Genomic DNA, 72,089 nt, shown 5'->3' with positions numbered 1-72,089 from the left:
TCTGGTTGTCTTAAGTGCAAGTAACACCAGAGAAAAGCAGCATAGGTAAGAGGGTCACTTATCTACCCCTAAATGGGCGTAGTCAGGTCTCAAGGCATTCAGTAGTGTATGAGGGATAAATCAGTGATGAACAGCTCAGTAATATGAATGTTGAGTAGTGATTATCTTCCTCACAGTATGTGTTATTTTTGTTGCTAACTGTTGAATATGCTGTTTGGACACTAATTTCAATTGTAGGAGACTCTACTCATGAAAACACATGAAGAATGTTCTATGGTGTACAGTACTGCCCCCCAAAAGTAAACAATACTTACTGTTTTGTCACCCCTGTTCTTTTTAAGTTAAATGGATGCAGCTAAATGGTGTTAGTGTGCGGTGATTGTATTAGCCAGACTATATCAAATAACTTAATATCATGAGCACCAAACTCAGTCAAATGAACTGCTTCTTGTGTATCTTAATGTTACATGGCTATTATTGTTCTAATAAGCAAGCATTGCCATCAAAACACAATTCATTTTTCACTTGTATCATTCTGAAGATATTTCAGATGTATTTCTGTTAGTTATAAACACAGCACACAGGGACCTGTGACCTGTGACCTAGGTATTGATTGGACTACATCATCTTGCTTGTACAGTTTGATAAATTTGTTACACATTAACATCTATACAGGCCATTTGTGTGTTTCTCACAGGTTACGTAAAAGGTGTAACAAATCATGAACCCTGGTTTATTGATTTTTTTGTTAAGCAGAATGAGCTTTTTTCACCGATGATGTGGCACATTTAACTGGTGTCACTTCAAGGCTGAAAATTCTGTTACTCTTTCTCATTTCTTAGCTACGTGCTGTGTCAGTGGACATTTTTGTTTGATTTATTAACGGGCAAACTATCATGTCTGCTGAAGAAAGGCCCTGTGAAACAGCCTTTTGTTCACAAATCTCAAACAAAATTTTTCAGCATGAGGTGAGTTCAGAAGTCAAAGTATACTGAGAAAAACAAGTCGTATGATATTCAGCTTCACTTTGCTGACTTAGTCATGTGATACACTGATCACTTTACAGATTTAATTACATCCTATCCTGCTTTCTTCAATGATATGTTTATCATACTCTGCTGCACTTTATGGATGTAATTAATACAAGGTAACATCTGCTGGTTTGGGAAGTGTCCTCCACTTTATTTATGCTGGATAACTCAGTCAAATACTGAGCTAATCTGAGAAACAGAGGATTTAGTTTGTTACTGTCCTTTGCCACTTTGTCAGAAAAGGAGAAAACATCACTAGTAGTGTCAGAAAGGTAGTTATTCAGGATTTGGACTACAAATGTTAGTTCTCAGTATTATGACAACAGCTTGTTTTCATAACAATAAAATATATGAATACTGCTTTTGTTTGCCTTTTGTATCACCACTTTCTGTTGTCCAAATACTGGAACATGATTGAGGTGTTCTCATGAGTGAATTTTGGTTGTTATATTATATCATTTAAACCAGAGGCATAGCTTGGTCATTTATTGCCCAGAGCAGTCCAAAGAAAAAAAGGTCTTTCCTGAAGGTGACCACAAAAAAAAAAAAAAAAAAAAAAAGAAGGAAAGAAAAATATATTAATAAAAGGTCTTCCTTGAAACTAAGGACCTTGCTATAGTTACTAACATACTAAACTACTGCATACCTTAATTGAAGAAGCCATGATATCACTTGTGGCTTCTTTAATGAATGCCTGTATTCCACTCGTGCCATTGGGAACTGCTGATCATATCCTCCATGTCCCCTACAGCTTGCACATGAGCCAGCCTCCCCTTGGCCCTAGTGTTGTTATGTTAAGGCTCTGCTTCCAAACTACAGCACCTCTATCAATGATCAAGAGTCGAAACTAGCCTAGGTTGGAGAAGAGGGAGGCTACCTCAGGAACAAGCTTTTAGAGACAAGAGCCCAGTGGAATAGAAGGATAAAGTCCGGGTTATGACCCAGACAATCCAAGTTCAGCTAGTACCTCCAGTCATACCTCTGAAGTGTACCTCATTTGAGGTCTTAAAAAGTTCATGTTCCTCAAAGTTCCACATTGAAAGACTGTCACACATTCAGTGTTAGTATTTTTTTTAAGTGAAATCCATGGCAAATAGAAATTAATCATATTAATTTATTAAACGATCTTCTTTATAAGTAAAACCAGCATATTTTAACCATCCTATGACCTTCCTAGTTGAAGTTGTTAGTAAGCGTTCCACATTTTGCCCATTTGTTCCACATTATGAGGGCTAGTGTTCCTCATTTTGGAGATGGAAGGTTGAGAGCTATGGCTCCAGTATCCGACAACACAGTCAGGGAGGATGGAGGATGGATGTACCTATCTGGGGGAGGGGGGCAATGTTTATGGAGCTCTTGTGGAGCTAGAGTTCACAGGGGTAATACAGATCTGGGCATGGGAAGATATATCAGGTTTCGCCCACCCATAATGCTCAGGGCAGGGTAAGACGTCAAGCTACATCTACCCAGCTTAATGCAAAGTGTCATCATGTGGAGTGTGGGGACATATGGGTTACTGAAAAGCTATCTTGTCCACAGTATGATAATCTTAGCTCACTTACTTCTCTCTGGACAAAAGGGAGATTACATAGCCCATTGTTACTGAGAGGTCCTTTCTATCTGAGGCCATGGGTAATATCAGAGCTTTTTAAATGAATGCATGTAGTAGTTTTGTGTGGAGTAACTGTAGCAAGGAGCGTTTATAAACTCTTTGTTACAAGTCATTAGTACCTGCAACATTGAGTCTGCATAAGGTCTATGCTACAGTTCATTTTTTCCCCCTGAGCTTTAGGAAATATCTTCTTCCTTTATTCTTCAGATTCTGGGGTGACTCTTTTTTCCTGTTTTTTATTTATTTGTTTTGGTCCTCAAGTTCGAGTTGAGGAGGGTGTCAGTCTGGGGACTGCCCAGGGCACCAGATGACCTAGTTATAGTTCAGACCAATTACATCCCATTCCAAAGGCTGAATAGCAACATGATAGCAATACAAAATTATACCATTGGGAACTATCACTATCATGCTTCCGATATACTGCCACTCATAGTCCCTGGATGGCTAATATGAATGCTGATAGTTTGTCTTACAAACCATTAAGAGCTTGAAAAGGTTGGAAAGAACTTTAAGTGACTCTCCTTAAATGTGTACATGACTAGACATCTTATGGTCTCCATCATCGCTTGCCTAATATTGTTTCTATATTCCTATAAATCTGAAACTGATGGTTTTATGCTGTGATGTAGGTTAGTTGTGGCATCTTGTGCGTGAAAAAGGTGTAATGTGCCTTTCAATATATTTTGCGTTGTTACAGTCTCACAAAAGTTAGCCAGGCAACTATTGTATTAGACAGAATAATGACTGCCAGTGAAGCTTGTATAAAAGTAAGTAACCCAGACGCAGACAGACAAGAAGATGGCTCCTTAGCTAGAGGTTCATCAGGGGTCATAACAGGGGCTCTGACTGAAGATTTGGGTTTTTTGGAGATGGATGGCCCAGTCACAACCTTTTGTGGATGTAGCCTGAGGCATGTTCAGGCAAAAACATTTTTATTTTTGGTAGAGCTGATGGGAATACCTGACAAGGTCTGCAGCTGTGATCTTTGTTTGGCTACGTTTCACTGGTGAGGCTGTGTGAGACGTTATACAGGAGGTGCTGTATATATTGCAAGTGACTTGTTGAGCAAAAACAAGTGGGCTGCATTTTCATTTTATTTTTCATAGGTTCATAGGTAGGCACTCGGCTATTGGCCCTAAGGCCTATATAAGCCTAGCCAAAAGGTACCCTGGCTTTCACCACCCAAGAAAATAATTTCCCTGTGCCATTGTAGAACAGAGCCACAGAAGTGATCCCTGGGGTGAATTTCCTATCTCCCATCCAATCATCAAGATTTTTCTTGAAGAGTGCTAATGAGGAGCTTTGTTTGATATAGATAGGTAGTTTGTTCCAGAGTATGGGAATTCTCTGGGACAGGAATCTATCCCTCCAGCATGTTCTGTTTATTGTGGTGACAAGGTTTAGGTCCCTAGAGTGTGTAGCTCATAGGAATTGGGATTTATTTAAGTGGAGCTCTGGGTTTGACATAGCTTTGTGTGTTAGGCAGAGATTGCCCCTGAGTAGGCGATATGCAACGTAGTAAAGCTGCAGTTTTTTGAGACGGTCTGCGTAGGGCATCTGTTTGAGGCTGATAATCCTCTTTGTGAGGTATTTCTGTGGTCTTTCCAGTTGTTGTAGATGTCTTGTGAGGTACATACCAAAAGGGGCATTGTACTCTATAATGGGTCTAATGAGTGACGAGTAGAGGGGAACAATGACCTCTTTTTTCCTGGATGAGAAACCTTTTATGATGAGGTGTGCCACGTAGAAGGATTTCCTGACTACTGTGGCGATGTGATTATCAAAGGAGAGACTACTGTCCACCTGTGTCCCAAGGTCTCTTATCATACTGTCGGTGTTAAGTAGACTACCGCCTATGTGGTAGTTCATGGGTACAGAGTTTTTACCAAAAGGATGACAATGCACTTTTTGGCATTGAGCTTGAGGCCATGGCTTTGACACCAGGCATCTGTCTCAGCGAGGCCCTTTTGTAGGATGTCCACATCTTTTGGAGTTTTGATTATGGCTCCGAGTTTGCAGTTATCTGCAAACTTCGTTAACCAAAGCCCTTCTGTGTTAGCCTGTACTTCAGAGAAGTAGATACCAAACAGGAGAGGACCTAGGACGGAACCCTGTCGTACTCCACTTGTCACTGGTCTGAAGTCGGATTTGGAGTCTGCTACTTTCACAGTGTGGGTTCTGTCAGTGAGCCAGTTGGCAACCCATCTTGTGACATAGGGATTTATACCTAGTTTAGTGAGTTTATCTATAATTCCAGAGTGGGGGATGGTGTCGAAAGCCTTGGCATTTGTACACATTTCTGCCTCCACTGTCCTTTAAGAGCTTGCAACATAAGTAGATTATTATATCACAGAGGACGAAAGCAATGTATAAAACAAAGACAAACTGAAGATGTGTGATAGGTAGAGAGACAGACAAGATGTGAGAGAAAAAGTTTCACTCTAAACTGCATACATAGGAGTCAGTGTGCATGCTTTTGAGGTGTAAAGGTTTGTATGTGAATAAAACAAAAGAGATAATAGTAGGCTTCAGAAAGAGATGCAAGGCTCATTCTCCACTCACTATCAAAGGAGAAACAGTGGAAAGGGGAAGAGCACCAAGTTCCTGGGGGTGCATATCGCTGAAGACTTGTCTTGGTCAATAAACATTAATCATATTGTCAAGAAGGCATAACAGCATCTACACTTTCTAAGAAGGCTGAGAAGAGCAAACTACCACTTTCAGTTCTCACAACCTTCTACAGGGGTACCATCGAAAGTATCCTGACTAGTAATCCCTTAGTGTGGTATGGAAACTGCATGGTTTCAAATTGCAAATCTCTCCAGAAATTGGTGAAAATGGCGAAGAGAATCATCAGGTCCATGCTCCCATCTATCCAGGCCTAGTCAAAGACTGCACTCATCCTGCCCATGGCCTGTTCTCGTGTTTGTCTTCAGGCAGGAGATACTGCAGCTTGCATTGCAAAACCACCAGATTTAATAGAATCTTTTTTCCACAAGTCATCAGAGTCTGAACTCCAGTAATATCATACACCATGCTGGTCTTCGAGGTCTAGACTTACAACGCTGAAGTAATTCACAGACATATGCAATCACTCTATGAAAATGCAATCTTATATCTTATGTGCAGTATTAATGATGTCAAGTTAACATTCTGTGCAAAATGACAAGTTAAAATGTGAAATTTGAAATGTGTCTGATTCTGATCTGTGCAATATATTATCTGTGCAATATTTTCGGTACTGATGAAGACATGTAAGTGGAATAGTCTTGGTGGATGTCATTGTACTGGTTACTGTACTGCATAAATGTCTTACGGTTGTTATTGTTGGATTATCTTTAGTATATGTGTTATTGTTGTATTAATATTATCAGCATATGTTGTATGCACATAGTTTTGTTCAGTTGCATTGTTGTGTGGTCTGAATGACAATAAAGTTCACTTTGACTATTTTCCTAAGTGACTATCTTGCACAGTATTTTTTTCTTTTTGTGCATGCTTGTCACTTAGTACTAGGTGGTGAACACCGCAGCTTAGATTCTGAGGTACTTTATGTACGGAGCTTGTATATTTCCTCCATGTATAGTGGATTTTTGATTTTCTTTACACTTTAGTGATATACTAGCAGGGTGGTTAGTATCACTAAACTGCCAAGTTTTTTCTGTGGGTGTAGATGCGTGCATGTGTATGTGGTTATCATATATTATTATCTGCAGTTATAACTGAAGTAAACCAGTAGAGCTAAGCAAACATCATGTACTTTGTACACTATGCATATCCATTTCTGGGTGGCAGGACCCAGGTTCTACCCCAGCAAGCTGTGAAATTCCAGCCCCACAACTAGCCCCTCCAGAACCCTAAAGTGCTAGTCAAACTCAGGTCATCTGTGACAGTCAGGACTTTATCCCTGTGTGTTACAGAGCTAGCTGGTTGTTAATATCTACCTTATTTCATGTTCATGTAAGAGTTTGAACAGCTGAGATCCTACCAGCAGGTCTGTCAGCCAGTTTTTTTTTTAAGAGTCATACAAGGGTGTTAATTTCTTGGGGAATATATAATGTGTCTTTCGGCTTTTCCTGGTTAGGGGTCGCCACAGCGGAACTCCGGTCCGCTAATGATTGGCAGTTGATTTTACATACCTGCTTGCCAGGCCTGACGCACAACCTTCAATGAAGGTACACCCATTCACGCATGTCTCCACGCAGAAGACGCTCTAGATGAGAATCGAACCAGACAGCTTCTTACTGTGAGGCAACAACACTTCTGCAGCACCAGGAGTATATCATAAATCTACATATTTTGTTTTCTAGTGTTTGAATGGTGGTGGAGTTGTTGAAACAATTCAAAAGTTTAGTTGGGATTGAGTGCAGAGTAAATTTGGTTTAATATAAATTATTGGCAAATACACTTCGAGGAGACCATTAAGGAGAAAACAGCTTTTGTTATTACTCTGTTGTTATACCCAGTTTGCTGTCAAGCCTTTTAGCTTACATGGGGCATTGGTCTATTTTCAAAGGTTGGCAGAAGTAGGCTTTCAGGGCCATCAAGCATATTAAATAGCTTATTTAGATATTATAATTAGTGTTTCCTATGATAAATATCTAAACCTTCTGCAGTCTCTTTTTTTAATTTTTACTGTTGATTAACCCGCTAACATAATGCAAGGCTAGTCCATCATAACTGAATTTTTTAGGTTATCTGGTTTGTTTGTGTCTTTCGGCTTTTCCCGGTTAGGGGTCGCCACAGCGGAACTCCGGTTCGCTAATGATTGGTAGTGCATTTTTACGTACCGGGTTACCAGCCCTGACGCACAACCTTCAACAAAGGCACGCCCCATTCACGTATGCCTCCACACAGAAGACGCTCTAGCTGAGAATCGAACGGGTCAATGTCAACTATGAGGCGTCAACGCTACCGCAGCACCACCTCCGCAGTAAATTTTTATTTTTTTAGAAAAAAGTTTTGAAGATTTTTGGGCATCAGGTTACTCCAGTTAATTTTTGGACATCAGGTTACTTCAGTTAATAGACGAAGTGAGAGTTATAGAGGTTTTGGTTAGTTTTTATCATCAGTGTATTCCTATTTTTCATCTATTATCAAATCTATTGTGAATTTAATCAAGAAGAAAGTGACATGTGAGTGAAATGGTGTCTGCAGGCTTTGGAAACTGTTCAGAAATATTGGTATCTAGACTATCTGATCCTGTAATGAAAGTCATTTTAAGAAGTCTTTTACATTATAGTTTGATAGCTCAGTTTTGGAGACAGTAGTAGAGTTAGTGCAAAAACAACAAATATGAACATACAGTCACTTATGTTCTTTGAAGAAGAGAAGTATAACTACATTATTCAACATATGAATGGCAGTGAAATGAACGGCTCATCGCTCAAAGTATTATTTGGAGGAATGGGATTATAAACCCCAAATGGATTGTATTCTTTTAGTTTGTTTTCTGAATTTAAAGTTTCAAAATGACTGAATTTTGCAGTGGTATTTTACTCTGCAGTCCTGCAAGTTTAAGCCAGAATATATGACAGTATTCCAAAATGACAGCATATTTTTAAGCAGATATTAAAGAAAATTTTATGTAAAAACTTGAATGGGTACAAGCCATTGTTTTGCTTTTCTCCTTTTTCAAAGATATTTTTCTTTTTGTAGGAAAATATAGTTACCAGTAAAAATGAATGTAAAGCTACTAAGTCACTTAAGAATTGAGAAGACAGACCACTGGATATGTAAATTCTTTTCACTTCAATTCATGAAGTCTGAAGAGAGACTCAGATTGTCTGAACAGTGAAGAAGCAAAAGAGCTGAATAGAGGACCAAAAGAAAAATGGAGAATTTGGAGCTTTATCGACCTCGTTTAATGTGTAATGGGTTAATAGTAAACAATGAATGCGTGTCCAGACCTTTCTCTCTCATTTAAGTGTAGATAGAATAAAAAAAAAACAAAGTCTTGTCAACAGAAGGAAAAAAATGAGATCTAATTCTAGTAAAAAGTATTAGATTATGCTGTTCTGTGAAGGAACAATTTATTGGGGCATTGTAAGTCTGGTTGGCTAAACTGGAACTCCACTCATGCATAACAGAAGTGCTAACAGTTTAAAAGGAAAATGTATTCTGTTTTGGATTGGACCTAAATACTAATGTTTTTAACAGCTGTGAACTTTGTTTAAGCAGTAAATACTCTAATTTTAGGGTATTTATTTGTTGAAAGGTATTCACTGAAGAAATTTGATAATGGTAATGTAAGTGAGTGGTGAAGTGGTAGTATACAGTTTTGCATGAGGCTATTGTAGGTGAGTGAAGCAGAATTTTATTTTATTTTTAGTATTTGTTTACAAGGACTTGTAAAAGGAAGGAAGGTTGGTGAACAGGTGAAATGAAGTAGCAGAGAAGTAGGAGGGGAGAGTGTGGTAGGTCAGAATAAATTAGATGCTTAGTAAAAGATTAAAAATGCACAAACATGTGCAAAGCAATGTTAGAAGTAGGGAATGTTGCGGCTGAATAAAATATGAATGAAGAGGGCGTATAAATAATAAAAGTTGTGGTTCCTCATTTTTAAACAAGAGAGATTAATGGATTAAATTATACCTGAAAGGACAATTGGGCCTGAGTTCTATAAGTGAGTTCTTGCTGTTAATAGTAATAATTTTGTTCACTCCAGGATCTTGCCTAATGCCTCTAAAACAGCAGTGTCTACCTTCTGAGGGGCAGCATGCCTCCATTTGCTAGTTTCTCCTTGGCTATTTAGTGTAAATGTACTATAGTAGCATGAGCTTGGCCTGCTTGGAACTCCACTTGGTGAACGCCTGTTGCTTCCTGTAGATGTCACTCATGTGGTGAACCACAGCCACCCACCCCACACACTCCCATCCTCCCCAGCCAGCTCCTAAAGAACACTAAAGTGCTAGTCAAACTCAGGTCATCTGTGACATAGTCAGGAATTTCTGTGTGCCACAGAGCTGGCTGGTTGTCAGGACTTTACCCCTGTGTGCAACAGAGCTGTCTGGTTGTTAGGACCTTACCCCTCTGTGCCACAGTGCCGGCTGGTTGTCAGGACCTTATCCTTGTGTGCCACAGAGCTGGCTGTTTGTCAGGACCTTATCCCTGTGTGCCACAGTGCCGACTGGTTGTCAGGACCTTATCCTTGTGTGCCACAGAGCTGGCTGGTTGTCAGGACCTTATCCCTGCGTGCCACAGAGCCAGCTGATTGTCAGGACCTTTTCCCTGTATGCCACAGAGTTAGCTGGTTGTCAGGACCTTATCTCTGTGTGCAGCAGAGCTGGCTGGTTGTCAGAACCTTATCCCTGTGTGCCACAAAGCTGGCTGGTTGTCAGAACCTCATCCCTGTGTGCCACAAAGCTGGCTGGTTGTCAGGACCTTATCCCTGTGTGCTACAGAGCTGGCTGGTTGGTAATAGCTACCTTATTCCACTTGGTTTCTTTTTGAAGTATTCCTAATGCTGAAGCTTTGTACTAAAGAAAATATTTCATATAAAATTGTTCTGCTGTCCATGTACTACAGGATTATGTGTGTACTTTATTTATTTATTAGCCCAGTAGGTTAACTTATCAGAGGACCATTTTATACAGTTTGATCTCTATTTGCAGGCTGCCTTATTTAGGCAGCAGATTGAATTGTTATTTTTGTATTTTATATTCAGTGTGTAAAATGAATTGACATTTTAGGCTATTTTACAATGTATCTTCTGTGCTGCATTTTGCTATGTACTATTTGATCAGCCATATGTAAGTTATCATATTTAAAGTATCTGGTGGTTTATTAGGTATGTGCTATTTCTGTATGCAGTTAATGGAAATGTTATTTGAGCTGTTATTAACTCTTTCTGTTTTTCTTCCTCACTGTGTAAAAAGTTATATAAACTGCTTCTGGATAGAATAGCATTTTTACTGTTAAATCTGTGATACATATTATATAACTTTCAAATGTGAGAGAGTCTTTCTTCTTTTCCCGGTTAGGGGTCGCCACATTGGAACTCCGGTCCACTCATGATTGGCAGTGGATTTTATGGTGCCGAGTTGCCAGCCCGACGCCTGACCTTCAATAAAGGCACACCCATTCACACTCGCACCTACCTGCATGTCTTTAGCATCACTCGACCGCGGAGAGGACATGCAGACTCCACACAGAAGGTGCTCCAGCTGAGAACTGAATGGGAGAACCACTTTCTGTGAGGCGACAATGCTCACCGCTGCACCCTATAACTTTCAAATGTAAATGTCTCAAAAACTAAAACCCAAATCATCAACATAGATACAAATAAAACAATGACACGAGATCCAAGAATACACACTGATAAAAAATCCTAAATAAAATAACATTTTAGGTAAGCCTTTTATCAGTTTTAAAAATTATAACTGTTATAAAAGAACCAAACAATTAAATAGACATTAATTATAGGTTTATAGGTACTTACTAGGCTATTGTCCCATCTCATTAGCTCATTCTACCCAATACAGAGATTGTTTGGGAAGGTCAAGCCCCTTAGTTCCTTAACCTTGAATTTTCATCTGTTCCTCCTCTCTCCCTTTCCACTTTACTAACAAACCCCCCCCCCACTTTATTCACCTTTTACTGTATTTGTCTTTCCTTCTCCTGCTCCATTACTTCATCTTGCTTTTTCTGCTACTTGCTGCAGCTTGTTCTCTAAAGTGTTCAGTTGCATCTTTTCTGTTTCATTTGTTACTGCTTGTTTATAGCCTGTTTAAATTCCAAGTGTTATTCTAAGCCTCTTAGTTTTGGTTTAAGCACTTGGGCTTTAGGCTTAACCTTGAGCTCTCCCTGGCCTTCTCTCTCACATTCTGAAAAATATGGACGGACTGTTTCCTACAGTTTCTCCTGCCAGTCTGGTTGATATGGGCATCCTGCGACAGTGTAGCAACTGCCTTATGTACACAGACACCCACCTACCACTACCACCTAGGAACACAATTTGTGAGAGATGCGATTAAATTAGGAACCTAGAGTCCATGCTGTTTCCCTCACAAGCCAGTATATCTGGCACTGAGAAGGTTGTCAACACAATCACTACACCTCAAACACCACCCACACCTACACAACTCACACCTGCACATGTGGAGGTCCTCAACAAAAACATACCCAAACAAAGGAGACCTCTGAGGCAAAAACACATGCAATCTCCACAGCCCTCCACAGCACATACCATGCATAGTTTACACACCTGTGTCTCACATTCACTAAGGCTTAACCATAAACCCAACATATTAGTCATAGGAGACTCCATTGTATGACACACAGATGTGCCTCTCACCAGGCTGGATAAGGAGAAAGTCACGGTTAGCTGTCAGGGGCCAGAATCCACCATATTACATATGCATTCAAGTCTCTCAACAACAGCTATTGTTATGACTCTGTCATAGTCCATGTTGGTGAGATTGACTTGAGACGTACCTCCCTGGACTATATGAAGAGAGACATGACTGAACTCGCTGGATATGTGTCCCAGGCAGGTATGTCGCTAGCCTTAAGCATCATTCTACCATCACCCAGAATGATGCCTCAATACAAACAGAAAATGATTGACTTTAACAATTGGCTTAGTTTCTGGCGTCATTCCAGGGGGATCCAGTACCTGACAGCCTGGGAAGATATGATCGACAGACCATGATGCTTTGCCAGAGATGGCCTGCGTCTGTCTCACTTGGGCTTCAGGCTTCTGGCAAAGGCACTTTCCTCCCCCATATGCCTTTTTTAGAAAAAGTGATGAGGTTAAAACTACCAACATGAAAATTTCAACAAAACCCAAATTAAAGATCATGCTGCTAAACAATAGAAGTCTAAACATGAAACTGCACTCATTGCAAGCATTCTTAACACTGGAAAATCTTGACATCTGTGCAGTTACATAAACCTGGCTCAAAGCTGCGGAGAACACCCCAGCCATACCTGGTTACTCATCCTATCATACATTCAGACCCCAAATTGTGGGAAGTAAAGCCAAAGGAGGTGAAGTTTCAATATATATTAAAGTCATACACACCTCCATGCTGGTCAAACAGTATGATGCACAGGAGACACTCCAGGTGCAGTTAACCATTGACAAGACCCCTATACAAATCATAGCTAGCTACCAGACCCCAAATCTGACTCAAGATGCCCAAACTGCATATCTAGACCTCTTTGAATCTATCAAGATTTAACCCTTTACCCTGATCCTGGGTGACTTTAACTACCCAAACATAGACCGGAAGAACTACTCATGCCAGAACAGAAATGCCCATAGATTTCCCCCACAAGAGGTGATAATATCTTGGACTAGGTATTAACCAACATGAGTAACCACTGCAGCATCCCTGCAGTATCATCTTCTCTTGTAAGTCTCCCCTGACACCGCTAGCTAGGGTCAAACAAAAAAACTTCTCCAAAGCTGATTATAGCCACCTGAGGGATGGTATAAACAGCTTCACAGCCCCCTCCCCCTTTCTATGAACTGGCACCAGTATCAAAAACTATACCAAATTACTATATGAACATTTATATAGATGCATGGAATCAGGAATACCTGATTGAACTAAATTATCCTCTGCATGGAAGAGTAAACCTGTCTGGTGGACATTTGCAATAAATAAACTCTATAACAAAAGAAAAAAATTGCTGTTCAGGACCAAGAAGGAGCAGGTACCCAATTGGAAGCAATCTCTCCTTAGCCTAAAAAAGCAAATAAGAACACTAGTGAAATCCTCCAAAGCAAACTTTGAGTCCAAATTGGCCACATCTACTAGAGACAATCATAAGTCCTTCATCACATATGTCCGTAATCTCAAAGGTAGCATCCTGATCTGTTCAGAAGTGGTGGTCAATGACATCACATATGCAAATGCCGTAGATATAGCAAACTTGCTGGCTGACAGATTCAGCGAATATTTCATCCTTCTGCCCCCCCCCCCCCCCATCAGTAAATCAGGACATTCCCAGTACCTGTCCCCTTCCCCTTATATCTAAGGGACAGGTAATCACTGCTCTCGCAAAGGCAAAAAATACAGCCTCCATGGGACCCGATAACATCCCAGGCTGCATCCTACATGAACTCAGGCAGGAACTTGCAGCACCATTAGACACCCTATTCAATCAAAGCCCGAGTACCGTATTTGTCCCAGCTGTGTGGAGGACAGCCACTGTCATCCCTTTACACAAAGGAGGAGTGTCCACCGATCCTGGAAATTATAGATCCATCAGCCTAACTAGTCTGATTTGCAAGGCCATGGAACGGATTATCATGGACCTCATTAACATGGACATTGGCAACCTCCAAATACTCGATTCCACACAGTTTGGCTTCATCAAGGGGAGGTCATGTCTGTTAGATTTAGTTGACTTTTTTGAGACAGTCACCAAAGCCATGGATGAGGGGAAGGCAGTGCACACTGCCTACCTTGACCAGACCAAAGCCTTCGAGACTATTCCCCATTTGGGCATAATAGATAAACTCTCTCAACTAGACATCAATCCATATGTTACCAGATGGGTAGCTAACTGGCTCACTGATAGAGCACACCTAGTCAAAGTAGGGGAAGCCACCTCAAGCAGTAGATCCGTATCAAGTGGCGTACCCCAGGGTTTGGACTTTGGGCCTCTGTTGTTTGGGATATACTTTTCTGAGGTGCAGGTCAAAACCAGTGGGCTATGGCTGACCAAGTCTGCAGATGACTGCAAGCTGGGCACAGTCATCAATTCCCCTAGTAACGTGGACATTCTCCAAGAGGATCTCACCCAAACAAATGACTGGTGCCAGAAACATGGCCTCAAGCTGAATACAAAAAATGCATCATCATCCCCTTTGGGGAGAGTGATGTCCTCACAAATTATCACATTAATAACAATGCCCTAAGCACGCAGTCAGTTGTGAGGGATTTGGGCACCCAGATTGATAGCAACCTGACTTTTGACCACCATGTTGTTCCATTGTACGGAAAGCTTTCTACATGGCCCACCTCAAAAGTAAGGGTATCTCATTCAGGGACAAGGAGGTCATAACATCCCTGTATTCTTCTCTTATAATGCCCATTATTGAGTACAATGACCCTTTCAGCATGTACCTCGCAAAGCACATGCAGCAGCTGGAGAGACCATAGATGGTCCTCCCCAGGAGAATCCAGGCCCTCAAAAACCTACCATACACAGATAGGCTAAAAGCTCTATCCCTTTACTCTGTTTCATACCGACTCCTCAGAGGTGACCTCTGTCTGGCATACAAGGCGATCTCAGACCCAGGCTTGATGGGACTGCTGCATATTCGCAAGTCAAGCTCCACTCAAGTAACCTGCACATGCAGCCTCAATCTGATCTATGACATCAATAGGACTTGTTGGTGGGACAGATTTGTGTCCCAGAGACTACCCCCATCTGTGGAATAGACTCCCTCTCCACGTCAAGCAGAGTACCTCTTTACCCCTTTTTAAGCACAACCTGGATAACTGGATGGGAAATAGAAAATACATCCCTGGGATTCCACCCATGTCCCTGCTGGACAGGAACATCAGGTGCTGATTTATCTATACATGGGCTAAACTCTTGGCTAGGCTTATAAGGGCCTCAGGGCCAATAGCCTAGTAACTTCTTATGATCCTATGATACTATTGATCTGTGACAGTCTTAATATTTATTTAATTTATTTTTTATTTAAGCTCTTATCATTTGCATATGAATAACCCACAGATAGACTGAACAAGGCTATGTTAGGACATTTCATGTATCCCCAATTCATAAGGAACAAGGGTGCTAAACCAGAGTAAATTTGTGGATACTCCTCCATTCATCCAAATTATGTTTGACAAGAATAAGAAAAGTACTTTGCTTTATGCAGCATGGAAGACAGTTCCACAAAAGTGACATTCTCTGTGATACAAATCTATCTCTTTAACATGCTCTGTTTGTTTTGCAAAAGAGATTGAGATTCCTTGACATTCCTTGAGTGGGTGCTCATGATTCCAGAACTTGTGAAAATGCAATTGGTCTGACGGGGGGGGGGGGGGGGTCTTTCAGTAGCCTGTAAAATACTAAGAAGAGGGACAATTTTCTTTATTTATGCCCTTATTTTTTAGAGATAAAGAACTGTGGCCATTTCAGTTTTTACAAGTGTTTGAAGAGGTAAATATTGAAAAGGGCATTATACTCAGTGATCAGCCTGACAAATATCGAATACAGAGGAGAAATTACATCACTGGATTTGGATGCGGTACATTTACCTTGTGAGCTATGAAGTGAAAAAGGCCTTCCTTCCTTCTTTATGACAGTGGATATGTGATGATGAAAGGGCAGTTCATTGTCAACATAGATCCTAACTACAGGAGCAATTTTCTGGGGTGTGCTGTCAATGTCAGAGTTGCAAAGGAAGACATGCTTGCCAAAGGATACAATTATGCACTTAGTGGCATTTAGTTTTAGTTCATGGCTTTGATACCATCTATTTGTTCAGAACAGACCCTCTTATAGGCTCTTAGTGTCCTTGGGAGAGCTATGATCGCATCAAGTTTGCAGTCATCTACAAACATAATTAATTATCGTTAATTGATATCACACATCTGAATTAATTAATGATATAATTAATGAATTCATTAACTTGTCATAATTTAGAAAGCAAATTACACCTGTCTGAGCATCTACATGAAGGTGACGACTGTCCAAAAGTTTAATTTATCTTTTATTTTATTTGTTAGATATATAGGTAGCCTGGCCTGTGGACCCTTTTCAGCTGTTACTGCATGAACGGCAGCACAATAATACTATAGTGACAAAGATAACGAGATAACAGTTAAGGAAGACAATAAGGATGGATCATACTGATGTATAGTTAGTTAGCGGGGAGTACAGCTAGCAAACAAGTGAAACACAGCCATTTAAACAACTCCATGGCATGTCAGGTAAATGCAGAACACTGAAATAATGACACAAATTTACAAACCTAACAACAGGCACAATGTGTCTGAGAATCAGGGGCATATTGCTAGGCCTCACAAATGGAATAGTACTTCACAATAGGTAATTTGTGAATCAATTTGTAGACTATAAATAAAGCATCAAACAACAAGTTTTGTAACTGGTTTCAAAAACAGTGAAGGAACTGATTGTATCAAAAACAGGAAAATATTGGGAGAAGATTACAACCACTGAGTAGTTTTGGCTTAGCTATTATTTTGTAAATAATATTAGTTGTGTACATTTTTAAGATGCACTAGTAATTTTGTTCTAAATCCTGTTTTTACCTGCATCACTCTGTTTTCAAGAACATCTCACCTTTACTTCTGATAATACCCTGTAAAATAAAAAAGTAAACTTGTTGTAAGATGTTATACCTTAATATACTCTTCAATGAAATTTCTTTTATGTATTTTTTTGTTCGTTTTATGTGAATAGGTTTTGTGAAATAAAGAGATCTGTAGAAACTTTCTGTTCTGAAATTTCCTGGAATTGGCATATCTGGTCTTAAGCAAAGGATACAATACAGAAGAGGGTGCCACCTTAAGAAAATTTATAATTTATTACATTTTAAGGAAAATTTCTCTCCATATCTGCAGTTGTCCAAAAATAAGGGTAACAGAAATTACTCTTATTTTACTCCTCTGAAACTGCCTTCCCACATTGTCATCCTGTCCAAAGACCAGCATCTGTAAGGGTACCATTCACTTTAGCACAGCCACACCCTCCTTTGTCCGTTCCACTCAACTGATCTACATTAGATGAGACTTTGCTTATTATAGCAGCCAGATTCATTCAGTATGTATCAACCAGCAATTGTACAATAAAAGGGAATACTAAAAAATGTGTCTCAGGTCCTGTCAGTCTTTTTCCTGCATTTGTCTCGGTTCATATGCTTGTTTTTGGTAATATAGAAAGAAACAACATTCTATTGCCAATCTGTTAGTTTATCAGTTTGGTCCTGTAACATTCAGTTCACTGAATCTGTTATAATCACAGTACATTTCACTACAGTCTGCTTAGTAGTCTGGTTGCAGGATGACCATTTCAGTCAGCTGTAGGAGCTGTGTGCATATACCTGGGTTTGCATACTGCAAATGAACAATGTGGCCCTTCAGAAACATGCCCAGTGATACATATAAAATGAAGACACTGTTTAATATGGTTAGGAGCCACCTGAAATGTGGTCAAACAATAAATAAAAAGATACAAAATATGAATTTGTGAAATCACTGCTCATGGTTTATGATGCACACCACAGCTGCCACCTATGCACAAGAACAATAAGTGCAGAAAATAGAGGAGATGAAATCATGTGCTGAACTTGTGCAGGATGTATATGGCAGAGTATTGTTGCATGTAATGGAAGTCAGTCTATTGACAGACCAAATGTGAATTTGCAGCATAGTGCTGCAGAACATCACAGTGTACGTGATCTAACAAAGCAAGCATATTAGTGGAAATCCTGTGTATCCTCATTGTGCTGTGGAACATTTGTATGGAGGCAATGTAGGAGAGTAAAGCATCAGTGAATAAATGTAAGGGAACCAGGGAGTAACAAAAGTATATAGAAAGTGCTTTCACTACAGCCCAGAAGGGCAGGCAGGCTATGGTGTATACATTGGCAGTGGGATGGATGAGCTTTAAATCCTACCCAGTGTGACTGATTAATACGTGAATGCCCTGGGTTATGGTCTCATGATCCACAATATCATCATGATCATACATGATCAATATTCAAGGAGACAGGGTTTAAGAGTATACTGCAAATGCCCACAACTACCTTGGGTTATGACCAGTACTTACCATATCCAAATTAGCTTTAAACTGTACAACTGAACTGTGGAGCGAAAACACTATTTTCATAGGGATTCATCCATCACACACTTTAAGTCTAGCATCTTTCAGTCTAATCTTGCTAACAGTAATTGAAACTCAGCTAAGACTTTTTTGTACTTATTCACATGTAAAGTCCTAGGGTAGTATTTTACCATTAGCCAGACCCATCTGGTATACCAAAGATTTTAATTATTAAGCACTCTAAAAATGAACCAGCTGCAACATATTAGATAATGGTACTGGAGCAAAGTAGTCCCTCTTTGAAAGGTAAATGACGATAATTACTGCTTCACCATTTGCGGTGATTACCATTATATACATAAGTAAACAACAGGTATTCACGAGCTTATGAAATTGCATAATGAAAACCTTAAGTGAAAATAAATGAAATTAGGAAATGCATTTTGAAATTTAAACCTACAGGTGAGTATACTCATGTAAAACAAGGTACAAAATCAGATGTATGCATAGACAAATGGCATTAAGACAAACACTGTCTAACATCTATCTGGTACTTCTACTTCTACTAGCTAAATATTTACTATAATCTATTTACCACTAACACTGCATGATAAGTTAACAGTTGCAGAACACTCACAGATGGAATTTATAGACAATGAGCTCAATGGCTGCTCAGCAAGCTTTCTGTTTCCAGTCCCTGAAGTCCTCAGTACTCTCCAAGAGGCAAACAAAGGTTGACTTAACTTTTCTAACTGTTGTTCTCTAAGCTTGAAAGAGTCTTGTCAATTGTAGAATGTGGAAAGATCTATATTGGAACAAATATTATTAGCAGATGCACAAACAGTCCTGTGTCTTATGGCAAAAGCCTCTTCAGCAGTCAGCAAAACAGTTTATTTCCTTTAGGATTCACATTTTCAGGCCTAAGCATCATGTTTGCAAAATCACTCAGCTCCGGAGGACATTCAAATATTTTTATAATAGCACTGATTTTGGGAATAAATGGCACTCTTAAAAAAATAAAAATAAAATAAAAAAATACAAACAAACAAAAACAAATAAACACTGTTAATGCATATATCTGAAACAGTTCACTTTCAGAGCCTATTACTTTTCTACAGGAAAAATAAGTTATATAGTTTTTACATTTCACATTTTTGTTGCATTTTACTGAAAAAAAAACAGCTGCAGACTTTATACAGCTACCCCAGCTACAGCTACGGATAGACAGCACTTCTCATGCAGAGGAAAATAACTTAATTCATGGCCACACTATTAGGTCTCCATTTTCTTAGCAGCACATTGTTCATATGCTCTATCAAAGACTCGATCTTCAAAGAGATAAAGGATGCTGTGGTAATCGATGATGGCCATACTGCTATATTGCACATTCTGCTTCATTTTTATGAAGCAGAAGATCCTACCGGCAAATGTGGGCAGTCTGCCCAATATAGTTTTAAGCTGGCTGTTGCAGCCTTTGGTTCTGTGTCACCGGCAGGCCCTGGAACAACAGATCTCCTATGCACCAGAAAGAGGGGGAAATGCAGATGTGTAGCTACTCATACATTCTGTCTTCCCTAGGTACTGCTTCATCTTATTGAAACTATAGTTTTCAGTGAACTATTTGCTAACCGTCCAGTAGATGTCAATATCATAATGCCTCCTTAGTGACTGGCTTTTCAGTAGGAGAGAAATATGACAGTTTCCGGTATAAGACTGAGTGCTGTAGGGAGTGAATTGTTTGATGAAAAGTATTACTGATACTGACAGTTATTTATTTATTTGTCTGTCTTTGTTGACCGGAAAAGTACAAATGGGCAAAACCCAATTTCAGCAGAGGCCCAGAGACAAAAGCTCCAGTGGATATTTTAAGATACTCATGGCAACACAATTTTTTTATAAAGCTACATTACATAGATAGTACTTAAGACATCTACTGATCATAGGATCATAGGAGGTTACTAGGATAACAGGCCTAGAGCCTTTTAAAACCTATGCATTCATGCCCAAATTTTCCCAGTTATCCATGCCCATAGGCTAGAATAGTTTTGGTATATGTCTGTGCCTTAGGGAACCTAGATACTACCCCTCTCCATAAGGGCCATAAGCCAGGTTGAATTTGTGATTTCCCATTCATTGGTCCAATCTGGGTTTGAATAGCCTTAGGGAAGAGCTCTGTTTAACATGAATGGGGAGACTGTTCCAGAGAAAGGGTAATTTCTGAGACACACCTGTCCCTCCAACATGTTTTCGTTATGTCACAGAATGAGGTTTAGATCCTTAAATCAGGTAATTCTAGTGCTGCTTGTTTTGTGAATGGATAGCATATCCATCAGGGCTGGATTGGAGAATGCCTTGTAGGGCTGGTATAGATCACCCCTCAGTAGTCTGTAGGAGACAGAGTACAGAGACAGGACTTTGAGGCTGTCCATATAAGCCATATTATTTAAACCCTGTATTATTTTAGTGAGGAACCTCTATGGCCACTCCAGCTGTTGCAAATGCCTGGTCAGGTACATGTTGAAGGGTGCATTTTACTGGATTATTGGTCTAATGAGGGCTGAGTATAGTAGGACTATAATCTCATGAGCTCTCCTTAGATCTGGATGTCATGCTCTTACTAATAAGTTGCTCCACATAGAAGGATTTTCTCACTACCATGGGAACATGCTGATCAAAGTTCAGGTTGCTATCAACCTACGTTCCCAAGTCCCTTACCACTGGGTCTACTCTTAGGAGAGTGTTATCTATGTTGTAATTTGCAGGGGTGGTCGTCTTCCCAAAGGGTATAATTATGAAAGTTTTTGCATTGGGTTTTAGGCCATGATTCCAGCACCAGTTATTTATCTGTGTCAGATCTTCCTGGAGGATATCTACATCTTTGGGGGATTCAATGATTGCACCTAGCTTGCAGTCATCAGCAAATTTGGTCAGCCAAAGACCCCCTGCATTTGCCTTGACTTCAGAGAAGTATATTCCAAACAGGAGAGGTCCCAGTACTGAACCATGTAGGTCAACACTAATAACAGGCCTATCAGTGGTGGTGGATTCCCCCACTCTAACTTCATGTATCCTATATGTGAGCCACTTCACTATCCATTGGGTAACATATGGATTTATGTCTAAATTTGTGAGTTTGTCTATAATACCCGAGTGAGGTATTGTGTCAAATGCCTTTGCCAGATTAAGGTAGGCAGTATGTACTATTTTGCACTCATTCATGGCTCTAGTGACCTTCTCGAAGAAGACTACCAAGTTTGGTAGGCATGACCTGCCCTTGACAAAAACTGAACCGGGATGGGTTCAGTGTTTGAAGATTCCACATGTTTTTGTTTATAAAGTCCACAGTACTTCTTTTCAGGGCCTTGCACTATACGAAAACGTATGGGTCAGTAGTTCCCTGCATATGTTGATGGTCTGCATTTGTGCAGAGGAATGACCTATGCAGTTCTCTATTCCCTAGAGATGAAGCCTGTCTGGAGGCTGTGGTTAAACAGAGATTCTAGTGGGCCTGACAGGACATGTTTCAAATTCTTTATGAGATATCCTAGGGTATTATTAGGACCCACTGATGCAGTGTTTTTAGCTCTGGAGAGTACAGTAAGGACCTGCTCTTTAGTGATAATTGGGGAGAAGTGGTAGAGGATATTTCCTGAGAAGAAGCTGGGGGTGATAGGGGAGTGAAATTTATTAGCCAGTAAATTTGCTATATCTCCCGGTTCAGGATAGGAAGTTCCATTTACTATTAGTTCAGCACAGTGTTGAGTGTTTCCTTTAATGTTGTGTACATAACTGAAAATTCCTTATGGTTATCCTTAGCCTGGAAGGCTAGTTTTACCTCAAGGTTGGCTTTGGTGGACTTGGTTAGTCACCTACTGCTTTCTGAGACTGATGAGGAATTATTTTTGTCTTTTGGGCATAGCTCTTCCTATTTTTGTACAGGATTTTCTTTCTTTTGTTGTACATCCTATTTATACTGGGGGTGCACCAAAGGGCTTGTTTATGAAGTTTGTCCTAAGTTTATTTTAGTTCAGTACCGCTGTTTCTACGCAGTTATTAAGTTGCAGACACAAGGTTTCAGTAAACACTTCTGCATAGGCCATCATGTTCTCTGAGTTTGGCAGGGCTTGGAATTTAGTTCTGCTATCATTTAATAGGAAGTAGTTAGCCTTGGAAATGGTTTTAAAGGTTTTGCGAATTTGCTTGAGTTCAGCCTTTATATGTATTTCAGGGGTGAGATCTGAACTGACATTACACAAGGTGGGGGGAGCAACATTCCTTAATATTTGTGGGCACCAGATTCAGGATATTTGCACCTCTAGGAGGTGTGCAGACTAGCTGCACCAGGGTGTTTGCATTGACAAAACCCTGGAATCTTTGAGCTTGCATGTTAGTGGCTGTGTATGTGTGCCAGTTTATGGTGGGAAAGCTGAAGTCACCCATGAATATGGTGTTGGGCTGAATTGTGAGTGACTCCAGTACATTCAAGTATGTAGTATGGTTATCATGGGTTATAGATGGAGACCTATTACTAGAAAGGATATGGTACTGGACATTACCCAGATTAGTTGGACATGGAATAGCTCAATCATGTCATATCGTTTGACTGATCTTGAGGTGTGCTTACTTTTTATATAGATTGATACACCTCTATCTCTTGCCCCTTCTTGCATGTTTGCTGTTCTAAATGTGTGGAAGGCATTATAGCCTTGTACTGCTGGGGTGCCTTCCATGGCTTTAAACCATGTCACAGTAACTGCACAGATGTCAACACTCTCCAGGGTGAGGCATGCTTCCATAGAGTGAAGCTTCTTGTTGAGTCTCTTAGCATTGAGCAGTAACACCTTTAGTTTATCTTGCATAGAATTTACTATGTTGAAGGTTTATTAGATTGGCTTTGCCTAAAATGTCACTTATAGGGGTGGATAATTATCTGACTAATATCCAAGACCCTAGTGAGGGAAGGTGCAGACCATCCCTGGCAAAGCAGTTTGGCCTGTTGATCATATATTCCCAAGCTGACGAATATTGGACCCCCTTATAATGACACCAGTAACTAAAACAATTGTTGAAGTCGATCATCCTCTGTTTATATTATGGTATCATTCTTGGAGAAGGAAGAATGCTTCTCAGTGCTAGGCTCATACCTTCCCAAGACACATAATCTGAAAGCTCTATCATGTTTGTCTTCATATAGTTCAGAGAGGTATGTCTCAGGTCATTAACACCCACATGGACTATGACAAAGTCATAATTGTACTTGCGGTTCAATGTCCTGAGTGCATGTGTAATATGTTGGATTCTTGCCCTGATAGACAACTAATAGTGACTGTCTCCTGCTAAGCCTGGTAGTGGTGGTGGGGTTATCAGTGTGTCTTATAACAGAGTCTCTAATGACCAATATATTGAGCTGTGTGGCACTTTCCTTTAAGGACTTAGAGCTTGAGACATTGTGGAAATGTGGTTGCATGTGCTCTGGAAAGTGTTGTCTTTGTAGAGTGTTTGGGAGGTTGCTGAGTGCAGCATATGGGATGCCTTTGATGTTTCGGTAGACTGCATTTAAGAGCCTCAGCATATGTGAGTTTATGTGGCTGATCCATAGTAGGTGTTGTTTGTGTGTTACTGGCAACCTGTTTGGAGATATCAGTGTCTGTATGCGAGAGCTTTGCCACCAAAGACATAGTGTAATTACATCTCTCACATATTGTGCAACTCTGCTTAAGAATAAGGTGGTTGTCAGTAAATATGAGACAGTTGCTGCATTGTCTCAACACACCCATTTCCACAAGGCTGGCTACACAGGCAGTAGTAAGTGCAGATCCATGGCTGTGGATCCTCTTTTTTGTAATACATGAGTGGTGGTGCAATTGGGGTTTGGAAGTTTTGGGGTTGGGAGGAGAGGTCTAGCAATGATCTAAAACAATACTCTTGGGTGTAATGCCTCTTAGTGGGCAAACTAGCTGCTCTAAACTCAGCTAGATACCTGATAAAATAACAGAGGAAGTTTTATATGGAAAATAACAATTCTATATGCCTGCTTCTATACAGGGCACTACAAACCACTAATGCACAGCTAGCACAGGTTATAGGAGATGAGTTAGAGAGAAATCTAATCAGTAAATAGTAAACATATAGTACAAGTGTATATATAAATCTCAGATCCTGCAGCAATTCACGCCTTTCTCACTATTGGGAGTTATACTACAAGACTAAAGTTCCCATACTAAGTAAAATGCAGAAGGCAGAAAAATGTGGTAGAAATGTAATAAATGAAACTCAGATACTGCAGCAATTCACAATTCTCTCACTATTGTGAGTTATACTGCCAGATTAAGTCCCTCAGACCAAGTAAAATACAAACAGTAAAGAGTAGTAGAAATAAAAGAAATGAGGCTCAGATCCTGCAGCAATTCACAATTCTCACACTACTGTAATACTACAAGACATACACCCCAGACCAAGCTAAAAATGCAAATAGTTGACTTTTTGTTAAAACAAGAGAAAAAGTAGAAGTGAACAATACACAATTAGATTAACGCTCTAAATATGGCAGTGTGCAGTTGTTGAATTGGGATTATATGAAACAGAAGCTAATTTGAGCTTTACGAGCCTAATGGGCATAGCCGGCCTTAGGATAGAGGCCAACTAGGCGGCCGCCTAGGGTACCGCTCTAGCAGGGGCGCTTTTCCAGTGTTTATTTGGTGTAGGTAGACTAGGATGGGGGCACTGGGTAGTGTGGTGGGGGGTGCCATGGAGCCCTTTTGCCTAGGGCACCAGTTGACCTAAGGCCGCTCCTGCTAATGGGAGTGTCTTATAGCTTGAGCTATCAGTGTCTAATAGAAATAGCACTATGATTTGTTATGAAATTATACTATACAAAGATGAAAAAGCAGTTCTTCTGTGGTGACATTATAAATTATATTAAATTCAAAGTATAAAACATTTAGTACACAGTTTATGTGCAGTATATGTGACAAGCATACTTTAGATTTGACTTATAAGGCATAGGAAAGGAAGGTTACAGTTAGGGTTGCCACCTTTTGTTTTGGCTAAAACTGGAGTAAGGCCACACCCTTCACATCACCCCTAACCCTGCCCATTCCTGCCCCCTCTCCCACCCACATTCCAACCATTTTGTGACATCACCATGGCATCAGCGGATGGAAACTCCCTCTTTTTTATGCTCCTGATGCCTGCTTTCATAGGTTCATAGGTGTTTACTAGGCTAACAACCACAAGGGCCTTTTTAAGCCTAGCCATGCATCCCAAATCTCTGTAAAAAAGCATAGTAAATCAGACGATTTAACAAACTTTGATAGTCTGTTTCCTTTTTTGAAACAGAATACCAGAGTTTGTATAGTGTTTTCCAGACTACTGGAGAATCAATCTGATTTTCAGATAGTCCAGAAAAAAATGGATAGGTGGCTACCCTAGTTACAGTACAGAAGTCAGGAATAAATAAAAATGAAGAAAATAATGTGGAAGCATTACTCAATAGCTAGATAATAGTTAAAGCTAGAAGAGTGAGAGAGGCATTATATAACTGATGAGTCAAGGATAGTGGAAACTACTGGCATAGAACCTGAGTATAAGAGAGTGGTGGAGAGCATTTGAAGGAAATTGATAAACTGGGAAGGTCAGAAAGAATTAGGGATTTATAGTGGGAATTAAGAAGAGGGGTAATTGAGGAAGAGTGGTAAATGTTTGTTGTACAGAAAGGGAGAGAGGTTATACAGGGAGAGGGGGTATGAGCTGACAAAGGAAAATGGAGTTACCCAGGTGAGGAGTACGTGCGTAACCATCTGTGGTTTAATGTTTTAGTGAGGACTTGAAGGCAGAAAATTTCCTGGTCTGTGTTAAGTATGTTGGGCTGGTGTTCCAGAGTTTAGATATGTAATGGGAGTATAGTGAGTCACCTACTGAGTTATTAGACTTTGCTGTGATTGCTAAGAATGTATTGGTTGAGCAAAGGTCTCTACCTAGAGATCAGTGCTGCAGGATATCTTTTAGTGCTTATTTTATTTTTTATTTTATTTGCATTTGTTTTTCAGGGTACAGCACTGATCTCCATGGATGTTTTTCAAACTCAGTTTGGGAGCAGTGCCTGGTTAAGTGACTAGCTCACAGCCACCCATTTAGTTAATGGATTCAGATGGAATTAAACCTGCAAGTTTTTTGGTGGATGTATAATTTTATTTATTTATTTGACATTTGTTTACTGGGAAAGTCTGACTGGGCCAGAAAGTGTCCATTTTCAGCGGAGGTCTGGGGAGAAAAGCTCCACAATCATAATATTTAAAAAATCAAGTACAGATATTTTCAATCACATGAAGGAAGCAAGGAGTCACTTCACCACAGATAAGGATTTATTAAAATACAACTCAGCAAGGCAAAATAATAAAAACAACATGACAAAATGATAAAAACAATGCTGGATAAGCACTTTCGGTGTCAAACCTTCTTCAAATCCTTAATTACTCCCAATTAAGAGCATCCATTTGTAAAGCAAATCCTAACCAACAAATATTCAACTAGGGCACCTCCACCCCTTCAAAACAAGTTTAAGGGGGACTACAGTGTTCAAGCCAGGTGGGTTATTTGCTTGTAGATTAATTATCCACCTTACTTCTAACATTTCAGTCTTACTGCATTCCGTACAGTATATTTTAAATCACACAGTATCATGTTACACTACAAGACATAAGAGTGTAATGAGAAAAACATAGAACATATGTTTCATAGTCGATTGTAGTGAAAAACAATAACATGAGCAAAGAGAATAAGTGTGGAAAATTCAATAGTCATATTATTTGTTGCATAGATTAGTATGTGGTAAATGAGACCTGAAACAATTCTAGTAAGATATTTAAAGAGAAATTAGGGATTACATGATTAGAGACAGTGAGGTGAAAATGAGTGATGTCTTAGTATAAGAGAGATATTCATATTATGGTTATAGAAAGAAGAAGGACGGACAGGAGGAGAGTATAAGAATAGTGCAGGGTAGGGTGTCTTCAGGTAGCTTAGGTGAGTATGGAGGAAACAGGTATAGGAAAGGTCTGTAGAGATGAATTAAATAAGGTAAGGGAGTGGGGAAAACAAAAAGGAGTGGAGTTGGAGGCTGGAGAGAATTGTGAGTGGGATCGAGGTTAAAGGGGATGAGTGAAGTGTAGTGAGTAAGTTCAGCCAGGATTGGCACAGGAGAAGGTGCAAGCTTTTGTAAGGTATTCTTTTAGGGACCATTTAAATGTGGGTAGGTTAGAAATAGCTCTGGTGGTTGGAGGTAAGGAGTTCCATTTTTTTGCTACTGAGTATGAGTACATGCTTTGTCCAGGGGATTTATTTGGTTTATTTATTGTGAGAAGTTGTTTGTCTTCCGATCTGAGTTCTTTTTGGATAATACATGTTCATTAAAGGGGCAAGAACTGGGCAGGATAATGGTTTGTGTATGATTTTATGTAAGCTGAATGTAGGAAAGGTGGAGGGGGAGTTCCAACCAGCTAAGGGTATGCAGAGCTTTACAGTGATGGATAAAGGAGGATGAATTAGTAGCAAACTTGGTAATTTTGTTGCAGCAGCTTTCAAGTTTTTTTTTTTAATGGAGGATTGTAAATTAGTTAGAATTGGTGGTGCTCCATACAGTATGGAGGGCAGAAATGAGGTTTTGGCTAGAGTAATTTTTGTGGGTGTGCTCAAAAATGACTGTTTCTGTATGGCATACCTAGTTAGTGATGGGTTTTCTTGATATTGCTTTGGATGTGGAGCTCAGATTTAAGATTATCATCTATTATAACTCCTAAATAGTTTGGTATGGCAGACTAACTTGATTTCAATGCCATTTGCTGAAAAGATTTTGAAAGATGCTTTGTTAGGGCTGTGAGTTTTGGGGGTAAACAGGAGTTTGATTTTTAGGGGGTGAGTAGGAGCTGTGCTGTTGTAAGCCAGGTTTCAGTGGAGATGATAGCCTGTTGAGTGATTTCTTGGACGCAAGTTAAGGTGTTTGAAGACCCCTAAAGGGCCCATCTCAATACAGAAAGATTACATCATGGCCACACAGGTAAAAACCGCACTCTCCAAAGCTAAGAATACAGCATCCATGGGACCAGACAACATCTTGAGTTGTGTACTACATGAACTACAAAATGAAGTGGCACCTCACCTAAGTGTCATATTTAATCATAGCCTCACCTCAGGCTTCGTGCCCACTGAGTGGAGCACAGCTACAGTTATCCACCTTGGATCCTGGGAACTACTGTCCCATCAGTCTGACGAGCCTATTCTGCAAGGCCATGGAACGTATTATCATGGAATTTATAAACAAAGACATTGGCAACCTGTAAACACTGGACCCCACCCAGTTTAGGTTCCTGAAGGGCCAATCGTGTCTACTGAACCTGACTGACTTCTTTGAATCAGTCTCCAGAGCTGTGGATGAGGGTAAGGCAGTCCACACAGCCTATCTGAACCTTGCCAAGGCCTTCAACATCATCCCCCACACTGGAATCATAGATAAACTTACTAAGTTGGGCATAAATCCCTACATCACTCGATGAGTTGCCAACTGGCTTACTGACAGAACCCACACTGTAAAAGTAGCCGACTCCAAATTCAGCTCCAGACAAGTAAGTGGAGTACCTTAGGGTTCAATCCTGGGACCGCTCTTGTTTGGCATCTACTTCTCAGAAGTACAGGCCAACAGTGAGGGACTCTGGCTAACAAAGTTCACAGATGACTACAAACTGGGAGCCATTACTAAATCCACAAATTATGTGGGTATTCTACAAAAGGACCTTACAGAAACAGATGCTTGGTGCCAGAGCCATGGGCTCAAGCTCAATGCCAAGAAGTGTATAGTTATCCCTTTTGGGAAAAACCATGTACCCATGAATTACCACATAGGTGGCAGTACACTAAACACCAAAAGTGTAATAAGAGACTTAGGAACACAGGTGGACAGTGGTCTCACCTTCAATAACCACATCGCCACAACAGTCAGGAAATCCATCTATGTGGCATACCTCATGATTAAGGGCTTTTCATCCAGAAAAAAGGAGGTCATTGTCTCACTGTACTCATCCCTCATTAGACCCATCATAGAGTACAATGCCCCATTTGGTATGTACCTCACAAGACATCTGCAACAACTGGAAAGGTCACAGAAACACCTCACTAAAAGAATCACAGGCTTAAAGCAGATGCCCTATGCTGACTGACTAAAAAAACTCCAGCTATACTCTGTCGCATATCGTCTACTCAGAGGCGATCTCTGCTTAACATACAAGGCCATGTCAAACCCAGAGCTGTTGGACATTATACACTTAAAGAAATCCCAATCCATTAGAGCCACATGCTCCAGGGATCTAAACCTTGTCATCGCAATAAACAAAACATGCTGGAGGGATACGTTCCTGACCCAGAGACTCCCCATATTCTGGACTAGATTGCCCATGCATGCCAAGCAGAGCGCCTCCTTGGCCCTCTTCAAAAGGAACCTTGATGACTGGATGAGAGATAGGAAATTTACCCCGGGGATCACGTCAGTCACCCTGCTAGACAGGGGTCCAGGGAAGTAAATACTGTGGGAAGAAATAGCCAGGGAATTGTTATGGCTAGGCTTGTATAGGCCCTAGGGCCGATAGCCTAGTACCAACCTATGAACCTATGAACCTATATTGAATCAAAGTGCCTTCACAAAAAGATAAATGCAGCTTAATGATAAAAATATTGAATAGTAGAAGGCCAAGGATGGATTCTTGTGGGACTCCTCTGGAAGTGGGAAGGTATGCGGAGATAGATCCTTGCCATTTTACAGTGTGTGAATAATATTGTGTGCAGTAATAAGTTATGAGTATGTTAAATAGCTGGGTAGCTCAACCCAGTTTAGTTGTTTCAGGGCTCTGCAATGATGAGTCCTATATATAAGGTTGGCCGTAAATTTGGCTACTTTTTGTAACAGGTAGAGAATTTAACTTTAAGTGTAGTATTTAGGTTTGTAAGAATAGGCGAGGCATATATTATGGATAGAAAAAGATAGGTAGAGGCCAGTGTTTGTTTTGCATTGTTTGTCAGATAGTATTTGGTTCTATAGAGAGAGACGAGTTTCTGCTGTGATGAAGAGGGTTGTTGGGAAAGAAGGGTGTTCTGTTTGTTCTTTTTTTAGGTGTTGGATATGTGTTGGTCAGATTTGAGGCTATTGTCAGTTAGGGTGCCCAGAAGTTTGATTTGAGTTACGGTTTCAGTTTTTGCATTGTTGGATGAAGTTATTTCTAAAGATTGAATTTCATTTTGGTATTGTTTAGCAGTGAAGAGTATACATTTTGTTTTTAGCCAAATTGTAATAGCAGTGACAGAATTTGCGGTGATGCCCTGAGATGCTGGTAGGGATGGGACTGCACATATACGTGACGAGTAGTCAGCATATTGAGCTACGCTAGTGAGGGGAGTGACATTATTTAGTTTGTTTACAAACATATTGAAGAAGAGGGGGCCTAATATTGATCCTGACAGTGACAAGTAAGAACAAAAGATTTTGTTTCCATTTGATTGCTTGTTGCCTGACAGTCAGATAGCTATGTAACCATGAGAAACAAGGCTGGGTGAAGCCAAGGGAATACATTTCAGTAAGATGTTGGTGGGATATAGTGTTGAATACTTTTGATAAATCCAAGAATAGTGAAGATACCAAGCTGTAATCACTTCTGACTTAGTTTATAATATTAGTGAAGTTCAGAAGAGCAGTGGTAGTACTATGGTGAAGTCTAAATGCACGCTGGGTTTTGCAAAGTAGGTTTTTAGAGTTAATGTACTGCATAAGTTGCAGGTTGATGCATTTTTCTAGTATTTAAGACAGAGGGGATAGGATAACAGTAGGTCTGTAGCTGAAAACGTTTGTTGATGTACCACCTTTGTGGAGTGGTATTATGCAGGATTTTTCCAGATTGATGTGGCATATCTCACTGATATGGATCATTTTATCAGTATGGATGCAGAGAAAGCCATGTCATCAGCTGCTGTTTTTTAGGTATTTTGTTGGAAGTTGGTTGGCAGATAAAAAGGTTTTTAATTTCAGTAGAAGTTTTCTTATAGTAGAGATGGAGACCGATAGGAAAGAGAATGAATGTGATTGGTTAGGACTGGATGGGAGGCAGAGGTGAATTATTATTATTATTATTAAAATCAGTTGGCTAGGATTCAGAAAGTCTGCTGCCAGTGGTAAGTCCTTTTTTACCATTGGTAGTAATCATTGCTGATTCCTAGACAGTCCTGCTGCAGGGCTTATCCTGAAGATGAGCAGCACTGATGTGAGCCTGTCTGGCTGGTGTACTGCAAATGTTAATGAGGCACTCCGGGGAAGTAGCATAAGGTAATTGCCCATGTGCTCTTCTCCTGAAAAGTCTATGATAGTTGCTGTATGTAAATGAGCAATTCATAGAACCACTTGGCTATGTAAATCCTTATCACCAGCCATGGTAATTAACACTGCCAAAAGCTGCTTTCAATGGGTAACATTACATTAGAGGCTAGTGCTGGGAAGTTAAGCAGACAGGTAGTGTTGGGGTGTGTGCATGCCTGTGTGTATTTGTTTGGCTGCATGCAGAGGTATGAGTGGAGTCAGGTAAGACTGTGTGTGTGTGTGTGTGTGTGTGTGTGTGTGTGTGTGTGTGTGTGTGTGTGTGTGTGTGTGTGTGTATGGATGAATGTGTCTGTGTTAGTGAGATCAGGTGAAGGGATGTTTGATATACAGAGTGTGTGTGTGTGTGTGTGTGTGTGTGTGTGTGTGTGTGTGTGTGTGTGTGTGTGTGTGTTTGGCTGCCATATTTAAACTTCCCTTGACTAATGTGCAAATACTAAAATACTGGGGAGGGTACTAATTACCAGGCACATTTATATGTATGGGGGAACATACTAGACACCAGGAATACTATTGAATAATAACTGTAATCCACTTACAAAGCTAGCAGAATACAGGTTTAAGAGCACAAAGATCTTAAGAAATATGAAACTTTAATGTCTGGCATCACTGGCATTATTGATTGAGTGTAATGGCCAATGATGTACACAGGCCAAGAGTTCCAGACAAAGCGGGGGAGGGACACGTCTTCACCAGGGAGTATTTCTAAATATTACTCCTTTAAAGAGTTACTAGTGCATCTTTTGAACAATAAGAAGAATCCATCATTCTGCAACCCCTTTTTCCTATTTTACAATAAGAAGAATGAAACTCTAATATTTGGCATTATTGACTGACCGTAATCATTTTGGGACTATGAGGGATGGGAAAAAGTAAGAAACAACATCAGGAATGTCCTTTTACATTGGAGACAGATTAGATATATGGGTGTGTGTGTGTGTGTGTGTGTGTGTGTGTGTGTGTGTGTGTGTGTGTGTGTGTGTGTGTGTGTGTGTGTGTGTGTGTGCGCTCGTGCATGCACGCCCATGTAGAAGATGGAAAGAGGGTATTGATGATGATTAGTAGTGTTGTGGAATTATAAATTTGAATAAGTCCCTTCATATCAGACATTTGGTTTATGAATTATATTATGAATAATTTTGAGCTGTATATAGTTAGGCTGTTTTATAGATCTAACTGGTGTCATTTATCCAAAGCCAGATAATAACATGTTCTATTTGGAAGTCTTGCTATACAGAATGCATTCATTGTTGCTAAATTGCTTTGAGCTCATTTTCTTTTTATTTTGTCATTAAGTACTATTTCAAATAGATTGCAGTTGTTTTCATCCCAAAATGTCATTTTCCTGCTGCTGAAGTTTGCCATGGCATTTTGCTGCATTTGGCTTAATAGCCGAATGTTGACATCTCATATTTATTTGTATATTTATTTTTAATCCTTTGTTAACTGGGTTAGTCCCACTAGGCCAAAAGCCTCTTTTCAGGGGAGACCTAAGGTGATATTTGTACTACTAGGGTGAAATGTGGCTAGGGTATTGGGGAATGTCCCCTACTCTTTGGTGGTTGTTACATGGTGCTGGAGGAATCCTGCAATAACAAGGAAGAGGGAAACAGCAGCATGGAGGGGGAGAGAAAAGCTATTGAGAGTTTGGAGGTGGAAAGTGAGAATATGGAGAAAAATTTGTTTGATATGGAGCTTCAGAACGTAAACAATGATTCCTGTGTGGTGGATGCTACAAATGAGTAGTGTTTAGCTGTCTCCTTGAAGAAAGAAGTAAGTGAGTCTGTGGAAGTGGTGCAGGTAACTGAACTGCCATCAGGAGGGCCTGCTGATGATGTTCTGTTAAAAATAATCAAATAGGATAATCCAGGAGACATGAGGTGAAATGTCTGATAACATTTTTTAGAAGTGCTGAGGATGTGGAAGAGGGAAAATGAGAAAAACTGCCATCACTCAGTGTGTGGAAGAGGAACCAGATGATGTGGCAGCAGAGAATGTTGTTGTTGTTGTGTCTTTCGGCTTTTTCCCGGTTAGGGGTCGCCACAGCGGAACTCCGGTCCGCTAATGATTGGCAGTAGATTTTTACGTGCCGAGTTGCCAGCTCTGACGCACAACATTCAATGAAGGTATGCCCATTCACGCATGTCTCCACACAGAAGACGCTCTAACTGAGAATTGAACAGGACAACGTCTTACTGTGAGACGACAACGCTACCTCAGCTCCACCACCGAATGCAGCAGTAAAGATTTATGGAGCAGTAAAAAAAAAGGAAAAGAGGAAAGCAGCAACAAACTTGAGAAGGGATCTGGTTTTGTGGCAGCAGATAATGGAGTAATTAAAACGTGCAGCAGTGACAGCAAGCAAGAAAGCTGAGCTGCAACAAACTGTAAGTAAAACTGTTTTTAAAAGCAGAAAAGACCAACAATGAGAAAGACAAAAACTGACCCTGTAACAGACAGGCATGTATGGGACAACTTGATAACTGTTCTGGGTTTTAAAGGTCAGGAAATTGGGTCTTTTATACGTATTAGAACAGAGACTTTTTGTAACTTAGCATTTAAAATTGATAGACTAATGATAAATTTCTGGAACTGTGCAACAAAAAAGGAAATTTATCTGTGGAGCATTTGTTCATTTTCTGGTAGTAATGTAGACGTTAAAAATGTTAGTTTGCAGTTTAAAACTAATGAACTGCAAGCAGACAATGTTAAAAATGCATGCAGGGTCTGTGTGAAACTGCTGATAATGTTTTGAAAATTAGAGATGAGAGAAACTCATGAAATGGAGGGTGAAGGTTGGCCATTGTTTTGAAATGTGAAAACAACATGGTGAAACATTTGTTGAGTGTTATTCTTGCAGCTGGTCATAGAGGGACATTAAGATATGCTGGCCATCCTAAATCATGTTTGTCTTTTGGGGACTTTTCTCATTTAATTAATGACTGTGACAAGGTACAATGTAACCAGTGTGGGGAGAAAGGACATACAGCAAGAAGGTAAGTGCCTAAATGCAGGTTGTGTAAAAAACAGGGACCCTTTTGGATGGATTGTCAAGAGCAAACAGTAAATAATGAAAAAGAAAGGCAAAGGGAAAAAACATACATGAGGAAGGACAAGACGAGGCTGGGGGGAGGGTGAAAATGTAGAAAAAAAATATGGAGGGGCAAATGAGGAAAGAGTGCATGTAGGAAGGGAAGACAGGAGAAAGGATTGACACTAATAACTTTTTTGAAGTTCTAGCCAGTGAAAAATCTGATCTGATCGAGGTTTATTTGTATATAAACACAGGAAAAATATTCAATTGGGGAAGGAGTAAAAATAAGAAAATGGAAATTTTAAAATATTTCACCTACTAAAAAGAAGGAAAAGCAACAATTTAGAGTACTTTATTCAATAAATGAGAACAGTATTGTTAACAGGCATATTGGAATGGTGTACTAAATGTGATGTAGATGTTATTCTGTTGCAGGTGTAGGATTCCTGACAAGTGAAGAAAGACTGCAAACAGAAAAATTGTGGGGTGGAAATATAATATAGAACTTGGAAGTGAACAATATTCTGGAGTGGATGCGCTGTGTAGCATAACAGTGAAATTATACAACAACCTGCCATTAAATATTCCAAAATGTGCATGCTGATTGGTCAGCATGCATGTTGTAAATCAAAGACTGATACTAATGGAAAAAGGTCCGGTCGCCCGGACTTTTTCCATTAGTATAAGTCATTTTTTTTTTTACAGCAATGGAGAACGCAAGATCTCCGTTGCTTTTTAGAAACTGTCTCACTATGTTAAAGGAGTTTAACATAGCGAGACAGCTTTAAAAAAAGCAACGGAGATTCTCTGTTACTTTTTTTAAAGCTGTCTCACTATGTTAAACTCCTTTAACATAGCGAGACACTTTGTAAAAAGCAACAGAGATCTTGCTTTCTCCATTGCTTCCACCCACAGCTATGATGTACTGCGTAAGCATACGCATGCGCAGTACATCAGAACTGCCACAGAATACCAGACAGCTGCAGAAGGGCAGCATGGAGGCATTATATAATGCCATTAATTAAGAAAAGTTTTTTTTTTTCTTAAATAATGTCATTGTATAATAGCAATAACCCACTTCTGGGTGTGGTAATGCTGGATTTACCCACGGTTGTCTTTGTTTGGCCACTCGGGCTTTGCCCTCGTGACCAAACCATATCAACCATGGGTAAATCCAGCATTACCCACACCCAGGTGTGGGTTATTGCTTAAATACTACATGCAACACTGGTAAAGATGGGAAGGTTAACTATTGTGGATGTGACGTGGAGAGAGTATGTTTACAGCATTATATGCATGTATAACTAGTAAGGAAAGAAATAATCAGTTTCATCAAATATTAGACTACGAGGTAGTTAACATGAAAATTATAATTGCTGGGGACTTTAATTGTGATTTAAGGGGATATGTAAAAAGAAAGGGAAATGTGTTAAAAAATACAGGAAGTGATAAAATGGGGTAAATTAGCTGTGTGGAACAAAAGTCTTTGGACTTATTGAAGGGGGTAGTTTGATCTGAAATTGATTGTTTTGTATTATCAGAGGGCTTGGGGGTAGCAGATGGTGATACAGTTATGACAGGTTTTACAGACCATTTAGCAATATGGATGGATGTGATAGAAGAAAGGGAATATATTAAAATAGGAAGGGAATAATAAGAATAAATGAGACATTATGGAATGAAACTGGACAGTGGAAAGTATTGCAGTTATGGAAGAATCATATAACCATGAAGGACTTATATAAAACTGGTTTATGTGGAGGACTGAATTTAAAAAAAGAAGTATAAAATTTTATTTTTTTCACTGCCAGGATGATGTAAAAAAGAAAGACAAAGTAAAGTATGGAAAAGTGTATATAATTGTATTAGAGAATTTAGTGAACGATACAAGAGAGTATTATGATATGGAAGAAATAAATATAAAAGAAATCAAGATAAAATTAAGGCATTACTGTTTAGGGTATGGAATATATGAGAAATTAATGGAATGGCAAAAAGACCATTTTGTAAATGTACTGAATGAATGGTCGATGGAAGAGTTTGTTTATGAAGGGCTATGTAATGGGATATTAAGATTTATATGGAAGAAAGACAAGAATAATGAGATAAAAAATTGGAGACCCATCACATTAAGTAAAGAATTTATGAGAATCTAAGCTGCGGTGGTGCAGCAGTAGCATTGTCGCCTCACAGCAAGAAGTTCTCCTGTTCGATTCTCAGCTGGAGCGCCTTCTGTGTGGAGTCTGCATGTCCTCCCTGCGGTCGAGTGGCCTTCGAAAGACATGCGTAAATAGGTGTGCCTTCGTTGAAGGTTGGGTGTCGAGCTGGCACCTTGGCACTGTAAAATTCTACTGCCAATCATTAGCGAATCAGAGTTCAGCTGTGGCGACCCCTACCAGGAAAAGCCAGAAGAAGAAGAAGAAGATACAATTTTTATGAGAATAATATAATGAAAAATGGAAGGAAGAATGAAGGACATTAGGGATGAAAATATATATATTATAAAAGGGAAGGGATTTCAAGAATTGTTATTGGATGTTAAAGAAATTGAGGATGATGTTTTAAGTAAAAGGGAGGATGTGAAATATATGCAGGGTAATATTAGCAAGGCATTTGATACAGTAGGACATGAGAAATATTTTGAAGCACGGAATAGGTAATAGAATTCCGAGTGTGTGTATGCCAGCATATCAAAATAATAGTCAGAGTGTTAGCAAATGGGTGGCTGAGTAAAGAAATATGAAATGTGGTATAAAACAGGGATGTCCCATGACTGGAATATATTTTGCATTGGTAATGAATGTAATTGTAAGTGAAAGTAACTTAAAAAATGAAAGATGCTGGATATGTGATGCAAAAGGAGGTGGTGATTCCAGTAGTTTTGACACACACAGATAGTGTATTGGTAGTTGCTAAGAACAACATTTAGATGAGATAAATTTTGGTCTGTCTGAATATATGTTTAAAGGAAATAGGAATGACATTGAATAAAGATAAAACTAAGTGTTTGGATGATGTGGGAAAAATTGTGTGTGTGTTTGTGTTTGTCAGTGAATGAAGTGACTTTGCTAGGAATGAAATTTTGGAAAAAGGATCATATGATCATAGGAGATTACTAGTCTATTGACCTGGAGGTCATTTTACATCTACCCATTTCAACCCAATGTAATGCCATTGAGTTACTAGCCAATACCCAAGATTGCATTTAGTAATGACTGCCCATGTCCAGGAGAGTTGGTGCTATCCCCAGTAAGAAATTATGGTGCCCCATCCATTCATCCAGGTTCCTCTTGAACAGTGTCATAGAGGTGCTCTGTTTCACATGAATTGGTAGCCTGTTCCAAAGACATGGCAGTCGCTGGGAGATAAATCCGTCCCTCCAGCATGTTCCATTTAAGTCTCAGACCATATTTAAGTCCCTGGAACAGGTGGCCCTAGACCCATTTGATTTACAGATATGCAATAAGTTCATTTAGGTTTGGGTATTGGATTGCTCTGTAGGCCAGGGATAATTCTCCCCTAAGCAGTCTATACAATATGGAGTATAGTGACAGAGATTTTAGTCAGTCCATGTAAGGCACATGCTGGAGGCCCTTGATCTTCTTTGTTAGAAATGTCTGAGGTCTCTCTAATTGCTGTAGGTGCTTAGTATGGTAGGAGTAGTACTTTCAACCCCCCCACCCACCCATCTATTAAGGTCTTTGAGGAACTTGTTGATAGGGACCTTAGATCATTCCGGTCCAAAGTAGCTAAAACATCTCCAACCAACTTAGACCAACAAGCACTCAGACTCATTAACTATCTCAAGAAAGAGAATGTTAGAGTTATGAAACCTGATAAAGGGGGAGGGGTGGTGTTGATGTACAACTCGGATTATAATACTTACATTTACAGCATGCTGCAGGATTCTAACCAGTACGAGCTAGTATCTAGAAATGAGGCTAATATCGCCTATTCGAAGATTAGTTTTATGTTAACTGACCACCTACTTCAAGGCGCTATTAATGAAAAGCTTTACAACTATTTGTATGTCAACAAACCAAGAATCCCTGTTATTTTCGGAATCCCCAAGATACACAAAGGGCTTGACCCTTTAAAGTTTCGACCAATTGTATCTGGGGCAGGAGGCATTACAGAACCTTTAGGGAAATTTATTGACCAGGTAACAAAACAGTTTGGAACATCATTAGAACACGTTTGTAAGGACTCCTGGGATTTTCTCAAAGGAATAAAACATGCTTTTACAAACCGAACTTCTTTTGATCACTATAGATATAGTTGATCTATTCCCAAGTATTCCACATTCAGTGGGCTTAGAGTGGTTTAATGAAGTATTAAGTACTGAAACCAATCTGGGCAACACTATAACTAACCTGTTAGTTGAATACATGGAAACAATTTTAGAAAACAACTATATACATTTTAATGGTGAAATATACAAGCAGAAAAAAGGAGTAGCTATGGGCACTCCTTGTGCATCCTTTTATGCTAACACCGTCTTACATAGATGGGAACAAAGGTTTATTTTTTCCACCACCTGGGTACAATATTTAGTGCACTACAAGAGGTACCTAGATGATATATGCATTTTTTGGGCAGGGACCCATGATGAATTTTTGGATTTCATCAAGTACTTAAACTCAACCACCCATTTTTTATCTTTTACGTATACGATTAGTAATGACGAACTACATTACCTTGATGTAACCTTATACAAGGATCGGGTCAATAATGTATTCCAATCTAAACTGTATAGGAAGCCAACCTTTTCTAAAACATACTTACACTTTCAGAGTGGACACCGCTTCTATCAGAAAAAGGGCATTGTCAAAGGACAATACATAAGAGCTTCTAGAATGTCCAGTACTACACACGATTGTTTAGAAGAGATGGACTTCCTAAAATCTCTATTTCTTGAAAGAGGATACCTCTTAACACTTTTAACTACTTTAGCCCAACAGGTCATGGGCAGCAGAGAACCCCTCTATCCCCCTCTTTTAGGTGCAGATGTGGTTGTTCATCACACTGACATTAAAGAGCCTGACCACACTTATGGCAGGTTCATTTATACTTACTGTCTCAACTCCTTTGAAGTTGAAAAAATTTTCCACAGACATTGGCCAGTTCTTGCACTACATGATGAATTGAAAAATATTATACCACCACACCCAAAGTTTATTAGAAAGAGGGACACCAACCTCAAAGAAATTTTTGAAGGGAACAACCATACCAGAACGAACACTCAATTGCCCAAAGCAGGCACCTTTAAATGTGGTGCCTGCAAACAATGCAACACTATTTTTGACACCCCTAGTATTTACATTGTTTCTAGGAACTTTCTGTTTAGACCTAAAGTTTTTACAAACTGTGGCAGCAAAGGAGTGGTATACTTAGGGTTCTGTACCACCTGCACTAGTTTCTATATTGGCAAAACAGAAAGGCCTTTTTAAGAAGAATTTATGAGCATTTACATGACATTTCTAAACAAAAGGAATCAAATGCTTTATATAAGCATTCCTTGGTTTGCAAGAATTTCAAATTTAAGTTCTTGGTATTGGAACAAGTACTTCCCAATGCTAGGGGTGGCGACTGGGAAACAAGTCTAGAATATAGAGAACTTTTCTGGCAACTCAGGTTAGAAGCAAGCAGAGCTCTAGGTTTAAATGAGAGTGTTAACATCAGCAGTGTTCTCAAAATTAGAAGAGCTCGCTTGTAGGTTTGTAAGTAGACACACCCTTCACAGTAAGATCATTCACTGTTGTAGGTGTCTGCTGCAACATGACTTTTTAACTACAGTAAACTTTATGCTTGTATACTTTTTTCAACAAATTTTTTTCTACAGATGTATGTTTTCTATTTCTACTATTTTTAAAATTGTTTTAACATTCACCAATTATATTTAACATAAAAATTAAGAACAACAGGAATACAGTTTTTAACATAACTGATAATGCAGTTCATTTAACAGGTTTTATATGTATACACACTTGCTACTAGAATTAATACATGAGCATTAGCACGTACATTTTTAAACAGTGTATTTTATGTTTCAAATGTGCAACGCTTTGTAATATGGGTATTTCTTTTTAAACATATGAGCATTTCTCCTTTTTAAATTATGAGTGTTGCTTCACTAAAGTAGCACTCCTCACTAATTGTTAATTGTTAATTGACTTAAGACTAACAGCTAACTAGCTAACCATGTGATAGGAAAGATATATAAAATGGCACTGTTTCCAATGTTTGAATTCATTTTAACTTGAAAAGCTCGGTATCTAGCCGAAAGCGCTTTTTATATCAATACATTTTCTTGCAACTACCCACTTGGCACTCGTTTACTCTGTGGATTACGTTGGTCAGATCCTGCTTTGAAGCTTGTTTTTCTTTGGTTTGGTGATACTGTTGCTATTTATTTCTTGCTTAGTATGGTACATACTGAATGGGGCATTATACTCAATTATGGGCCGGATAAGTGCCAAGTATAGGGGGGTTATAACTTCCTTTGCTCTTGAGGCGATGCCTTTACTAATCAAGTGAGCTACGTGGAAAGTTTTCCTTACAATGGTAGGCATGTGGTGGTTGAAGTTAATGTCACAATCAACCTGTAATCCCAGGTCCCTTACCACTTCATGGGTACTTAGGGTATTGTTAATGATTTTATGGTGTGAAGGGACATTGTTTGTGTTGAAGGGAATGATGATGCATTTCTTTGCATTCAGTTTGAGACCATGACTAATACACCAGTCATTGATCTGTGTGAGACCATCCTGGAGTATACTGACACCATTTGGGGATTCAATGATTACACCTAGTTTGCAGTTGTCTGCATACTTGGTCAGCCACAACCCTTTAGTTTTGACCTGAACGTCTGAGAAGTATATACCAAACAGTAGGGGGCCCAACACTGACCCCTATGGCACGCCACTGGTAACAGGTCTGCTGGTTGATGTGGAGTCACCCACTTTGATAGTGTGTGTCCGGTTTGTGAGCCAGTTGGCAACCCATCTTACAACGAAGGAGTTTACATTCAGTTTACCAAGTTTATCAGTAATGCCTGAATGTGGGATTGTGTTGAAAGCTTTTGCCAAGTTGAGATATGCTGTGTGCACATATTTGCCCTCATCAATGGCCTTCATCACACTTTCAAGGAAATCTACCAGATTTGACAGGCAGGATCTGCCCTTCACAAAGCCACTTTCTTTAAACTTGTATAGTATAGAGTATTAAAGTGGGTTATGCTGCAATGAAAGGGTTTGCTAAAAGAAATTAAAGAAATATGTCTTCTGTGGAAGACATACAGATTAGCATTCAAGAAAATCACTTCCGTGGTGGTGCAGCGGTAGCATTGTTGCCTCACAGCAAGAGGTTCTCCCGTTTGATTCTCGGCTGGAGTGCGGGGAATGCCTTCTGTGTGGAGTCTGCATGTCCTCCCCACGGTTGGGTGGGCGTTCGAAAGACATGCGTAAATGGGCGTGCCTTTGTTGAAGGTTGAACATCGAGCTGGTAACTCAGCGTTCATGAAAATCTACTGCCAATCATTAGCAGACAGGAGTTCCGCTGTGGCGACCCCTAACCGGGAAAAGCCGAACGACAATAACATTCAAGAAAATGTTTATCTGGTGAATTCTGTATTAATGGGAAAATAGCATATATGTCAAATGTTTATACTGTATGATCCCCGAAAAATAGGAAAAGGAAATTATGCAATTGGTATTTTTTTCATATGGGATTCAAGATTAAAGCCAGTGAAAAGAGTTGTGCAGTATATGGCTGAAGATGAAGGGTGCTCAGGATTATTAAATCCAGTTGTTTATTCTCTTTCTTTAAACTTGTATAGAGTATTAAAGTGGGTAAAGTAACTACTTTTATACCCCAGGCAGACTCCAAAGAATGTTTCCTCAGCTAGATGGCAAATGTTGGAGGTACGATGAGAAAGAAAGTGGTAACTGGGTACATATGTTGGTAAAATACTGTGCCCCTGTACAAGTAGAATACATTCATTATCTTTAGCAGTAAGACTTTTTAAGCATCTTAGGATTCACTTGGTTTCAAAGATGGAGCAGTCTGTTATGGACTCTGCTGTAAAGATGATGACAGACTATTAAGTAGTATTACAAAAGGATTATGAAAATGTTTCAGGAATATTTTACTATGTGGAGGGCTCTTTGGACGGATCTCACACTGGATTCAGCCTTTTCAGATGTTAGTGTTCTTCATACACATTCTCTGATACTTGTTTTAAGGGAGTAGATGCAGCAGCTGAGGGAGATCCTGTCTTCTTGGCTGCTTTTTAGGACTATTGTTTTGTTCTCTGAGAATACGTTTTCTTTTCAGCGGGTGGACTGTATTCCTGTTTTAATATCTTATATAGAAAGGTGTCTAGAATCTAGGTTGATCTTTCTGTTACAGGGATTAATTTGAGTGTGTTTAGCAGGTTGCAGTAGTAGGAGTAAACAGCTAGTAGCAGAGCAAATTTGCAAATTTTGTTTTCTGCTATCTGTACCCTATGTGCATTATAGGTAGAATAAAATATGAGACACTCTGAGTTTGGGGGGAAGGTCATTTTGGCAAGAGCTATGTGGCAAAAGGAGAGAGGCAATGTGAGATTTTTTAGCAGAGTTTAAACTGGGGACAATATTTCATTAACTATGTTGTGATTGTTTACAGTAGGATTTGCTTTGTTTCACTGAATCTCATTTCACTGAATTTCATTTCACCAAGTCCACTTCGCTGAAAACTCAAATTACTAAAACTCATTTCACTGAATCTCATTTCACTGAACTGCAGTTTGTATATATGGCACTGTGTACAGTACTGTAAGGCAAGTAAAAGGTAGATGCCCTTTTCCCCACTGTAATGCGATCCTGGAGTTAGTATATATAGTTAGGGGCATGTGGGGGTCACAGCCCTCCCCACATTGGTGGAGGGCGTGGGGCATAGCACCCTACTTAGTTTGAGTACATATTGTCTTCTGGAGAGAGTTGGTCATTTGTGTTGCAACTATGTATGTCTATTGTTTAAAATGTATTGTTTTGAACTTTTGGAAAATACAATATAAAACAAACAAGTTGGGGGGGCTATGCCTCCCACACCCCCAATGTGGGAGGCTGTGCCCCCCACACCCCTCCTAACTATATATACTAACTCCAGGGTTGCACTACAGTGGGGAAAAGGGCATATACCTTTTACTTGCCTTACAGTACTCTACACAGTGCCACATATACTAAGTTCAGTTCAGTGAAATGAGATTCAGTGAAATTAGTTTTCAGTAATTTGTGTTTTCAGCGAAGTGGTTGGGGTGAAATGAAATTCAGTGAAATGAGATTCAACGAAACAAAGTAGACCCTTACAGTAATATACAGAGAAGGATCTAGAGTAAGACCTAGGATAATAATATTGTTTTGATTCCTTATAATGATGATGTCCATTAAATCATGGAGGTTGTAGGGGGAGGAGAACATGTTGTATTTATTTATTTATTTTTGCAGTTGATCAGTAGCTTGTTGTATTGTGCTCATAAACAAAGTTCAGAGGACTGCTGGAATTGGCTTTGAAGATCAGAAGCACATTTATTGGCTTATAGAAGGAGTGCAATGAGAGATTTATTTGAGGGAGGTCTTTCAGAAAGATCATTAATAAATAGAGAAAACAGTAAGGCACCTAAGACTGAATCCTGAGGTACCTTGTTATTAAGGGTGCTAAAAAATGACAGCTGATTGTTAGAATGGACTTGAAATGTTTTGTTTTCTTGGTAACAATGAAACTTTTAATTGCATTTTGACAAAGTTATTTTTTTTTATCTGGTAATGAGCAAGTTGTGGTTTACAATCCCAAAGGCTTTCTGTCATATCCATGAAGATTCAGGCTGTAATGAGCCATCTTTAATATTACTGTATATGGAGTCAATAACTGTTGGAAGGCACTTGTAATGCTAAAGGCATTTCTGAATCTATGTTGCCTGCTTGACAGCACAGCATAACTGTTAATATGTTTGAACATTTATTTGTACAGTCACTTTCAAGGGGGTACCAGAAGCAGGACCCTTTAACTTAGAAGAGCTTCATAATAAGAATCAGTTAGTGCCCATAAAGTATAAGGTTCTATTATACAGTGTTTCAGCAAAAGTTACTATTTTACTGAGATAACACATAGCACATAACATATACAATAAAATCAAAATTAAAAGTTAACAAGCAATACAAGTTGCACAGCTCCATAGCTCTGAGTCTATTTGTGACACAGCCTGCTATACATGCACGCTGTATAGCAACACGTGTGTGTGTGTGTGTGTGTGTGTGTGTGTGTGTGTGTGTGTGTGTGTGTGTGTGTGTGTGTGTGTGTGTGTGTGTGTGTGTGTGTGTGTGTGTGTGTGTGTGTGTGTGTGTGTGTGTGTGTGTGTGTGTGTGTGTGTGTGTGTGTGTGTGCGTGTGTGTGTGTGTGTGTGTGTGTGTGTGTGTGTGTGTGTGTGTGTGTGTGTGTGTGTGTGTGTGTGTGCGTGTGCGTGTGCGTGTGCGTGTGTGTGTGTGTGTGTGTGTGTGTGTGTGTGTGTGTGTGTGTGTATGAAGAGGGGTATATATGTTGTATATACTGGAATTACATGCACCTGCATTCTCTGAAGAGTCTGGGACTACAGTCAAGTCACATGATTGCAGCAGTACTGGGGGTGGCATACCCTTAGGCACAGTGACCTCCCGGAACTAAGTCAAAGGGTATTGCACCTGGTACCCCTTGTGTGGGACTGTTGCAGGACCCAAAGCAATGGTACTGCTCTCCCTGCTCTGGAGGTGCCTGTCAGGCTCCATATGATTGGAGCCACCTAATCACACATAACCAGTTTTTGACTTGTTTGAATGTAATTCATACTAATGACTATACCATGCATTTTAAATACCAGTTACACCTGCCATCTTCTATTTCAACTTGCTATATTTTGCTAGCTATTATCACCTGCCTTTCTTCACTTAACTGTTCCTTAGTTACAGAACCTACATCCTTTTCCCCACTGTTAGATAGCTATTCTTCCACAACATACACCTCCTTCTCACCATTTTTTCTATAGTGTAGCTCCATGTAAATTAGTGTTGATTCTGAGTTCCTTATATGTTTGCTAAATAATCTGACTGTCAACAGCCAATGGAGCTGTGCAACTTGCTTTGCTTGTAAACTTTTAATTTTGATTTTACAGTATATGTTTAGTGCCATGTGCTATCTTATCAAAATAATAACTTTTGCTGAAACACTGTATAATCAAATCTTATATTTTATGGACATTGATTTTATTGTGGATCTTTTCTCCAAGAGTTTTCTCTTTTCTCAGAAATATTCAGTATTACTAGGGCAGCAAACTGCTTTGCTTGTTTGCATTCATATCTGACTATTTTGTTATCGCTTTTTAAATCTTATTTTTGGGCCCTAGTGATACTTCGGCCATTACACATCACTTACAAATCCTTCTCCCACGGATCCACATGTCTGGCTTGCCTCCCAACTGGAAGCTGTTCCAAGGGATAGTGGAAAGCCTGACTGGAGACCTGACATTACATAGGTAAGGCAAAGACTCAAGATAGACTTAGCCTAGTATCGTTGTTTGCATCTACCTTGATTTTTGTATGATAGGCCTAGAAATGCTTCATGCTGGCAAGCAAGCATGGTGCAGTGCATTGTACACCAAACCTAATATGGATTCATGCTTTCATAGACATGTAATGATTGACTGGGATACAAGCATTCTGCATATAAGCTCATGCTTCTGAGTCCCCGAGCATATGACATGCAGTTCCCAGGCCTTCCTCAAGAGGGCAGTCCTGTGCTGAGAGCTTGGTATTATCTCACTATGACCAAGCATGAGCAGGACAACATATGTTGCTCACTACCAGTCTTCCCTGGCCAGCTCCTCTAGTGGCTAGTCCACTTCTTAAACCCAGGACATCTAGATCATAGCCAGGGTTTAGCTCTCTGCACCTTGGAGCTGACTGTTAGGGATCTAACTGCTGGAGAGGCAGATATTCTTTGGAACAGGCTTCCTATTCACATTTAGCAGTGCCCTTCACTGGTTCTCTTCAAGTGCAATTTAGATCAATGGATAGGGAATTACCATTCACACCTGGCATAGTGCCTATGTCCCTTATGGACAGGGGCAATCTGTAAGATACTTAAGGCAGAAGCACAGATGCATGCCATCTTCTTGCCCCTTGGGTTATATTGGCTAGGCTTGTGAGGGCTCTTAAGCCATTAGCCTAGTAATCTACTATGAAGCTATGAACCTATAATGCTACTACTGTCCATTTATAATGGACTTTGTTTAAAGTAATGGGGGTGCATTTGCAAGGCAGTAGAATTAACCCACTTACAGCTGCTGCAGCCCAGTTGATAAGTGCAACTTACAGAAAAGGTTCAGGGCTTGATACCTGCTTTCCTGCAATTAATAAAGGCCAGACTGCTGAATGAGGAGAGGATACTCCTTTCCTAAGAAAGTTGCTGGCACTACACATCACCACATTAAACCCGTCTCAAGCTCTTCAGACCAAACACATAGACCCACATATGCCGAGGCTCTTAAAACTAATCTGCCTACACTTTAAAGGCTGCCCAGATACAAATAGAGCAACAAATACCCTCAGCAGCCTCACAAACACTCAACTCAAGTAGCACCCACCAGAAACCATGCACCTATAACTCACAATGTCTCAGTTTGAAAGCCCATAAGTAAGCCTCCACACAACCCAACATCCTGATCATAGGAGACTCCATTAAGATACACACTGATGCTACACCCACTAGGCTGAGCAAGGAGAGGGTCACATTCAGCCACCTAGATTCACCACATAACAGACACACTTAAGTCATAGTTCATGTGAGAGTAAATGACCTGAGATGTACCTTCCCAGAATATTTGAAGAGAGACATGACGGAGCTCTCAGAATATGTGTCCAAGGTGAGTATGAACCTAGGCCTGAACAGCATTTTATCTTCAACAAGAAAAGAACACTGTCAGGGTAAGGTATCACCTCCCAAAAAAAGCACAAATCCAAAATAAGAAGAGGATGATACTCCACAACAAACGAAGCAAAACCAGATGAATGAAAAGACAAGTCCTTTATTCATCAGACTTCAACAAACCATAAAATTTAAATCAACTTATATATAAGTAAAGTCACATGTGAGTTACAAAAACATCATTTCCTTTCCATAAAAATATATAAATATATCATAAAGATCTCATATTAATAAATGAATGGTAAAATAAAATGTTAAAACATACTAAAACACATATTGCATAGTCAGACTTATGTTTAATGTTTCAAAGGTTTATCTAATAAAATGGTCTCAATGAAAATTTATCATTGAGACCATGCCATTTTGCCTCAGCTTTTCTGTCTTATTGCCAATATTACCAAGTCTTTCAGTCTCTGTTAACTGTCCTATTACTAAAAATCTAAAAGCATGTGTGGTGTCATTTTGTAGTACATGCTTGGCTAGGGCATTCCCTTCATTCTCTCTATGTATAGCATACAAATGCTCTCGTATCCTTTCTCTTAAGGTTCTATTAGTCTTTCCTATATAGAAACAATAACATTTTATGCAGGATGCTAAATAAATCACATTTCTTGACTTACAATCAAGTATTCATTAAACTCATATTTAACACCAGTATCTGGATGTATAAAGACATTAGATTTCATTATATATATATAAGACATGGAAATGTACCCTTTCTCTCAGAGATCTTATTTTTAGGCACTCTCTCATAACAAAGCATACGTTTTAAAGATTTAGTATTCTTATAGCTAAAGGATGGTTTTTCACCCACTAAGTCTTTTATACCATCATCTAACTGTAAAATGTTCCAATGTCTCTTAATAATGTTGACAATAGAAGTATTATTATTAGTAAAGGGTATCACTAGTCTCCTCTTATCATTATTCCTCACTATAGGTCTCTCTCAGCCAGGAGAAGACGTTCCCCCTCGAGAAATCCATACAGTCTCTTTCTAATTTCTTCTTTTTTGCCAATAATAACTTATTATCTAGCGCTTGCATTGTAGTCGCTATATCAGAAAGAAAATCTTCTTTCTGTGTGTTGGTAAGGGCTGCAGTCAGTTTTTCTTCTAAAGCTATAGCTTCTTGCTGAAGTTCCAACTCTATTAAAGTATATTGTTCAATAAGTAAGAGTACGTATGTTTTAGAACATTTGGCTTACTCCACTTCTATAAGATATTACAAACGTTTTGTTGATGATCTTTTTTTAATTTGGGGAGGCACACTAGAGTTCCTAAAAGAGTTTGTTCTATATATCAATGGAACTACCACATTTCTTAGGTTGACTGAAATGTATTCACAAAATACAATTGATTTTTTAGATGTGACACTGAGGAAAAAGACAATACTCTAGAAACAGAAGTATTTAGGAAGGTATGTAGGAAGAATGCTATTCTTCACAGAAGTAGCATGCACCCCCCCCATATACACAGAAACATTGTGAGTAATCAAGTGAAACGTTTTTCTAATATAACTAGTGATGATTTGGTTTTCTCTGATGCATTAAAAACTATAGAAAGTGATTTTAGGCATAGAGGCTATTGCAATAGAGATATCATTGGACACTTTTGTTTATTAAAAACAAGGCAGCATAGATGAGAGACCTATAGTGAGGAATAATGATAAGAGGAGACTAGTGATACCCTTTACTAATAATAATACTTCTATTGTCAACATTATCAAGAGACATTGGAACATTTTACAGTTAGATGATGGTATAAAAGACTTAGTGGGTGAAAAACCATCCTTTAGCTATAAGAATACTAAATCTTTAAAACGTATGCTTTGTTATGAGAGAGTGCCTAAAAATAAGATCTCCTCTGAGAGAAAGGGTACATTTGCATGTCGCCTTGCAACCAGTGTATATATATAATGAAATCTAATGTCTTTATACATCCAGATACTGGTGTTAAATATGAGTTTAATGAATACGCTGATTGTAAGTCAAGAAATGTGATTTATCTAGCATCCTGCATAAAATGTTATTGTTTCTATATAGGAAAGACTAATAGAACCTTAAGAGAAAGGATACGAGAGCATTTGTATGCTATACATAGAGAGAATGAAGGGAATGCCTAGCCAAGCATGTACTACAAAACGACACCACACATGCCTTTAGATTTTTAGTAATAGGACAGTTAACAGAGACTGAAAGACTTGGTAATATTGGCAATAAGACAGAAAAAGCTGAGGCAAAATGGATTATTAAGCTATAAGGTCATGGTCTCAATGATAAATTTTCATTGAGACCATTTTATTAGATAAACCTTTGAAACATTAAACATAAGTCTGACTATGCAATATGTGTTTTAGTATGTTTTAACATTTTATTTTTACCATTCATTTATTAATATGAGATCTTTATGATATATTTATATATTTTTTATGGAAAGGAAATGATGTTTTTTTGTAACTCACATGTGACTTGCAAATGTGTTTTTCATTGGTGTTTTACTTATATATAAGTTGATTTAAATTTTATGGTTTGTTGAAGTCTGATGAAGCCGCCAAAGCACGCGAAAGCCGCTTACTTATTCGAATAAAGGACTTGTCTTTTCATTCATCTGGTTTTGCTTCGTTTGTTGTGGAGTATCATCCTCTTCTTATTTTGGATTTTAGCATTTTATCTTCACTTAGAATGATGCCACAATTTAACAAATAGCTTAGCTTCTGATGTCATTCAAGGTGGGTGCAATATATATTTGCCTCGAAAGACAGTAGTCAGTCCAAACTGCTTTGCCAGGGAAGGCCTGGACCACTTCCCCCAAGGCTTTTGCATATTGGAAAAACTCATCCACCTCCATAATGCCCTTTTTTATAGGCAGTCAATCTTCCAGAACTTTCACAATAAGAAAATAAAACTCAGATAACATGACAGTATTGCTGTTCAATACTAGGAGTCTTAATAAAAAAAAAACAAACAAAAAAAAAACAACTCCCTACAGACACTCCTGACTCCAGAATACATCAGTATATGCATCATCATGGAGACCTGGTTCAGAATATTCAAAGCACCCCAGCAGTGTTAGGTTTTAACACTTATTACATGTTCAGACCCATTGTACTAAATGAAGGCAATGAAGATGTCAAGGTCTATATATTTGTAAAACAAAATTTCAACTCCAAACTTGTTATGCAGAATAATGACCTGGAAATCCTCCATATCCAACTTACCATTAACAAAACCCTATACCACATCGTAGTTAACTATAAGATCCCCTCTATGTCCCACTTGGCCCATAACTCCAACCAGACTATTTTAAAAGCCCTAAGCATTTAGCCAAATGCCATTCTCCTAGGGTCTTCAGGTACCTCTCCATCAGATGGGAAACTTATACATCCCCAAACATGCAAATCCAGAGATTTCTGGACTTCATAAACACACACTCACTGGATCACGTAATCCACATCCCTACCAAGGAAGAAAAAATCCTGGACTTAGTTCTCAGCAATATGGGACCTCTCTGTTTTCTACCAGTTGTAACATTCACCCTAGTCAAATGGATCACAAATCAGTCATATTCGCCATAACACTGAAGCTGGAAAAATCCCCCAATAATTCAGTATTCAGAGATTATGCTAAACCTAAAATGCTAAAAGTTATTGACAACCTGACAAAATTTAGCATTCCTTTCAACCCTGATGACCCTTCTACAAATGCAAAATCCTTCACCACCAAACTCTATGCACATGTAAATAGCCACAAAGAAACATCTGCAAAAAAATATAATGACAAATTTAAAAATAAACCCCTGTGTTGGAACTCAAATATAAACAGGTTCTAAAATAAAAGGAGAAAGATTATTGCATGTAAAAATAAATGTAACCTTTCAAATGCCAAAAATGCTTTTGCCAAACTAACAGGCAGCTGTGGTCCCTGATGCTCAAAACTGAGCAGAGCAAACAGTAAAATGATATTGCATACGAAGATACAGCCAGTCTACTAACAGATGAGTTTAGATCTAACTTCACCATCCTCTTCTCCCACACTCCTAGATCACATATCGGCATCTATACCCCCCTCCCAAATCTCACAGGAACAAGTCCCCAGAGCCCTATCCAAGGCAAAGAACACTGCTTTTAGGGGGCCTGATAACATACCAGGATGCCTACTAGTCAGTCTGGATGAGGACTTGCCAAACTCTCTACCAAGGCTCTTCAGTATCAGCCTCCAGTCAGTGTTTGTACCTGTTGGAAAACTGCAACAGTCATTCACCTGCACAAAGGTAGGGTGTCACCTGATTATGGCAGCTAAAGACCTATGCCTGACCAGCCTCAGGTGTAAGGCTATGGAAAGGGTCATTATGGAATTAATAAATAAGGACATAGGTAATCTACAAGCTCTCGACTCAAGCGAGTTCTGTTTTGTCAAAGGCAGATTCTGCCTACTTAATCTGGTTGACATCTTTGAAAATTATCTGAAGCAATGGATGAGAGAAAAACAGTATACACTGCACATCTAGAAGTCACAAAGGGATTCAACACCATCCCCCTCTCAGGCCTAGTTGATAAACTGATCTAGTTAAATGTAAATCCCTATTTAACTTGTTGGACAGCATACTGGCTGGAAATAGAACCCAGGAAATTAGGGTTGGTGGATTTACCTCGTCCAAAAGAGCTGTCACTAGTGGTGTACCTCAAGGTTCAGTCCTTGGGCCACTCCTCTTTGGCATCTGCTTCTTGAAGGTCAAAGATAATATTAAGGGCTTACGGCTGACCAAGTCAGCAGATGACTGTACAACAGGCACCACTATAAACTCTCCAGAAGATACCAAGATCCCAAACAAATAGCTGCTGTTAAAGACACGACCTAAAGCAAAACACCAAAAAATGTGTAATTGTATCCCTTGGCAAGCGTGACATTACATGCAACTATCACATTGACAACACATCCCTGAAAATTTAGCCAGTAGGGAATGCTCTGGGAACCCATGTGGGCAATGAGCTGTTATTCTATCACCACATATCCACAGTTGTAAGGAAGTCCTTTTTTCTTATGCAGCTGATTAGTAAGGTTGGGTCATTGTTCCACTGTGTGATGCACTGATCACACCAATCATTGAGTATACTGCACCCTTCAGTAACCTGTCCTGACACCTAACCCAACTCGAGTGACATCAGTGGTTTCGCATTAAGAAAATCAAGGGTTTAAATCAAAAAAGCTACACTGATCATCTCACAGCCCTGCCCCTCTTTTCAGTATCTTACAAACTTCTGAGGGATGAGCTCTGTCTCACTTACAGAGCCTCCAGTGATCTCATGCTTTCAGAACTACTACACATCTGCAAGTCCAACAGTGGTGGAAAAACCCACTCAAGGGAGGTCAATCTCTTCTGCACCTTAAATAGACCATGTTATAGAGAGAGATATGTCTCAATGAGAATATCACTTCTCTACAATTATCTTTCTCTCCTTGTAAAAGCAAAGTACATCTCTTATTGAATTCAAGATTATTCTGGATGAGTGGGTGGGAAACTACAAGTTCACTGCTGGATTGACACCCTTGTCCCTTATGGACAGTGGATACATGTAATTGTCTGCCTGTCCCTAGATTAATAGTAATAATAATATTACAAGGGGGTCTGAGTTACTCGTACTGAAAATATTAGGGCTAGAAACTTATTGGGAAGGCATAGCTGGGTTTCTGGAGATTGTCATAGATCATTAACCAAGTTAGTACCTATGAACCAATGCTGTTGCTGTCTGCATGTCTGCATATTCCTGAAGGAACTACAATAGGATTTATATAAATGTAAACAACAAGGTTATTACCATCCTTTACCTGTACAACTGGACTTATCAAATGGGTATTGAATCTTCTGTCTTTGATGGTGGCATATTACATTGTGATATACTTCTAGGGTCAGTGCCAACATTTTTTTGTCTTTTTTTTTTAAAACAAGACTTCACCTTCGTTCATTCTTATCATGTACACTGATGATATCCTCTTGCTTAATTCAGATAACTCCATTGCCACTAACAAATCAGCAATTATTTTGTTTGCCGCTCCCAGAGGTTAAAAGAAACAACCCCATTAAGGCTAAATGATCCCCTAAATTGCCAATGCAGATCAATGAAGATACCCAGAACTTTTCCTGGACCCCATAATGTGTTGCAATACTCATACATAAATGGTAATAAGAAGGATCGTAGCCTAACTTGAGCTTTACTTTTAAATATTACACAGGCTTTCCCCAATTTGCATATGGTACTAGCTAAAATGTACTGCCTAAACTAGAATACAGGATCCCTGTTATGGCCCTACTCTCCTGCAGCAACTACCATCATTTAGAAACCAAAGTTAATAAAATTTGCTGTTTTGTCCTTATAGCAAACTTACATACCAACTGATACTGTAAAAGACCCGCAGGTACGGCTAGTGCAACGGCCCAAAACTCCTAAATTACATAGACCAAAAAATGTCTTACATATTATTTAAAACCATTGTTATCATGCATACTGGCTCGGATACAAGACACCACCCAATTTCTGGGCATAATATCAGATATGCAACTTGAACCCCACTGGTTATTGTGTAGTCTTGTTGTCACCTCCCTGTATACCAATATCCCTCACTGAGCAGGGTTGGCCTCTCTTCAATATTGGTTGGATGGGGCTGAATTGTATAGACCAGGTTTTAACGCTCTTTTGGTCTGTTTGGCCGAGCATGTTCTAACCAAGAATGTGTTTTATTTTCAAAAACGTGTATGGCAGGTAAAGGGAACGGCTATAGGGGCGTCATTTGCCCCCATATATGCTGACCTGTTCATGGCTTACATAGAGGAGCAACTGATTTATGATGTTAGTCATAATATTTATTTGGTAGAAATTTATATTTGGAGGCGATATCTTGCTGACTGTTGGATGGTGTGGAGAGCGGATCTTATTTGGTGGAGTTTGTTGAATATTTGAACCAAAACAAGTGAGGGATTCAATTTAAGGTAATCTGGCACAAAAGTTAGATAACTTTTTTTGATGTCTTGGTTAAACGTACCCCCGAGGACACCTTGGAGACTGAAGTCTTTTGCAAATTTCTGCGATATAATACTTTTTTACATGCTTCCAGCTTCCACCCCCAACATGTCATCAAAAACATCCCCAAGACTCAATTTCTCAGGATTAGAAGAATTTGTTCAGACTCCTCTACGTACAATCAATATAAGCGGGATCTTTCCAATCGATTCAGGAATCAGGGATACAGGGCTGGTGACATCTGTAGAGCTAGCCAGTTTGCTTCTCAGCAGGACAGATTTGGTTTGCTTGTATATAAGGGTGATCAACCTGTTAGGAGCAACCAAGTTAGGCTAATTACTACGTATGGTAAAAATACACATTAGTTTATGAATATCATCTCTAGGCATTGGGATATCATTCAAGGGGAAGACTCACTTATGGAATATGTAGGGGATAAGTGTATATATTCCTTTCATAAGGGTTGCTCCCTAAGTTCTTTGTTCAGCCATTACAAAAGGTGTCAGAATCACGATAGGCTTTTTAGCCAGAGAACCATGACTGGGGAGAAATTGATGGGTTGCAATCCATGTGGTCATTGTTCCAATTGTTCAAAGGTCTATAAAACTTGCAGTTTCACTAGCCAAAATACACCTCGAGTGACATTACTTTTTTTGCTACTTGTAGTACCAATTGGGTGATATATTTGGCAAGTTGTACATGCCCAGCATTTTATGTTGGACAAACATCCAGGCCACTTAGATTATGGATAAGTGAACACATGAGTGATATTAAGAACTGTAAACAATCTAGTGCACTGTATAAATATATTTTCAAACATAAAACTGGGATTTTTAGATTTACAATTATTGACTGTATCATGCACAAAACACAGGACGAGGCAGGATTGCATGAGATACTTAATTTGAAAGAAAAGAAGTGGATAGTCAAGCTCGGTGGATTATTTCCACCTGGCGTGAATGAGCACTTCTGAAACTCTGATTAATCCAATAATTGTATAATTGTTAATTGGTATGTATATACATATAAGGTTTTGTTGGAGGGAGATTTTGTCATACTGTTTTTGTTCACTGAGGAAGGCAGCATTGCCAACACTGGTCTGATTTATTTGGTGAATATGATATATTTGTGTATTTTTTAATACACTATGTTCTAGTTACAACATAATTTTCACACCGATTTTTGCTGGCTCTTTTTTGGTCTATGAAACTTACATACCAATCATTATGAATACTAAAATAGTTATACTAGCTTCCTAAATAGTAGAGCTGCACTCCTCTTAAACTTTCTGCTATTTAGAATTATCAAATTAAATCTCTGTTGGTCCTTGTGGCAAGCGTTAATATTAGGGCTACTACTTATTCCATGAGAAGCAATAAAAGTGACGGTTTGTCACTGAAAAGACCCCTTTTGGCATAGTAGTAAGGGAGACGGGTCTATATCAGATCATCAAAATGGCAGAAGTTCGAATGTCGTAGCGTCGAACTGCAAAACCCGAACCCTAACAATATGGAAACCTCAATGTTCTGAGAAACACACACACACACACACACACACACACACACACACACACACACACACACACACACACCACAAGCACACTAAAAAGCAGCAATCCACACACATACATTTAAAACTTACATCTAACCCTACACTACACTGCACATACACTACTATCTATCCACTTACCTTAACCCAGACCCTAACCCTAAGGTCCGTCACTATCGCACACTCACCTCACCCGCGCCCTAACCCTAACTCACTTAACCCGCCCCTAACCCCAAATTCTCACTATCGCACACTCACCCAACCCACGCCCTAACCTGAATGTCCGCACAATCACACACTTACCTTAACCCAACCCGTAACTTTCCAACGCATCGCTGAAAACAACGAAGCCACAACGGCCAACCAAATTCTTTCCCCAGGAAAGAATTTGGTTTTGTGCAGCTTCACTATTTTCAGCATTCACAATATTGGGTTCGATATTAGATCATTCAAAATTCTGCCGTTTCGATGATTTAATATAGACCCAAGGGAGACAATGTTCTCTAAACCTTGGCCATTTAGATGAAACCAGTTAATAACTGTGGTTTGTAATGAACAAATACTGAAAGTGTTCATAACTAAGCTAAGGAATTATCGTGGGATGACTCCAAATGTTTTATAGATAACTGATAAATGCTGCATGATGTTCCCAGTGTCATCCTCAACAATTTATAATGTTACTGGGTGAATGATAAGTTTTGTTATATTGAGGCAAATCTGCAAATGTGTCAACTATAATTTTACTGTGTTGTGGCAGATGTACTGAAAAATATTTATGGTGTGTAGCTCTTGTACTTTCATTAGCTTCATATAATGCTTGTGTCATGGCTCAAAGGAGACCAGCTTACTTGTCTGGTTAACAAATAGCTAAAATAAATATATACCTGTGGAACTATATTAACATTCAACATGTTTAGACAATGATGTGGAGTTAGTAGTGAAAAATATTACTCAGATGTTACAGTTTCTACTGTGGAGCATGATAATTTTTACATTTAATTGCTTGGGCAAGCAGAAGAAGAATGGACCTGAAATACCACTGAGGATTTTAAATGGGATATGTATACCCAAGCTGGAGTACAGAAAAAATATATGTGTATTAGGCTTTACAGAGGAGTCCTTCCAACCTAAACTACTTTATTGCTTCCTCTCATCTAGGCTACATGTCTGGTGACGTCTGTAGCAGAAGTAATGCCATACCACTTGTTATCTGAGGGTGCAGATTGATAATAACCTGTCCACAGAAGGAACACCTTTTTAGGTACCTGAAGTTGATGTTATACTCCCCCTCCACTTTGGTGCCTCTTGTTTTAGTGGCCACATCAAATCTCTGATTTGGTTTCCATATACTATGTGCTGTCATTGTTCCTGCTGCCTGCTTAACTGAATGGAAACTCTTAACATTTTCCTTTCTTTTTTTTTTAAATCTTTTTATGAAATTTTAAAACTTGAAAACAAAATTTAACATTTAACAAAACATAAGAATTAAATAACTATATACATGATCCATAATAAAAGTTTATATTAAACAAACCCGTTAATACTTCTCAAATAAATCACTAAGTTTTTTCCATGATCAATACTGAAGTGTGATATTTGATGCTCTCATATACACATTTTGCAATTCTTTGTTACATACAGTCTTAGCTAAACAAACCAATTCAGTAAAGGAGAAGGTTTGTTACTTTTCCAATTCTTTGTAATAATTAAGGAGAGGCACTTGTGTTGTTGGTATAGAATCATGGATTGGGGCATTAAATAAAATCAAGGAGTTTGTAACAATGCAGTTGTCTGACCACAATGCTTTAACAAAGTTTCTAAATTCTAACCAAAATGGAATAACTCTACATTCTATAACCATATGAAGCCAGTATGTATTCAGAATTTAATCACATCTCCAACAATTTATTTTCTCTGTTTTATAAACTAAAGCAACCTTGTCAGGAGTTAAAAAGATTCAATGCAAGTACTTCCAGGTATGTATTTTCCAATAAAATGATAAAGTAGATTTTCCTACAGATTTTAAAGATAATTTTATTTATATCTGAAATAACTTCATCATTAACGTTTGCTGAATAATTCCAATATGATGAATCTGAAACTATAAGTTCAATTCTTGAAATCCTATACATTTTAGGTAAATAAGATTTATTATTAGTCACACCACTATTAATATTAAAGAAAAATGCTAACATTTTTGGAATGGATTTTGTATTCATACTTAAAGATGTTTTATTTTATTATTAATAAACTTCTTAAATATTTGTATACTTAGCCAACTATTTTTCCTATACTATATCCAGCCAAAGGCTAATCAGCTGAATGTAATGTATTACTACTTAGAAATCAATGTCAAAATTTTAGATAATTTTCTTTATGATCTAGCATTTTACTTAAATTAAATTATTCCTGAGATCCATTAGTACAGGCGATAGAAAATATTAGAATTAACAATTATTTAACAATATAATTAGTTTCCATGACTCCCTTGAATGTAGTCATAGTACAATTAACAAAAATAATAGAAATATAATTATTTCTAATATTCATACACAAATCCTTGAGGACCCAATATATTCTATTAAAATCAGATTGTATAGTATTAAAAAACAATTTCATTTACTTCAAAGGAGAATATTATAGACAACTAAAAGGAGTAGCCATGGGAGCCTCTTGCGCCCCCATTTTTGCTAACCTTGTTCTCACTGAATGGGAGAACAGATATGTTTTTAATAGTGAGTTCAAGCATAATTTCACCCTTTATGTACATTTCTTGGATGATGTTTTTATCCTATGGAAGGGTGAGAAGGCTGCAATTATTAGTTTTGTTAGTTATTTGAATAGTATTTGTCCCTATCTTAAGTTTACATATTCATTCAGTGACACTGGTTTGTCTTATTTAGACACATACATTTCACACACATCCTTAGGTTTTAAATCTAATATATATATCGCAAGCCCACTTTTAGTAATTCATATTTGGAATATCAAAGCTGCCACCCTTTTCTACAGAAAAGTATTTTAAAAGGGCAATGTATACGGGCAGCAAGAATTACTTCCTGTCAAGAAGATGTTATTGAAAAACTTAGGTTAATAGGAAGTATGTTTTTGGAAAGAGGGTACCCTGCCAGCTTAGTAGAAGAAACAAATGAATACGTTTTATCTCAATGGGGGGTACTCTACAAACATTTGTTAGGTGAAGAATTTATTCACCAGGAGAAAAGTAACAATTGAACCAATTCCTGTTTTTCTAAGGCTATGGTTTTAAAATATAGTACTTATACACCCATTATAAAAGATATTATAGGGAGGAATTGGAATGTGTTAAGAGGCAATAATGATGTATATAGCCATCTGGGACATCAACCTAGATTTATGTATAAGACAGGTAGGAATATGAAACTCCGATTAGAAAATAATTGGAAAGACCAGTATAAAAAGGGAGTTAAAGGAACGACAACATATGGAGCTTGCAATCAGTGTGCTTATATACATGAGGAAAAAAGTGTAATTTTGGAAAATATGTGCAAAAATAGGATTACCTTTCAGACTGGGAACTGTAATACCAAAAGTGTGGTTTATTTAGCTATGTGTACAGCCTGCCCAGCATTTTACATTGTGAAAATAGACAGGCATTTCAAGAATAGAATTTAAGAACACATATATAATATTAAAAAGGAAAACATAAATAATGCTTTGTTTAGACACATACAGCTTAACAATTCTAACCACACTTTTCATTTTGCAATACTTGAAAAGTTACATTTTAATCCCAGGGGGTGGTGATGACAAGCTTTTACTTGAGGAAAATGAAGTTATATGGCAAATTAGGCTCAATGCATCTAACCCCCTGGAATAAATGATAACATCTCTTTGAAACCTATTTTGAAGTCTAGGGCTTAATATGTTCTAACATTTTCTCTGTGTATTCTTTCACTGTGTATTTTTGCACTTTTGATTATATTTATATTCTTAATATTTTAAGTGTTTTATAAACACGTTTATTAATTGTATATTTTTCATACATATATATATTTCTTATGGATTTTGTAGATGGTTGCCAAAAATGTTATACATATGTATAAGGTTTTACACTGCATTGTTTTTTAAATACATGTTTAATATAGATTTAAGACTTTTATAAAGATTTTATCAACAATATATTTACTATTTATTACTTAATATCTATTTATTTACTTATTTATTTATTCATTTACTCATCATACAATTTATACATTTTTATATCCGCATATACATCACTTCCTTGTTTTAAGTGATTCAGTTTCCTGTGGTTGGAAGTATATATAATAAATTGTATAATTACTGCTTCTTTGAATCTGATGAAGGACAGTTAACCTGGCAGAAAGCGCTCATTCATTTGTCTGTGTTACTTAATAAAGTACGTTTTTTTGGGAGTCTTTATGGTCTAGGATTCATTGCCTTATTTGCCTGTTATCTTGAGGAGTTGTTTTCGATTATCGTCTTTTATCTATTTCATACTTATTGTTTGAAATTAAGATTAAGAATTTCCAATTTGAAACATAGGAAGTATTTAGGCAATGACTTACTATTTTTATAATGACAGACTTAGCATATAATTCAATATTTGGAAAACCAATACCACCTTCTTCCCAGCTTCTTACATGTCAGTCAAAAGTTATTCTTGGTTTTTGGGGGATATCACAAGAATTTAAGTAGAATAGAGTATGAATACTTTAAAATCTTTTTGGACAGAAGCATAATTAATGACTGTGTATAAAATAAAATTTTTGGTAAGATTATCATTTCACTCAATGTAAGTCTGTCTTCTGTTGTAAAAAATATTCCAGTTATTAATTAGTTTTAGCAGTATATCAATTAAATTTTTATAATTTACCATAACCAAATCTTTCCAACGAGATGTGATAATAATTTCTAGATATTTAATTTGCATAACTGGAAAGAAGCAGAGCAAAATTCTTATGCTGCTAGCTGTTCACCATTTTGGCCATGCCCCCATCATTTTCTTTTCTGATATATTTTTACTCCGTTGTCTACCACCATTCCCACCACTGAGTGTTTTTATCAGGTTCATCATATAACTGCATAACTAATATGCTTTCTTGTAATGATAAATCCCCTTAACACAGACATTACAAAAGATACTTATCTATAAATTAATCAGTAGGCAGTATTAAGCATTTTGCAAAATGATAGCTACATTAGATGGCTGATAACCCCCCAACCCTTTTGTCTCCTGAAACCTGTACTTTAATATTGTTAACATCAAGACGGTTCCACAAGAAAATACAGGCATCTTCTAGGAGATTAGTACCCATTTCAAGGTCAGCAAAATGTGGTGACTATCAGTTGCATGCACAATTTAGCTTAGTGAGTCCTCTAGGTGCCATTTTTAAATATTCCCATTAATGTACTGCACCCTCTTAGCAGCCATCCTGGTGAGTGCTCCCCATTAAAATTCAGGTATAATGTGCTGCTCTCTGTTTTTAAATACTATGTTGTAAAATACATAAACTTTGTATTAAATAGCTTATTATTATATTTCATAAGCATCCGGATCACTGTATGTAGCTAAAGTTAGTTACATATACAATGCTTACTTGGTTTAAAGAATGTGATATTAGTAGTTTGTTCTAAACATACTGCATTTGTTATAGCTGTAATTACTGAAGTGCTTGAATTTTTCACAATGATGATGTTTTAGCTGTAGAGTGAAGCTTGTTTCTCTTTATACATTCACCCACGCTTGTATCACAAGTGCTGTAATTGTGACCAGAAGACTAGGGTAGTAGTTAATAAAAGAGCGGTAGTTAATTTTATCATTTCCTATCACTGTAGTCCTTGGGGTAGCATTTTCTAGATTACCTATTGCTAGCACTGCAGTCATTGAGCTGTTGTTTACTAGCTATTAAGTGCTATCATTTTTTCCTGTACAATTTGTCATTTTATTGAATTGCTGCTTTATTGCTATAATTATTCCTGCAAACTTCAGATGTATCACTATTGCACCCATTTCACAATACATATTTACCCCCTCACTTTATCCTCTCCTTTTCCTAAACCACTCTGTCATCAACCTCTAATTATTTTACATAACCTTCCTTTATAAATCATTCCTTATCCACTCTATTGTTACTGACTCCCACCTTTCCAATATAACCATGATTTCACCAAGCATACTCACACTCACTCTCACTCACTCAGTTTTCACCATACTTTTCTTCTCTCCAGTGCACATCGCTGCTCTAAACCATATTTCTTTGCCCCCTAATTTTTCAACTAGCACTACTTCTTTATCTACCCAGTTTGAAAGCTATACACATATATCTCCTAGTCTCTACCAAATAAAACACCTCTTCCAATACAAAGTGAAAATTATCCCTATCATAAATAAACTCCATTTTACCCAAATAACCAACTCTACCACTTATTCGCAAGTATACCACAACAAATCTCTCACAAAACTAAAATCATTAGCGTATACAGTTAATTTCACTACTGTGCCTTTATGTGGTGGCATACATCCCAATCCAGGTCTCACTTCTAACAATACTTCTATACCCCCATTCAAAAATAATTCTCACAAATCATTATACATGGTAACTCTTAATCTCCAAAGCATTCTCAACAAAGTTTCTAACTTTCATGATTGGATCTCTCATAATCAGCCTGACATTAATGCTACCACTGAAACCTGGTTAAAACCTTCCATTAAAGATTCTGAATTGTTACCCCACAGGCTTTCAAACTATAAGATCTGACAGGCCCCACAAAAAAAGGAGGAAGTGTAGCATTATTTTTTTCTCACATAGAACATAGTTTCTTATACTAATCCTATGCCACAATTTTCTAATGCCGAAATTCTCTTTTATCTCCTACAAATGAACCATAACAAAAATCTGTGCATCATAGTTCTTTACATACTCCCTGGCAACAACATTCCCTTAGTAGAAGATATCCTAGTGTAGGTTTTTACTAATATCAAAAATGAAACTATCATCCCAGGTGATGTAAATACCAATTGGCTCTGTGTGTGTGTGTGTGTGTGTGTGTGTGTTTTGGTGTACATATGACAAGGCTCATATCAATGCAGTTTGTAAAAAGGAGTCTGATGGTTGTATTACTGTTACTCCTGTCTTGAGAGAAACTGAGCAGACGTCAAAATGGTTAATTATACCATTCACTGACTGCTTTCAGAATTCAGTAATTTATGTGAAGGAAATGTCTAAAAACAACTCACAATATGGCATAATACACACTGGAAAGTAATATGTTTAGCAAACAGTTTTATCATATAAAAACATCCTCTTGGGGCAATGAAAGAAGCCCTCTTTCAAAAAATTTGACACTGTGGCAGAGCTCACAAGAAAAGGACAAATGCAGCAAAACATTACCTGTGTGCAACAAAGCATGCAGCAAAGCAATTATATCCTTCAACAAAGCAAAGGATTGCTGTGCAGCAAAAAATAAATGGTCAACAACAAATAGTCATCAAATTGTCTTTCTTGGTGAATGAGTAGGGACTAGGTAGTGCAAGTGGTTGCCTTGGGTAACAACATATCTATCCCACTTGGGGATAGCTACAGCCCATCATTTATACAGTGACTCTTAGCTGCGTTAAGGCTGAACTGAACTGATTGTCACTGATGAAACAAGAGACAAATTGCTTTAGTAAGTATCTATTATCATTTGGCCTTCCAAGAATTTTCCATCTCCAAGTCATTCTTCATTAATGTCTTTCTCTTCCTAATTCCCATTCTTCTATTTTGTTCTTTCTAGCTACCTTTACCCATGTTTCTGTGCTCAGTACTCTGTCTTGCTGTTTTTTCCACTTCTCACAGCTGCCTTCTTCTAGCTGCATTAAACAATTTTACCCAATCTTATTGCTTTCAGTAATCTGCCTTGGTGTCTGCTTTCTCTCCTTTTCTCTCATTTTTCTCCCAGCTGACTCCCTATTGCCTCCTTAACTATAGACACTGACTCTCCCTTCCATTCCCTGCACTGCAATAGCTCTGAGAATAACTCTGGGCAGGGCTGCAATTCACCTCTGGAGAAATCTGTTTTACACATTCCTTAATACTGTAGACCAGCTGCCTCATCCCTAGTTTACTTTGTCCTCAGGACAACCCCCTGGTCCTTTTGGGCCAATCCAAGGATATATTTCCCCAATGCATAGTATTGCAGTTGAGATTCTGAAATTCATGATTCTCTTAAGTTTTTTTGTCAAGAACAATGAGGAGCCCAGCTTCACTCAGCCATGTTATTTGAAGCTTCGATACATTGTCCGCAGCACCGCCATTCCCACCCACTCCCATATCATTTACTTTTTACATAACCAACTCCTCCTACAGCTTTCATTATTCCTAACACACAGTTATTCACAGCTACATCACAACGTAACACCTAATCACGAGCACAGCTACACCACAATGTTAGCAACCCTGCCCAGCCAGTAAGATAAAACAGCATAGCATTTCAGCACAACTGCTGACACAAGTGAGGTTCCATTACCCCCACAGGATATTTTCATTACTATTACTTCTCACTGATAGCTTCATCTTCATATTCATCACATAACCTTAACCTACCAGCTACCATTCCAATTGCTACATATTTCCATTACATTTCAGAAATATATGAGTTCCTATCTCATATCATACTACTTATTTCCACCAGACTTCAATTAATATATACAATAACTTGGATGTTACATCACACAATATTGCACCAAAACCATCCTGAATTAACTCCTTTTGCACTCAGCCTCTCCTGTTCTCACTCAAACCGATAAACAATTAGCCTAATTAGTAGTTGCATACATCCTCCCTCCTAGCTCACAACTCATTCCAACTCACAAGTTGGTGTTAATGCATATCACTAAATGTATGCACTGTTTTCATAGCAGGTAAACAGCAGGTTACACTACTTTTATCTCATTGATCTACTTAATTATCTTCCCTAGGCCTACAGCTCACATGTAAGCCTTGATTTTAATCACCTCATATTCTAGGTGACTGATAGACTATAATAGCTTCTCTATTGCAACCCAGAAACCAAGCAGATAACGGATGGATCCACTCGCCACCACAGAGACCAGTTCACGGAACTTTTGTATAACCTTTTATTTAGTCCAAAACGCCAACCACTCCAAACATATAAACGCCTTAGTAAAATCACACACTGCGTTTTCGTCACTACTTGACTTCACCAGATAAACCAATACATCCATTAAAATGCCTATATATAGTCTTACCTTAATTAGTTAAATCATTAATTACATTCAATCAATATTTAAAACAGAAATTCCAAACAACCATGCTTCCTCCATCCAACATATATTTCCTATAGGATGAATTCATGGAAATGAATTAAAAATCAATATTATATAAATAAATATTTAAAATATAGCATATTTCATAAAAAATATATGTTTATACCTTTTAAAATTAGCAGCATGTTGTCATTATTATGTATAAAAACACTTAAAATATTTTGATACAGATATAAATACAAATACATTCCAAAAAACTCAAGGATGTTCCTAATTAATAAAATATGTTACTAAGCAAATATAATTAGTAAATATATATTAAAATAAGAACGTATATTAAAATCATAATATAGTATTATTGGAGAGACAATTCTAGATTCCATATTATGTACTGTGTATCCATATGAAGGGGACTATGGGGGCCTCTGGTGGCAAGAGTAGGTAATTATTTTCCTACAACTTAGCTGCTCTTAGTTTCAATAAGGGTAATATAGTTATGTTGTCATTTAACCCTGGATATTTATCAGCATTCAATGCTACTTGCCACCACGGTTCCCTATACTCGATTCTAGTCTCCCAAGGTCCCCCCCGAACATCTAGTTGAATATGCTCTATAATCAAAAACTTGAATTTATATTCCTTGCACATTTTACTGTGCTTATATAGAGCATTACTCTCTTTCTTAGTAGAAATTTCATAAATATGTTCGTAAATTCGTTTTCTTAAAGCTCTTTCGGATTTACCAACATAAAAGGAACCACACTTTTCACAAAAGGCAAGATACACTATCCCCTGTGTATTGCAGTTAAAATATTCCGGACTGCTTATCATTTTATTCCTACTTTGAATATAATGCCCTTCCCCATTTAATACATAACTACATTGGGCACAACGCCCACACTTATAAGTACCCTTCTTATTATTATTTCTGGTACTAGCCACCTTCTTGCTTTCCAAAATGTTGCCCATATTTCTTGAATTCCTATAAATTATTTTCTTAGGGATGTTGGATATACCTTCTACATCAGAAAAAGCTACAAACCTCTCCCATTCTTTAAGGAATATCTTGCTTATTCCACTATTTATACCGTTGTATTCCAAAACTAATGCCTGTGAATAGTCTTCAGATCTTTTGCTATTAACACTTATTGGTCCTGTGCTTATAGTGGGGTTGGTTATTACTCCATTTTCTTGTCCTTTGTATATTGGTTGAAATCTGCCCCTTCTTCCTTCATCCACGTCCATCCTTATTTGCTCGACAAATTCTTTGGGGTAGCCTCTCTCCCTAAACATCTTTTTTAATAAATCACATTCATTTTTGAAATCCTGTTCCAAACTTGTCATTCGGCTGCCTCTGACAAATTGCCCCTTGACAATACTTTTTTTACAATGTTTAGGGTGGGCACTTGTGAAATGCAGGAAGGAATTACAATACGTGGGCTTCCTATATACTTTAGATTCATAATGTCCTTCCCCCTTATAAAATTCAACATCCAAATATATTAAACTAGACTCTGAAACATGATACGTAAAACTCAGAAAACTAGTGGTTGAATTCAAATAGTCTAAAAATTCGGATAATCTGTCTCTCCCAGCAGTCCAAAGAATAACTATATCGTCCAAAAACCTCCTATACATTGCCCAACACTCTTTATAAATGGAGTTGAGGACATACTTTTCTTCCCAAAATGCTAAAATAAGATTAGCATATGTGGGGGCACAAGCTGCCCCCATGGCTACTCCTTGGATCTGCTGGAAGAACTCACCTTTAAAATAAATGAAATTATTACTAAAAACCAAGTCCATGAGCCATAGGCATGCCAGTTTGTCATTCCTAGTCATGCCTTCATATCCAAAGACTATATCCTCCAATATATTCTTACCCTAGTCATGAGGTATGGAGGAAAATAAATCAACTACATCAATGGTTAGGAATAACATATTGTCCTGCCATGCACAGTGGTTTAAGTCACCTAATAACTCCCATGAATCTTTCAAAATACTTGGTCTCCCAGTCCATATAGGCTTTAACTTGAGATCCACATATTTAGCCAAAGTCTGGGTTTTAGTGCCTTCAGCTGACACTATAGGTCTTAATGAGGGATCTAGTTGATTTTTGTGGATTTTCGGTATCCCAAAGATCACAGGGACCTTTGGTTTGTCCACCTTCAAAAATCCATAACTACTAGGACTGATTAACCCTTCCTGTAGCATATCATACAAAGCCGTATCAATTTTATGGTAGGCTATATTGATCTCATTTTTAGAGACTGTTCTATACCTATTTTCATCCCATAAATGTGTATACATTTTGCTGTCATAAAGGATATAGTCCATAAAAATAATCCCCCTCCCTTGTCAGGTTTCATTACTCTTATTTCCTTATTGTTCTTAATCTCATGTAATAATTCTTTTTCTCTTTTATTTATATTACTGTAATACATGCTAGCACTACATGACTTTCTGATTTCTTTCTCAACCACTTTCTCTAAATTATTTATTTGGGGGTGTAATGGTGGGTTATATATACTTTTCCTCCTTAATATATCACAATCCATCCCATTTCCTTTTCTTTTATTACTTGTATTAGGTCACAACACATTAAAATTCACTTTTCTCAGAAATAGTTTTATATCCAAAAGGCTTTTAGCCATGTCTCCCTTATTATTCGGAATAAACTTCAGGCCCTTAGAAAAGAGGGTAAAATGTTCATTCTCCACATTTAAACTACTGAAATTGTAAATACTGAAATTGTTCCTGGTAAGACATGAATTGTCAATGAGTACGCTATCACTTTCACAGGGGAGATCCGGGCCAGGGCTTAATAAAATTTCCCCCTCCCCCTTCTTCCTCCCCTCCACTGAAAATTTCCATTCTGTGGACCTTGTTTATTAATTAAGCGCTCAGATCTCCGTAAAGGTGGGAAAGCATCATCATATTCCCTATCCCTTTCTCCATAGTGTCCATCTCCCCCATCATGTTCCATTACCTCCACCTCCTCAATAACATCGCTGGAATCAGTATGCAAATTTCCATAAATTCTATATGGCCCCTGAGGTTTTGGATAACTATTATGGGTATTATAATCATGTATATCTCTTCCTAATTTTTTAATCTTTCTCTGTATAAGGTCATTACACCTCTGTTCAACATTTTTTCTAATATTAAAATACTTGGATTTCTCTTCCTGCACACTAAACAGTAAGTCCCTATGGATGTATTGGTCCAAAATTTCAATATCCTTTTGAATACCTTCCAGTATTCTCACATTTTCTTTAATAATTAATTTAAGCATATCTAAACCACATTTATTGAAAATGCCAACCAACTCTTTATAATAATTAGATTCAAACATCACATTGTTGGGAAATTTAAAGACCCTCAGGCCCTTAGGCACAATTTCCTTCCCAATACATTCTTTCAGGTACTCATTTTCAATAATCAGTGCCCTATATTTATACATTAGATTGCTTAAATTGTTCAATTTTTGTTTATAGGTCCCATTTGCCAAAATTGGCCCACTGGAATTATTACTATGAAAATCAATGTTAGGTTTGGAGCGTAACCATTCCAGATTGTTAATGGTTACATTCAAAGCTCCTGTCAAAATATTTTAAGTGTTTTTATACATAATAATGACAACATGCTGCTAATTTTAAAAGGTATAAACATATATTTTTTATGAAATATGCTATATTTTAAATATTTATTTATATAATATTGATTTTTAATTCATTTCCATGAATTCATCCTATAGGAAATATATGTTGGATGGAGGAAACATGGTTGTTTGGAATTTCTGTTTTAAATATTGATTGAATGTAATTAATCAATTAGATAGTTACAAACCCCAGAGTAGGCAGGTTCAAATCCTTTTGTGATACAGTCCAATAAATGAATCGAAACAGTTAGGTAATTTATACCAATAAACTGTTTAATAAATAAAAAGATAAGCGCTTTCGCTACACAGCTTCTTCAGATCTATGACAGTGTTTCTCTGAAAATGCAGAGCCTATATACCTTCTGTTGTTAATTAATGGTAATTACTCTTCTGGACTTAAAGAATTATTTAAAGAAACATCCTTATCAACATTGAATTCTCAAATGCTCATATAGAATGTATATGTATAATAAATAGCTACATACATTTCAGAGCTTATAATATAAACAAAAAATGTGTAGAAAATATATGTACAAAACTATAAAAAATGCAATAATCTATAAAAATAACAACATATAATTTCTCTAAAAGTACAAAACCTATATGCCATCTGTTATAAAATAATAAAAATCACACTTCTGAACATGGAAAATTATTAAAGAAGACATCCATGTCAACCTTAAATTTCAGATGCTTATGTGGAGAATCTATGTATGATAAATAACCACATATATTTGAAAACTTGAAATACAGACAAAAAATATATGCATATAAAATGTATTAAAAAACATATAACTTATAAAAACATATGAAAATCTCAACAACTGGTATTAACCATATGCATATAGTGTACTGTATAAAACACTATTAAGCAAATATGTATATATATATATACTTGAAAATGCATCTTAATATTACCAATAAATGCTGTTCTTAAACTGCATATTGTGCCGAGATATCAATGTATGTTTATGTCTATAAATTATTATACTGAGGCCATTATTCATATTATAAACAATAACATAAAAAAGAATGTACTCTTGCAAAATATGTAGATATGTGTGCAATTGCGCTAATAAAATATAAACTATAAAAACTTTTAGCTAAAAAGTATAGTCAAATATACCCTTCTCTTTGCATAAGGATATATGCCTCTCTTTACATAAAGATATATGAGAAGCTGTGTTTTATCTTATGTTCCTTCTTTGTCTCAACTTCGGTCTCAAACTTGCTCTCTCGTTGAGACCTAGGCCTTTATCAGCTTTCAGAAGAAGTATCCATTCATTTTCCCTGCCTTCAGTATATGTGTGGATGTCACCACCTCTAGGGTTTGGGTATATCACTTCAAGGGCTTTAAAACTGAATATGTGTGAGGTGTCTGTCATCAGTACATGCTTAGCTAGAGCATTGTGTGTTGAACCTTTCTTGATGTGATAGATGTGTTCTCTCATTCAGTCCCTAAAAGGGCGATTAGTTTTTCCTACATAGAATGAGGAACACATCTGACATGTAGCTAAATAGACTATATGTGGTGTCATGCAATCTGCTTCAGCAAAGATTGAGAAAAGCTTTTTCAAATCCGGATGATAAAAATGTGGGGTACTATCTATGTAGTTGCAAAAACTGCATCGTCCACAGGGTCTAGTATAGCCATTGTTCTTTTCTAATTGAGTAGTATTAGTATAGCAAAGCTTCCTCTTCAAATTCTTTTTATTTTTATACAAAAACTTTGGATAATTGCCCACTATCGCTTTGAGATCATCATCAACTAGCAATGATCTCAAAGCGATAGTGGGCAATTATCCAAATGATATATCCCCTTAACACAGACATTACAAAAGATACTTATCTATAAATGAATTAGTAGGCAGTATTAAGCATTTTGCAAAATGATAGATACATTAGATGGCTGATAACCCCCACAACCCTTTTGTCTCCTGAAACCCGTACTTTAATATTGTTAACATCAAGAAAGTTCCACAAGAAAATATGGGCATCTTCTAGGAGATTAGCACCCATTTCAAGGTCAGCCAAATGTGGTGACTATCAGTTGCATGCATAATTTAGCTTAGTGAGTCCTCTAGGTGCCATTTTTAAATATTCCCATTAATGTACTCTTAGCAGCCATCCTGGTGAGTGCTCCCCATTAAAATTCAGGTATAATGTGCTGCTCTCTGTTTTTAAATACTATGTTGTAAAATACATAAACTTTGTATTAAATAGCTTATTATTATATTTCATAAGCATCCGGATCACTGGATGTAGCTAACATTAGTTACATATACAATGCTTACTTGGTTTAAAGAATGTGATATTAGTAGTTTGTTCTAAACATACTGCATTTGTTATAGCTGTAACTACTGAAGTGCTTGAATTTTTCACAATGATGATGTTTTAGCTGTAGAGTGAAGCTTGTTTCTCTTTATACATTCACCCACGCTTGTATCACAAGTGCTGTAATTGTGACCAGAAGACTAGGGTAGTAGTTAATAAAAGAGCGGTAGTTAATTTTATCATTTCCTATCACTGTAGTCCTTGGGGTAGCATTTTCTAGATTACCTATTGCTAGCACTGCAGTCATTGAGCTATTGTTTACTAGCTATTAAGTGCTATCATTTTTTTTCCTGTACAATTTATCATTTTATTGAATTGCTGCTTTATTGCTATAATTATTCCTGCAAACTTCAGATGTATCACTATTGCACCCATTTCACAGTACATATTTACCCCCTCACTTCATCCTCTCCTTTTCCTAT

The sequence above is a fragment of the Protopterus annectens genome, chromosome 3.part0 (genome assembly GCF_019279795.1).
Source record: "Protopterus annectens isolate FY-2018-M chromosome 3.part0, PAN1.0, whole genome shotgun sequence".
In the NCBI taxonomy this organism is placed as follows: Eukaryota; Metazoa; Chordata; order Ceratodontiformes; family Protopteridae; genus Protopterus; species Protopterus annectens.
This window is presented reverse-complemented; position numbering follows the sequence as displayed.